This window comes from Triticum urartu, chromosome 7, assembly GCF_003073215.2.
Source record: "Triticum urartu cultivar G1812 chromosome 7, Tu2.1, whole genome shotgun sequence".
In the NCBI taxonomy this organism is placed as follows: Eukaryota; Viridiplantae; Streptophyta; class Magnoliopsida; order Poales; family Poaceae; genus Triticum; species Triticum urartu.
In genome coordinates, this window is record NC_053028.1 from 660,446,420 (window position 1) to 660,518,508 (window position 72,089).

The 72,089-nt window shown below is 47.4% G+C and overlaps 1 protein-coding gene across 1 annotated transcript; it reads right to left on the reverse strand.

Annotated features, from left to right (window-relative positions):
- Positions 1 to 8,829: 8,829 nt before the first annotated feature.
- On the reverse strand, positions 8,830 to 54,613 carry LOC125519325 (UDP-glucose flavonoid 3-O-glucosyltransferase 7-like). Its single transcript, XM_048684168.1, has 4 exons — positions 54,434 to 54,613; positions 54,291 to 54,332; positions 53,482 to 53,911; positions 8,830 to 9,527 (listed from the first exon to the last, which is right to left on the reverse strand). The coding sequence occupies exons 1-4, from the start codon at positions 54,611 to 54,613 to the stop codon at positions 8,830 to 8,832; spliced, it is 1,350 nt and encodes a 449-aa protein (XP_048540125.1).
- Between the last annotated feature and the right edge of the window lie 17,476 nt (positions 54,614 to 72,089).

A 72,089-nucleotide genomic window follows, 5' to 3' on the forward strand; every position in this document is an offset into this window, starting at 1 on the left:
GACGTGGTCAATCCTTGGGTGGCAGAGCACAAAACCTTTATTGAGAAGACGTACAATGACCGAGGCCAACAAAGGACGGACGGAGATATACTCAAAGAGCACAACTCATGTTTCACGCGTTGGTTCAAGCAGAAGCTTCTGTCGTACCCTTTACATGAGGATTCTCCCGCGGAAGAACAACTCATATTCGCCTTGTCACAGGGCGCCGAGCACAACCTGATGAGCTATGAGGCGTATGATATCAACGGCTACACATTCTACACCGAGAACAAGGACATGAAGAGCGATGGTTATCAGAACTCCGGGGTAACGATGGAATCCTACACCGGTAACGACAAGGACAGATACTACGGAAGGATCGAGGAGATCTGGGAGCTGAGCTACGCTGGAGAGAAGGTCCCGATGTTCCGTGTCAGATGGGCCAAGAGCGTCCTAAAAGAAGACCGGTATTTCACCACCATGGTTATACCCGAAGCCAAATCCAAGACCGCGGGCGCAAACGTCACCGCGAAAAATGAGCCATGGGTACTGGCTTCCCAAGTGGACCAATGCTTCTTCATTACCGACCCGTCAAAGCCAAGTCGTGTTGTCGTGAGGAGAGGCAAAAGGAAGATCATCGGAATGGATGGAGTAGCCAAAGAGCAAGACTTCGACAAGTACGGCGACCCCAAGATCGAACATGACGACGACGATGAAGTAGCAGCACACACCACAAGAAGAAGCAGGATCACCATACCTAAAGGACGTCTGTTCCACAGAAGAACTCCATTTGCGAAAAAGAAGGGCAAGAAGATTGTGAACAGATAGCTAGCTAAGATCGATTGTAATTAAATCGTAGTCTTCATTTCTCGATTGTATTTCATGGGCACTTTTTGATATCATGAATATTTTTAAATTTCATGGGCACTTTTTGAATTCATGAGGACACTTGATCTCAATCCCCCTCCATCTCGATCTCGATTCCCCCTCCATCTCGATCTTGATCCCCCTCCATCTCGATCCCACCCGCACCCTCCCCCGCTCCACCGTCACAAATGAATGCAACTAAAAATCCAAAAAAAACAAATTTGATTATATTTTCAAATAACAAATTTGATGATATTTTCAAATAACAAATTTGATGATATTTTTATAAAAATTATTACTGTTTTTATAAAAATTTATTACTGTTTCATATTCATATGCATTTTCTAAAAAATTATTAGATGCAACAAAAAATAAAAAAAAATTACTTATGGTGCACCACTGGCTGGTGCGCCATTGCATTGCAAAAAAAAGATTACTTATGGCGCACCGCTTGGGGGTGCGCCATTGCTATCAAAAAAACAATCTAATGGCGCACCGCCAGGGGGTGCGCCATTAGTAATGTCCCCCCTAGCCAGATCCACTTCCCCCCTCGCCAGATCCACTTCCCCCCTCGCCACACCCTCACGCGCTCCCCCTCCTTCCACCGCCCGCTCCACTGTCGCCGCCCTGCCTCCTCGGGCTCCACCATCGTCGCCCTGCCTCCTCGAGCCGGGCAGCCACACGCGCCCAGCCTCCGCGGCCCCGACTCCGGCACCGCAGCGCCTCCCTCCCTGTCCCCGGAGCAGCCGCCCCCGCCCAGGAACGCCGCCGCCGAAGCTACATCGGCGACCGGTCCATAGGCAGGTAGCCACCACCCCTCCTTCCTCCTCCCTCCCCTTCCTCCTTCCCTATTGCATCCTATGCCCGCTCAAAATCCAATCTGATTTCTGCACTGGATGAGCACCTGCCCTGCTGCTGCCCGCCCTCGCCCCGCCTGCACCGGCCCCCGCCTCTGCTCTCGCCCCGCGCATCGCGCTCGGCCTACCGTCGGCTGAGCCGCGACCCCGCGCGCGCGACCCTGCTGCCGCTGCTCTGTCGTGGTTGCACGGCTGCGCCGCCACGCTGCTCTGCTGCTCTACATGCTACTATCGCCTCCTCCTTTCCTCGTCCTTGCTGCTCCTCTCCCCTCGCCCCTAGTGCTGCTACTCCACTTCTCTAAATCCTTCTTGCTGCCGCTCTCTACTGCTTCTACTCCATCTTTATTCTATGAGAAATAACTGTCATTGAAATCTTGCTTTATGATTGAGTAATCTGCTAGTATAATTGGTGATGTTGCAAATAGAAGTAGAGTACTGCTTGTTGTACTTGTGATCTTGCAAATAGGAGTTGGAGTAATTTAACTTAACTGCAGTAATTTGTTGCATCTGTTGTAGGTGGTCTAGTGTTGCCCATCTACTGCCCATTTCCTCTGGTACCGGAGTTGGAGTTTAGTGTACTGGACACTTTCATAGATTGCTAGGGTACTTCCTCTCCTTTCTCTCCTTTAGTGTACTAGAAACTTCCATAAATTTCAGAAACTTCATATAAAAATATTATTCACTGCTGCTGATGTACTACTTGTGATGCTGCTGCTGCTGCTGCACTACTTGTGATGCTGCTGCTACTTGGCTAAATTTTATTCACTGCTGCTGATGTACTACTTGTGATGCTGCTGCTGCACTACTTGTGATGCTACTGCTACTTGTGATTTTGTCAACTTGTGATGCTGCTACTACTTGTGATCTTCTGAAATGACCCCTTTCTCCTGAAATGTTGATTAATTTCCGTTTCGGTTGAGAATGGGGCACTCCTAGGTCAAGAAAATTAGCAAAGGTCATGCCCAATTTTCTTGACCTAGAAGGTGCCCGATTCTCAACCGAAACAAAAATTAATCAACATTTATAGTTTGACCTAGAAGATGCCCAATTTGATAACTCTAGTTCAGGTGTTGAATGTTAATCTGAGTGTGTGTGATGGTGACTGAACAGATAAATCATGTCTCCCAACATTTTCAGCTAAGTGGACTCTCACACACACACTATCTAGCTTTACACTTAAGAAGTGGCGAGATCTGCTCCCTCCACACAATGTGCAACAAGCAAGCAGGTGGATCTAGGTAGCTTGGCTAGATTAGCTATGAGCCAATGTGGTCAAGTCAAAAGAGATGATGTAGATGGATGGATAGATGGATGGATGGGGATGCAGCACCACTCCACCACCTTCACTTGTCTAGCTTGTGGTTTACCCCTCACTCTCTCATGCACCAGAAGAATATGATACATACATCCACTTTGATAAGCTAAAACTAGTAAGAGAAGCAGGGCAAAAAATAATTTTTGTATTTATTTTAGATCACATACACAAAATAACCTACCAGCAATACAAATCTAGTTTCAGAAACATGTGATACATACATCCACTTTGATAAGCTAAAACTAGTAAGAGCAACAGGGCAAAAAATAAATCTATGTACGATATAGGGGTGCTATAGCTATATCCTCCATCCCATCCCACCGGAGCAAGCAAACCTACAAGCTGCTCCTCATGTTTTTCCCTCTACTAGTAGACTGGAACTTCCCAATGCTGGCTAGTTTGCACCCTCTACAAGTTGCTACTGCTTCCGAATAACCTAACAGCCATCAAAATCTAGTTTGAATCAGAAAAATGTGAGAAAACCCATCGATTGAGGCGGACAACTAGTTGTAGATGAGGAAGGGCATTTGAGGCCCCATCGAGTCTATGAAGATGTGATGGGTCCTGATATATTGACTTGCGGATTTATTTTTTCCTAGACTGCCTCGGTGTCGACAAACCCTAAATGATGAGACCATGATCTTGTTCCTTGACAATAACCAACTTTTTGACCAAACTTTTTTCCTATTTAGAGCGAAACATGGCCCACAACGATGAGGCCGGCGGTTCAGGCGGGAAGCAATTCTGGGAGCTGTCCCAGGAGATGGAGGAAGAACCTCACCGCTATGAGGACGCTGCGGAAGACACCGATCCTGACTACACAACCCCTAGTGGCGTCGGGGATGAAACCACTGATGGTGCCGCTGAGGATGCCACCACAGATGATGGCGGCGCACACACAGATGGCAGCCAACCGAAGAAGCAAAGGAAGGACCGGCGCCCGAATGCGCTCCGCACCCTCAAGGAGGAATTCCCTCAAGTGGACTCCGACGGAATCCAACGGAGCCCAAACATATAGTCAAGGGGTACTAGGTTCAGCTCGGGTGCATTCTCCGGAGCACCTTCTCGATCAACACCGAGAACCTTAGGCATAAGGACCGAGGTAATTTGCGCAACCTCCTCTTCACGAAGCTGCACAAACGGTACAAGTTCCCCCCCGAATATGAAAACACATGCCTCTCAGGGAATAATGTGAACAGTGCCGCCCTCACGAAGATGAGCACTGCCCTGTCTACATGGAAAAGCGTGGTGAAGAGAATGATTGATAAAGGTGATAGTTATGAGAAGATCAAGGCCAAATATCCTTTGATGAGTGAAGATGAGTACAAGGAGTTCAAGATCAAGTGCGAGAGCAGTGCAACCTCCGAATCAAGTCAATGGGGGAAAGAAATGTGGGAGTTGAACTTAGGGGAACACAAACTCGGTCCCGGCGGTTACAGAGCGGCGGAGCCTATATGGGACAAGGAGGACGCGGAGCGTGCCGAGCAATACCTACCGCCCCGCTTCGAGAAATACAGCGGTGACAAGCAGACCAGGAACTATGTCAGGGCCCGGTACAAGGAGGACCCGATAACAAAGGAGCTTACCACAGATCCGAAGACCAGGGTGCTTGAGCTTCTTCTGGTAAGGAATACACCCCCGTGTAATTAGCTCCATATGGTTACACTCTAATTAATCCCCAATATTTCTAAATGGTTCACGTTCCTTTCATAGGAAACTGAAAGCAGTAGCGCGGGGTCGTCTAAGAGCTCCCCTTTCGACACCCCTTTAAATAGGGCGTTGAACGTAATGAAAAACAAGGATAAGCTCACTAACCGACGTCAGCTGGTCGTGTGGCCGGCAAAGGCTTGTCCACAAAATGGGGGTCATACTATACCGCTGGTGTGCGGAAGGAGAAAAAGACCAGCTCGAAAGCCAGATGCACGAGGTTGAAGAACTCAAGGCACAAGTGGCGCGGATTCCGGAGCTTGTCCAAGAGCAAGTGCAACAACAACTTGGAACGACGCTCAACGCCATGGTGCCTACGTTGATTCATGGGCTGATGACGTGGATTGCGGGCGGCCAACAGGGGCCTCCCCCGGTTCCCAGCTTCACGGCCAGCAACTCGCACAACGCGCAGGCGGCTACATTGGTGTCTCCGGCGGCGGCGCCATTGGTGTCTCCGGCGGAGGCGGTATTCATGTCTCCGGCGCCGGCACGGGCATTGGAGCTTAATGCACCCATGTGTACGTCGGCCGGCACCTCGCCAGCAAGCGCCCCCTCCGTCAGTTGCACGCCCACCGTTGGCGGTGCCTCGACATTAGCCGAGCTCGACGGCATCACGGTAACTAAGCCTCTCGGCCGATGACTTCATCTCCTTGCTTTTGACTGGGCATCCCTGACACCATGTACATGTTTTCGCAGGGCACCACTGACGTTCCTTGCACTCTTCTGCACTTCGTGGGCGCCGAGTTGGTCGATGTCGCCAAGGGCAGAATCGTTCAACCGGGCAACCCCATGTTCCACGGTAATCCGATGCCACCCACAATGTATAGGGTTGAAGTGGTTCGGGTGCTGCCAGGCTACGACGAGCTGTTACCTCCGATTCGACCTGCTAGGGCCAACGAAGAAGATGAGATCACCCTCAGCACCTGCGTAAACTGGCCCCTGCTTTGGCCGAAGAGCCAGATTCGTTTGGGGGCGGGGGACACCACCCCACAGACAAGACCGCCAGTCGTGCCGGCGCCAAGCCATGGCAAGAACGCCGCAACGCTACCGGACCTGCCGGACATCCCTATGGCACAGGATCCGGACAGCCCTATGGCACAGGATCCGGACGGCGACGACAACGACGATGGTACATTTACCAAAGTTGATAAGTACTTTGCCGAACATGGGTACGCTGACAAGTTCTGCGGGCCTCTTTCTCAAGAACCCAACCAAGACGACCGCGATCTAGCTGGTACGGCGGAGAAATCCAATTGCAACAGGTGTCGTCTGGCGTTCAGTTCTCAGGACACGCCTCCAGCTCCCGCCTTCACCGAGCCTCAGATAGCTGAGGTGCGAAATATTATCAGCCCCAACACGCTCAAGAAGGCGGTCTGTGAGCAGAACTCGGTCCCATTACAGGAGATCAAGAAGAAGGGACGGAAACGAAAGACTAACAAGGGCGCCGGTGCGAGCCAGCCGGCACCGAGTTCGATCCGTGCTCAGGACGGGCCACCTTCACCTAAGGATATCTCGAGGAGAGTGCATGTGGCGGGTAGGGCGATGCTACCGCCAAATATGCTGAATGCTGCAACCAGTGCTATGCGTAGTCTGCACGACAGTGTTCTTTCTTTGGAGAAGCGGCATCTCAGAGAGAAGGATGTGGCATACCCGGTTTTCGTGGCCAAGGTGCCAGAGGGCAAGGGCTTTGTGGATGGCGACATCAAGGGTACGATCGTCCTGCGGTTTGATGACATCTTTGCTATGTTTAACCTTCATCCGCTACACTACACCTTCGTTCGGTTGTTTTCGCTGAGTATGGAGATGCGGATCATTAGAGACAAGACCCCGGACATCGTGATAGTCGACCCCTTCTACATGCGTGCCAAGCACTTGAGCAGCACTGGGGACCGCCAAGTTGTGAGTTCACACCTCGAAGGCGTCATTCTGGCAAACCCAGATAAGGATAACTTCCTTGTGGCTTACTTTCCCGAGTAAGTCGTCCCTTAACCGCCCCGTAACATATGTTTTCTTAGATTTTGATCGTTCTTTTTTTCTAACATTCCGTGTTCTGTGCAGTGACACACATTGCACACTCATCCTCTTAAGCCCGAAATATTCCATGGCCACGTATTTAGACCTGAACCGTAACTCCAAGATAGACTACACAAATGTCAAGAAAGTTCTTGATGATGTTCTCCCCGCCTATGCCAAATCTGGAGGCACCTTCACCAGGGCAGTTTGTAAGTACGGCAAGCACATGTTCTCACACAATGTGAAGTTCTGCTGCATCAAGCAGCCGCCTGGCGGTCAGAAGGATGCCTACTACGCCTTCCATCACATGCGGGAGATCGTAAGGGACCATCATCAACTTCTGCTACCAGATAATCTCAAAGATTGGACCGCGAGCTTGTCGGCAGTCCTGGACGCGGACCTCAGACAAGAATTCTTTCGCATCCAGTCGGAGTTTGGGGACATCATCCATCAAGATGTCCTTCATACCTCGGGGCAGTTCTTCCTCAGATATCAACCGTCCAACAGTGAGATAGATGAAATGCTACAAATGCAGGGTGACAACGACCGCAATTTCATGACCATCACGACAGACGGCGGCTTCATCCACGTTCCTGTCCGATGAGTCGAGTCGAAAGTAGTGATGTGTATTTCTGAAACATTGATTGGCTCATGTTTTAATTATACTTTAATGAATTCGTTTGTCTCTTTGGTTTGGACAGTCGTTCAACTTAGATGTAATCAATGCTATTTATTAGTAGGACCATGAATCGTGCTATTAATGTCTTGCTTTTCTCTTCCGATCCTTTTGTTGCATACTTACATATTGCTTATGTATTGTCTGTTGTTTGGCTTGTGCATAGAGATGCCGTCGTATGTCGTGTACAAGGGTAAGGTTTCCGGAGTCTACGACGACTGGGAGGAGTGTCGGAGAAAGGTTCACCATTTCAGCGGTAACAGTTACAAAGGGTACACCACTAGGGCAGAGGCCGAATGTAGATACGCCCACTATCTAGATGATGAAGACCATTTTGATCGCGATGATGCTCATCGTGATGACCACAGCTCTCTTCTATGTGATGGTAGTTTAGATGATCGATATCGACTTGTAATGTGAAGGCAAACTTGATACTCGCGGTCTTGAGACTTGTAATGTTTTATCTTTGTTCGGTCTTTTGAATTCGGAGACTAATATGATGAATTGTATTCGGAGACTAATCTTCTATTGTATTCGATGAATCTGATGTTGCTGTGTGTTGCTGTCTATATTCTGTCCAATAATATATTTTGTAACCTGTGCAAAAATCAGAAAAGCAAAAAAAAATAAAACCTAATATCCATACTAATGGCGCACCACACAAGACACTAATGGCGCACTGTGATCATCACACTAATGGCGCATTAACTGCTGGTGCGCCATTAGAATGCCAAAGCACATGGGTACATATGGCTCCCTGGGAGGCATTCTAATGGCGCACTGCAGGCTATACTAATGGCGCACTACGTGGTGCACCATTAGAACACCAGATACTAATGGCGCACCGGTGGTGCGCCATTAGAATTTAATTCTAATGGCGTGATGCCAGTGGCGCACCGGTAGTGCGCCATTAGAAGGCAAATTCGGTGCGCCACTAGCATGCCTTTTCCTAGTAGTGTAAGGTTAGGGTTTCTCATTATGTCGTAAAATTTGGTGCCAGGTGCTTCAGATCTATGCAAGGGTTCAAGGGCGATGACTGTGTGTCTAGGTTGCTGGTCTTTAGGGGTACATAAACGAAGACTTCCTGTCATCGACAAAGTAGAGCCGGCTTCGGTAGGGCAGTGGCGACAGTGGTGGTTGTTCGGTTGCGTCGGTATCTTGATCTAAATTTTTATTATGTTTGAGATTCTTTGTATTTCCGGTGAAGTTTTACTGTAGATCTGATGTCTTTTGAGAAAAAAGAGCATGAGAAACGTTCATGCGATGATAATTCCTTAGATGTTTTCACTTTTCACCCGTGCATTTTACGCTGCAGCACAATGGCCTACATTGTTTTCAGGACCGGTGGGACGCTGATAGACTGAATCTCACTTTTATTGGGAAAAAAATGAACAAGACACGCCGGTGCCTTCGGGTCAATCACGTTGTGCACTCCGGCGGACCATGAGCTCGTTCACCAGTCGTCCAATGTCACCGTATGACGATCCACCCTTCTCCGCCGCATTTCTTGCCTTCACACCGAGATCTTGAGCCTTCTTCCGTATTGCCTCACCCCGAACCTCCATCAATCTCCTGACAGACTCGGCAATTACGCCGCCTCCGATCACCTGGTGGGCCTCCGGCTCCGTAGATGACACATAGTCCTTGGCACCCACGCTGACGCCCAGCTCAAGCACCTCCACGACGAGCTTCTCGTTGTAGAACTGGTCAGTGTATCGTGGCCAAGTCACCATCGGCACGCCGGCGCTCACGGCCTCCAGTATCGAGTTCCACCCACAGTGCGTCACAAAGCAGCCCACGGCTGGGTGGTTTAGGATGAGCACCTGCGGCGCACAGCCACAGATGATGTGCCCACGCAAAGCTGTCGGGAAGCCTTCCGGCATCCATAGGTCTGATGATGCCGCGTCGGCGCCGGAGACGGCCCACACAAAGTTCTTGCCTGAGAGGTCGAGGCCGCGGGCGAGCTCCCGTAGCTGCTCCGGCGAGAAGCTAGTCTGGGTGCCAAATGCGACGTACGCCACCGAGCCGGCCGGCTTGGCGTCGACCCAGCGGAGGCAGCCGGCCTCCACCGGGGAGAGCACGTCTGCACCTCTTGACACCACGTCCTTGCTGCCACTGGCGAGCGCGACTATTAGACTTTGTAACATAGTCCAACTGTGTAAACTGTATATTGTGTAACCTTATAAATATATGTGATAGGACATCCCTAGAGGGTTAAGACAGTTCCCATAAATCCTACGTTTAACATGGTATCAGACTAAACCTAGGACCTACTCCACCTCCACCTCAGCCACCGCCGCTGCCATGACCGCTTCCGCCTCCGGTTCCGCCAGCTCCGGGGCCATCCCCGTGACGCTGGCCGCTCTTCTCAATCTTCCCACCCACGCTGGTGCATCGCCATGGCCCCAAGTCTTCGGCACCACCGCCATTGGTTCTTTATTCTCGGCTCCGATCCCGCCGTCTCCCGCGCCGTCGACGGTGGCGGCCTCCGCCGCCGCGATGATGGCACCACCTGCAGCCACTGTTGGCTCGTCCCCGACACTCGCCATCATGTCGGCGGCCTCGGGGGCCTCCACTGATCAGCCCCGGGTGTGGCACCCGAAGCCCCTGCAGTCTCTGTTGTTGCTACCATCGACGCCGCCATGATCTCCAAACCGTTCCACTTCGACAACCTAATCATGACTCGTCTCATGCCGAACAACTATTTGTTTTGGTGCGCCAAGGTTCTACCGCTGCTCCGCAGCCACTCCCTCCTTGGCTATGTCGATGGCTCCCTGCCGTGTACGCCGCAGGTTATCCACACCGTCCACGGCCTAGCCATTAACCCGGCGCACCGTGTCTGGTTGCAGTAAGACCAAGCAATCCTCTCTGCCATCTAGGGTTCCCTCGGAAACGGGTTTGCTAGCCTTTGCCTCTTCGCTGCCTCCTCCTTGGATGCGTGGACGACTCTGGAGCATGCGTTTGCATAGACCTCCACCGCCCACTCGATGGCTCTTCGCAGCAAGCTTGATGATATCAAGGAACTGGACTCATCTACCACAACGTACTTCAACAAAATCACGGTCTTGGCGGATACATTGACCTCCATTGGTCGACCGCTAAGTGATGAGGAGTTCGCCGGCTACGTTATTAAGGGTCTCGATGCCGACTACGACAACCTTGCCGAGGCCGTCCACAACGCCAAGCCGCCGCTTCCTCCGCACGAGCTCTTCTCCCGTCTGCTCTTCACCGAGCAACGCATTGAAGCACGCCGCTCCGTTGCCACCATCGCTGACCAGCCAGCGGCCTTTTGGGCATCGCGTGGCCAGCGCCCTGCTACCTCTTGAGCTTGCATTGGATTTCCCCGAAGAGGAAGGGATGATGCAGCAGAGTAGCGTAAGTATTTCCCTCAGTTTTTGAGAACCAAGGTATCAATCCAGTAGGAGGCCACGCTCAAGTCCCTCGTACCTGCACAAAACGATAGCTACTCGCAACCAATGCGATTAGGGGTTGTCAATCCCTTCACGGTCACTTACGAGAGTGAGATCTGATAGATATAATATTTTTGGTATTTTTGGTATAGAGATGCAAAGTAAAAAGTAAAGACAAAGTAAAAAAGCAAAGCAAGATTAAAGTGATGGAGATTGATATGATAAGAATAGACCCGGGGGCCATAGGTTTCACTAGTGGCTTCTCTCAAGTGCATAAGTATTCTACGGTGGGTGAACAAATTACTGTTGAGCAATTGACAGAATTGAGCATAGTTATGAGAATAACTAGGCATGATCATGTATATAGGCATCACGTCCGTGACAAGTAGACCGAAACGATTCTGCATCTACTACTATTACTCCACTCATCGACCGCTATCCAGCATGCATCTAGAGTATTAAGTTAAAAACAGAGTAACGCTTTAAGCAAGATGACATGATGTAGAGAGATAAATTCATGCAATATGAAATAAACCCCATCTTGTTATCCTCGATGGCAACGATACAATACGTGCCTTGCTGCCCCTTCTGACACTGGGAAAGGACACCACAAGATCGAACCCAAAGCTAAGCACTTCTCCCATGGCAAGAACTACCAATCTAGTTGGCCAAACCAAACGGATAATTCGAAGAGACTTGCAAAGATAACCAATCATACATAAAAGAATTCAGAGAAGATTCAAATATTATTCATAGATAGACTTGATCATAAACCCACAACTCATTAGTCTCAACAACCACACCGCAAAAAGAAGAAGATTACATCGAATAGATCTCCACAAGAGAGGGGGAGAACTTTGTATTGAGATCCAAAAAGAGAGAAGAAGCCATCTAGCTACTAACTATGGACCCGAAGGTCTGAGGTAAACTACTCACACTTCATCGGAGAGGCTATGATGATGTAGAAGCCCTCCGTGATGACGCCCTCTCCGGCGGAGCTCCGGAACAGGGCCCAAGATGGGATCTCGTGGATACAAAAAGTTGCGGCGGTGGAATTAGGTTTTTGGCCCTTCTTCTGATCGTTTGGGGGTACGTAGGTATATATAGGAGGAAGGAGTGCGTCGGTGGAGCACCGAGGGGCCCACGAGGCAGGGGGGCGCGCCCCCCACCCTCGTGACCGCCTCTTTGACTCCTTGGAGTAGGGTCCAAGTCTCCTGGATCACGTTCGGTGAGAAAATCACGTTCCCAAAGGTTTTATTCCGTTTGGACTCCGTTTGATATTCTGTTTCTCTGAAATACTGAAATAGGCAGAAAACAGCAATTTTGGGCTGGGCCTCCGGTTAATAGGTTAGTCCCAAAAATAATATAAAAGTGGAAAATAAAGCCCAATATAGTCCAAAACAGTAGATAATATAGCATGGAGCAATCAAAAAATTATAGATACGTTGGAGACGTATCACGCCCCCTTGCACCTTCGTCGCCTGCCCGGGTCGCCAACCCCCGGCGCCATCCTCGGGCAGAGGCCCCGTGCGATGCCAGCTCTGCGGGCGTGAGAGGCATCTCGCCTCTAAGTGCCACAAGCAGTTTCAACGGAGCTTCCTGGGTATTGATAATGATGGAAAAGGTAATGAGCGTCAATTTGCCATGGCGGATTTTGGCCCTCCTGCTGCTCATGTTGCCGCCAAGGGCAAGGATACACGTGTCGAACACGGCTTTACATCGTCATTCCCGATTGATCCTGCGTGGTATATGGACACCGGTGCCACGAATCATATGACGAACGAGATCAACAAGTTGTCCACCCACCAGCCATACTATGGTCACGAAAAGGTTCACACCGCCAACGGTGTAGGTATGCCCATCTCTCAAATTGGTCAAACATCTCTCTTAACTAGTCATCCATCTAGGCAGCTTCATCTTCGTAATATTTTACGGGTCCCCTCGGTGACTCTTAGTCTGTTATCTGTTCCAAAGCTCACTCTTGATAACAATGTCCTATGTGAATTTCACCCGTTTGATCTTTTTGTTAAGGACCGAGCCACCCGGGAAATTTTGCTTAGTGGTCGCCTCAGCCATGGCCTATACCGCTTGGAGGATCCATCCGCCCCGCGCGTCTTCAGTGGTGTTCGTGTGTCGCCATCCAAGTGGCACTCATCGTTTATCATGTCCTCATACACATCAGCAGAACGACACTGTTGAGCGCAAGCATCAACATGTAGTTGAGACCGGACTCACACTCCTAGCTCACGCTTCTGTACCCTTTCGCTTTTGGAGCGATGCCTTTGCTACAACATGTTTTCTTATTAACTGACTACCTACGCATGTCCTTAATATGAAAACTCCTATTGAGCTCCTTTTACATGAAACTCCTGACTATAGGTTCTTTAAGGTGTTTAGGTGTGCATGTTGGCCCCATCTTCGTCCATATAATCATAGAAAGCTTGAATTTCGGTCTAAGAAATGTGTGTTTCTGGGTTATAGTTCTCTTCATTAAGGCTACAAGTTCCTTCATGTGCCAACAAATCGTGTCTACATATCCCAGGATGTTCTCTTTGATGAGAACGTCTTCCCCTTTTCCGCCATGCCGCAGCAACCCGCCACACCTCCATCTATGCATTCATCTCCTATTATGCTTGGCCAGTTTGAAGATGTTGCATATTCGCCTGTGTTGTTACCTAACCATGGTGCAGGTATTGGACGTGGTGCTTGCCTGGAACTACTTCTGGATGCAACTGATGTGACGCACGTTGATCGGTCGGTGCACGTGCATGCACCGACTCCCGTCGTCGACCCCGTCTCTGGAGCCACGCCCGCCCATGCAACTGGACCGGCGCTGGCCTCCGTACCTGGGCCGGTGTCAGCCGAGGCCCGGCCCACACCAGACGAGGCATGGCCCACGTCTCTGACGGTCTCACCTGGGCGGCTCGAGCAGTCCTTGTCATCGTCTCCACGCCCGGCCTCGCCTCCGTCATCACCTCCGTCACCCGCACGTATGTCCCTGCCGCCCCTCTCGATCACCTGGGTCGGCCGGGCCTACCATGGCCTCGCCTGAACTCTCGCCTGTGTTGGGGAACGTAGCAGAATTTTAAAATTTTCTACGCATCACCAAGATCAATCTATGGAGTCATCTAGCAACGAGGGAGAGGGGAGTGCATCTACATACCCTTGTAGACAGCGCGCGGAAGCGTTCAAGAGAACGAGGTTGATGGAGTTGTACTCGTCGTGATCCAAATCACCGATGACCTAGCGCCGAACGGACGGCGCCTCCGCGTTCAACACACGTACGGTTGGGAAGACGTCTCCTCCAACTTGATCCAGCAAGGGGGAAGGAGAGGTTGATGAAGATCCAGCAGCACGACAGCGTGGTGGTGGAAGCAACGGTGATCTCGGCAGGGCTTCGCCAAGCACAGGGAGAGGGAGGAGTGTCACGGGAGGGAGAGGGAGAGGCCAGGGGCTAGGGTGCGGCTGCCCTCCCTCCCCCCCACTATATATAGGGTCCCTAGGGGGGTGCCGGCCCTAGGATATCCAATCACCAAGGGGGGGCGCCGGCCAAGGGGGTGGCTTGCCCCCAAGCCAAGTGGGGCGCCCCCCACCCCTAGGGTTTCCAACCCTAGGCGCAGGGAAAGCCCAAGGGGGGTGCACCAGCCCACTAGGGCTGGTTCCCCTCCCACTTCAGCCCATGGGGCCCTCCGGGATAGGTGGCCCCACCCGGTGGACCCCCGGGACCCTTTCGGTGGTCCCGGTACAATACTGAGTGCCCTGAAACTTTCCCGATGGCCGAAACTTGACTTCCTATATATAAATCTTCACCTCCGGACCTTTCCGGAACTCCTCGTGACGTCCGGGATCTCATCCAGGACTCCGAATAACTTTCGGGTTACCGTATACTAATATCTCAACAACCCTAGCGTCACCGAACCTTAAGTGTGTAGACCCTACGGGTTCGGGAAACACGCAGACATGACCGAGACGACTATCTGGTCATTAACCAACAGCGGGATCTGGATACCCATGTTGGCTCCCACATGCTCCTCGATGATCTCATCGGATGAACCACGATGTCGAGGATTCAATCAATCCGTATACAATTCCCTTTGTCAATCGGTACGTTACTTGCCCGAGACTCGATCGTCGGTATCCCAATACCTCGTTCAATCTCGTTACTGGCAAGTCACTTTAGACGTACCGTAATGCATGATCCCGTGATCAACCACTTGGTCACATTGAGCTCATTATGATGATGCATTACTGAGTGGGCCCAGAGATACCTCTCCGTCATATGGAGTGACAAATCCCAGTCTCGATTCGTGCCAACCCAACAAACACTTTCGGAGATACCTGTAGTGTACCTTTATAGTCACCCAGTTACGTTGTGACGTTTGGCACACCCAAAGCACTCCTATGGTATCCGGGAGTTGCACGATCTCATGGTCTAAGGAAATGATACTTGACATTCGGAAAAGCTATAGGAAACGAACTACACGATCTTTGAGCTATGCTTAGGATTGGGTCTTGTCCATCACATCATTCTCCTAATGATGTGATCCCGTTATCAATGACATCCAATGTCCATAGTCAGGAAACCATGACTATCTTTTGATCAACGAGCTAGTCAACTAGAGGCTCACTAGGGACGTGTTGTGGTCTATGTATTCACACATGTATTATGATTTTCGGATAACACAATTATAGCATGAACAATAGACAATTATCATGAACAAAGAAATATAATAATAACCATTTTATTATTGCCTCTAGGGAATATTTCCAACAGTCTCCCACTTGCACTAGAGTCAATAGTCTAGTTACATTGTGTTGAATCGAACACCCATGCAGTTCTGGTGTTGATCATGTTTTGCTCTAGGGAGAGGTTTAGTCAACGGATCTGCCACATTCAGGTCCGTATGTACTGTACTAATATCTATGTATCCATTTTGAACACTTTCACGAATGGAGTTGAAGCGACGCTTGATATGCCTGGTCTTCCTGTGAAACCTGGGCTCCTTGGCAAGGGCAATAGCTCCAATGTTGTCACAGAAGAGAGTCATCGGGCCCGACGCATTGGGTATGACTCCTAGGTCGGTAATGAACTCCTTCACCCTGATTGCCTCTTGTGCTGCCTCCGAGGCTGCCATGTACTCCGCTTCACATGTAGATCCCGCCACAACGCTTCACTTGCAACTGCACCAGCTTACTGCCCCACCATTCAAAATATACACGTATCCGGTTTGTGACTTAGAGTCATCCAGATCTGTGTCGAAGCTAGCATCGACGTAACCCTTTATGACGAGCTCTTCGTCACCTCCATAAACGAGAAACATATCCTTAGTCCTTTTCAGGTACTTCAGGATATTCTTGACCGATGTCCAGTGTTCCATGCCGGGATTACTTTGGTACCTTCCGACCAAAATTATGGCAAGGTTTACATCAGGTCTAGTACACAGCATGGCATACATGATAGACCCTATGGCCGAGGCATAGGGGACGACACTCATATTTTCTCTATCTTCTGCCGTGGTCGGGCATTGAGCCGTGCTCAATCTCGTACCTTGCAATACAGGCAAGAACCCCTTCTTTGACTGATCCATTTTGAACTTCTTCAATATCTTGTCAAGGTACGTACTCTGTGAAAGACCAATGAGGCGTCTCGATCTATCTCTATAGATCTTGATGCCTAATATATAAGCAGCTTCTCCAAGATCCTTCATTGAAAAACACATGTTCAAGTAGGCCTTTATGCTTTCCAAGAATTCTATATCATTTCCCATCAACAGTATGTCATCCACATACAATATGAGAAATGCTACAGAGCTCCCACTCACTTTCTTGTAAATGCAGGCTTCTCCATAAGTCTGCATAAACCCAAACGCTTTGATCATTTCATCAAAATGAATGTTCCAACTCCGAGATGCTTGCACCAGCCCATAAATCGAGCGTTGGAGCTTGCACACCTTGTCAGCATTCTTAGGATCGACAAAACCTTCTGGCTGCATCATATAGAATTCTTCCTTAAGGAAACCATTAAGGAATGCCGTTTTGACGTCCATTTGCCATATCTCATAATCATAGAATGCAGCAATTGCTAACAAGATTTGGACGGACTTCAGCTTTGCTACGGGTGAAAAATTCTCATCGTAGTCAGCCCCTTGAACTTGTCGATAACCCGTAGCGACAAGCCGAGCTTTATAGATGGTTACATTACCATCCGCGTCTGTCTTCTTCTGAAAGATCCATTTATTTTCCATGGCTCGCCGATCAACGGGCAAGTCAGTCAAAGTCCATACTTCGTTTTCATACATGGATCCTATCTCGGATTTCATGGCTTCCAGCCATTTGTCGGAATCCGGGCCTGCCATCGCTTCTTCATAGTTCGAAGGTTCACCGTTGTCTAACAACATGATTTTCAAGATAGGGTTGCCGTACCACTCTGGTGCGGAACGTGTCCTCGTGGACCTACGAAGTTCGGTAGCAACTTGATCTGAAGTTTCATGATCATCATCATTAACTTCCTCTCTAGTCGGTGCAGGCACCTCACGAACATTTTCTTGAGCTGCACCACTTACCGGTTCAAGAGGTAATACTTCATCAAGTTCTACTTTCCTCCCACTTATTTCTTACGAGAGAAACTCTTTCTCTAGAAAGGACCCATTCTTGGCAACAAAGATCTTGCCTTCGGATCTAAGGTAGAAGGTATACCCAATAGTTTCTTTAGGGTATCCTATGAAGACGCATTTTTCCGATTTGGGTTCGAGCTTTTCAGGTTGAAATTTCTTGACATAAGCATCGCATCCCCAAACTTTTAGAAATGACAGCTTAGGTTTCTTCCCAAACCATAATCCATACGGTGTCGTCTCAACGGATTTCGCGGAGCCCTATTTAAAGTGAATGCGGCAGTCTCTAAAGCATAGCCCCAAAATGACAGCGGTAGATCGGTAAGAGACATCATAGATCGCACCATATCCAATAGAGTGTGATTATGACGTTCGGACACACCATTTCGCTGAGGTGTTCCAGGCGGCATGAGTTGTGAAACTATTCCAAATTTTCTTAAGTGCGTGCCAAATTCGTGACTCAAGTATTCTCCCCCACGATCTGATCACAAGAACTTGATTTTCCTGTCACGTTGATTCTCAACCTCACTCTGAAATTCCTTGAACTTTTCAAAGGTCTCAGACTTGCGTTTCATTAAGTAGACATACCCATATCTAATCAAGTCATCAGTGAGGGTGAGAACATAACGATAGCCACCGCGAGCCTCAACACTCATTGGACCGCACACATCAGTATGTATGATTTCCAATAAGTTGGTTGCTCGCTCCATTGTTCCTGAGAACGAAGTCTTGGTCATTTTACCCATGAGGCATGGTTCGCACGTGTCAAATGATTCGTAATCAAGAGACTCCAAAATTCCATCGGCATGGAGCTTCTTCATGCGTTTGACACCTATGTGACCAAGGCGGCAGTGCCACAAGTATGTGGGACTATCATTATCAACCTTACATCTTTTGGTATTCACACTATGAATATGTGTAACATTACGCTCGAGATTCATTAAGAATAAACCATTCACCAGTGGAGCATGACCATAAAACATATCTCTCATATAAATAGAACAACCATTATTCTCGGATTTAAATGAGTAGCCATCTCGAATTAAACGAGATACTGATACAATGTTCATGCTCAAAGCTGGCACTAAATAACAATTATTGAGGCTTAAAACTAATCCCGTAGGTAAATGTAGAGGTAGCATGCCGACGGCGATCACATCGACCTTGGAACCATTCCCGACGCGCATCGTCACCTTGTCCTTCGCTAGTCTCCGCTTATTCCACAGCTCCTGCTTTGAGTTACAAATGTGAGCAACCGCACCGGTATCAAATACCCAGGAGCTACTACGAGTACTGGTAAGGTACACATCAATTACATGTATATCACATATACCTTTAGTGTTGCCGGCCTTCTTGTCCGCTAAGTATTTGGGGTAGTTCCGCTTCCAGTGACCACTTCCCTTGCAATAAAAACACTCAGTCTCGGGCTTGGGTCCATTCTTTGGCTTCTTCCCGGCAGCTTGCTTACCGGGTGCGGCAACTCCCTTGACGTCCTTCTTGAAGTTCTTCTTCCCCTTGCCTTTCTTGAACTTAGTGGTTTTATTCACCATTAACACTTGATGTTCCTTTTTGATTTCCACCTCCGCTGATTTCAGCATTGAATATACCTCAGGAATAGTCTTTTCCATCTCCTGCATATTGAAGTTCATCACAAAGCTCTTGTAGCTCGGTGGAAGCGATTGAAGGATTTTGTCAATGACTGCGTCATCCGGGAGATTAACTCCCAGCTGAGTCAAGCGGTTATGAAACCCAGACATTTTGAGTATGTGCTCATAGATAGAACTATTTTCCTCCATCTTACAGCTGAAGAACTTGTCGGAGACTTCATATCTCTCGACCCGGGCATGAGCTTGGAAAACCATTTTCAGCTCTTCGAACATCTCATATGCTCCGTGTCTCTCAAAACGCTTTTGGAGCCCCGGTTCTAAGCTGTAAAGCATGCCACACTGAACGAGGGAGTAATCATCAACACGTGACTGCCAAGCCTTCATAACGTCTTGGTTCTCTGGGATGGGTGCGTCACCTAGCAGTGCTTCTAGGACATAATCTTTCTTGGCAGCTATGAGGATGATGCTCAGGTTCCGGGCCCAGTCTGTATAGTTGCTGCCATCATCTTTCAGCTTGGTTTTCTCTAGGAACGCGTTGAAGTTGAGGGCAACATTAGCATGGGCCATTTGATCTACAAGACATAGTGTAAAGATTTTAGACTAAGTTCATGATAATTAAGTTCATCTAATCAAATTATTCAATGAACTCCCACTCAGATAGACATCCCTCTAGTCATCTAAGTGAAACATGATCCGAGTTAACTAGGCCGTGTCCGATCATCACGTGAGACGTACTAGTCAACATCGGTGAACATCTTCATGTTGATCGTATCTTCTATACGACTCATGCTCGACCTTTCGGTCTTCTGTGCTCCGATGCCATGTCTGTACATGCTAGGCTCGTCAAGTCAACCTAAGTGTATTGCGTGTGTAAATCTGGCTTACACCCGTTGTATTCGAATGTTAGAATCTATCACACTCGATCATCACTTGGTGCTTCGAAACAACGAACCTTCGCAACGGTGCACAGTTAGGGGGAACACTTTCTTGAAATTATTACGAGGGATCATCTTATTTAAGCTACCGTCGTTCTAAGCAAATAAGATGTAAAACATGATAAACATCACATGCAATCAAATAGTGACATGATATGGCCAATATCGTTTGCTCCTTTTGATCTCCATCTTCGGGGCTTCATGATCATCGTTGTCACCGGCATGACACCATGATCTCCATCATCATGATCTCCATCATCGTGTCTTCTTGAAGTTGTCTCGTCGTCTATTACTTCTACTACTACGGCTAACGCTTTAGCAATAAAGTAAAGTAATTACATGACGTTTATGTTGACACGCAGGTCATAAATAAATTAAGACAACTCCTATGGCTCCTGCCGGTTGTCATACTCATTGACATGCAAGTCGTGATTTCTATTACAAGAACATGATCAATCTCATACATCACATATATCATTCATCACATCCTTTTGGCCATATCACATGACACGGCACATGCTGCAAAGACAAGTTAGACGTCCTCTAATTGTTGTTGCAAGTTTTTACGTGGCTGCTATAGGTTTCTAGCAAGAACGTTTCTTACCTACTCCAAAACCACAACGTGATATGCCAATTTCTATTTACCCTTCATAAGGACCCTTTTCATCGAATCCGATCGGACTAAAGTGGGAGAGACAGACACCCGCCAGCCACCTTATGCAACTAGTGCATGTCAATCGGTGGAACCAGTCTCACGTAAGCGTACATGTAAGGTCGGTCCGGGCCGCTTCATCCCACGATGCCGTCGAATCAAGATAAGACTAGTAACGGCAGGCAAATTGACAATATCGACGCCCACAACTGCTTTGTGTTCTACTCGTGCATAGAAACTACGCATAGACCTAGCTCATGATGCCACTATTAGGGAATGTAGCAGAATTTTAAAATTTTCTACGCATCACCAAGATCAATCTATGGAGTCATCTAGCAACGAGGGAGAGGGGAGTGCATCTACATACCCTTGTAGATCGCGCGCGGAAGCGTTCAAGAGAACGGGGTTGATGGAGTCGTACTCGTCGTGATCCAAATCACCAATGACCTAGCGCCGAACGGACGGCACCTCCACGTTCAACACACGTACGGTTGGGAAGACGTCTCCTCCAACTTGATCCAGCAAGGGGGAAGGAGAGGTTGATGAAGATCCAGCAGCACGATGGCGTGGTGGTGGGAGCAACGGTGATCTCGGTAGGGCTTCACCAAGCACAGGGAGAGGGAGGAGTGTCACGGGAGGGAGAGGGAGAGGCCAGGGGCTAGGGTGCGGCTGCCCTCCCTCCCCCCACTATATATAGGGTCCCTAGGGGGGCGTCCGCCCTAGGAGATCCAATCTCCAAGGGGGGCGGCGGCCAAGGGGGTGGCTTGCCCCCCAAGCCAAGTGGGGCGCCCCCCACCCCTAGGGTTTCCAACCCTAGGCGCAGGGGAAGGCCCAAGGGGGGCGCACCAGCCCACTAGGGCTGGTTCCCCTCCCACTTCAGCCCATGGGGCCCTCCGGGATAGGTGCCCCCACCCGGTGGACCCCCGGGACCCTTCCGGTGGTCCCGGTACAATACCGAGTGCCCCTGAAACTTTCCCGATGGCCGAAACTTGACTTCCTATATATAAATCTTCACCTCCGGACCATTCTGGAACTCCTCGTGACGTCCGGGATCTCATCCGGGACTCCAAACAACTTTCGGGTTACCGTATACTAATATCTCAACAACCCTAGCGTCACCGAACCTAAGTGTGTAGACCCTACGGGTTTGGGAGACACGCAGACATGACCGAGACGACTATCCGGTCAATAACCAACAGCGGGATCTGGATACCCATGTTGGCTCCCACATGCTCCTCGATGATCTCATCGGATGATCCACGATGTCGAGTGTCGGTGTCAAAACCGGCGGATCTCGGGTAGGGGGTCCCGAACTATGCGTCTAGGCCGGATGGTAACAAGAGGCAGGGGACACGAAGTTTTACCCAGGTTCGGGCCCTCTTGATGGAGGTAAAACCCTACGTCCTGCTTGATTAATATTGATGATATGGGTAGTACAAGATTAGATCTACCATGAGATCGGAGAGGCTAAACCCTAGAAGCTAGCCTCTGGTATGATTGTTGTTCTGTATGTTGTCCTACGGACTAAAATCCTCCGGTTTGTATATACACCGGAGAGGGTTAGGGTTACACAAAGTCGGTTACAATGGTAGGAGATCTACATATACGTATTGCCAAGCTTGCCTTCCACGCCAAGGAAAGTCCCTTCCGGACAGGGGACGAAGTCTTCAATCTTGTATCTTCATAGTCCATGAGTCCGGCTGAAGGTATAGTCCGGCCATCCGGACACCCCCTAATCCAGGACTCCCTCAGTAGCCCCTGAACCAGGCTTCAATGACGACGAGTCCGGCGCGCAGATTGTCTTCAGCATTGCAAGGCGGGTTCCTCCTCCAAGTACTTTATAGAAGATTTTGAACACAAATATAGTGTCCGGCTCTGCAAAATAAGTTTCCACATATTGCCATAGAGAGAATAATATTTACACAAATCTAATCTGCTGACGTACTCCGGAGTGTGACACACCACGGCCAAGCCTTTATCCGAGTCATTTCATTATCCCACCTCAGCGCGTCATGCGAGGCGGTTTCCTTGGCACGTCTTGTTAAAGCAGAGATCGTGTCCCCTTATTCCGGGATTCTAATCAATACGGGCATGGGTAACCCAACCGCTTCTAGGACTCCTAGATTATAGGCAAGTCCAAACAGACACAGAGAGGACGCTTGATATTCACCCTCTTTATAAAGGGACAAGGCTTTTATTTTTCCCTCCCGTGCTCAATCGAATCCTTCCCCCACCTCAAGATCAAACGCCCAACGCTCTGGTCAGGTGCTCCGAACCTTCAGTCATGTCCGGATCTAGCCTTCAAGGCCGATGGGTGCCTTCCTCCATCACGGAAGAAGACATCAAAAAGTTGAGGGAGGCCAGATATCTGACCGCCGAGATCTTGCATCGGCTGCCTCCTCAAGGGCAGGCCGTCCCCACACCGAACCCAACGAAAACGTCGTGTTTGTTTCCCACTTCCTCCGAGGTCTAGGCCTTGCTCTGGATCCTTTCGTCAGGGGTTTGATGTTTTATTACGGGCTAGACTTCCATGATCTAGCTCCGGACTCCTTTCTTCATATCACGACATTTATTGTCGTGTGCGAGGCCTTCCTCCGGGTTACCCCTCACTTTGGCCTATGGCTCAAGACCTTTGAAGTAAAGCCGAAGATGATCGAGGGGCAACATGCAGCATGTGGAGGTGCCTCAATACGCAAGATGACGGGAGCTCTGTGGCCCAAAGGTTCCATCCCAGAGGTGTCTGAATTGTGGCAATAGGAGTGGTTCTACATCACGGCTCCTAGAAGTGCCAAGTGGGCGGCCGCCCCTGTTTTCCGCTCGGGCCCTCCACCATAACTGATGTCATGGATCAGTAGAGGTCTGAGCTGGGGTCCAGCCAAGGATGTGCCTATACTGCAAAGCCGCATTCGAGATCTCTTCAATGGAGATTTCAATTTGGTTGCGGTAATACAAGTTATGCTGGTTCGTCAAGTCCAGCCTTGCAAACGCCGGCCTCTTCGCCTGTGGGAGTTCAATCCCGAGGTACCGTGTGCCATTAAAAATTTTCTCGGCCTGACGCACGAGGAGATGTACAAGTCATTCTTCGGACCTCAGGTGCAGTGTCCGGAAATCACCGAGGACGTGGGCCCGAGTAGTAACCGCGCTGCCGAACAGGTAAGGCATCTTCCAGCCGAACATACTATCTCTCCTTTGTTACGAAGTTATTTCTGAGAGTTCGCTTTTTGACCAGGACTGGCTAACAAAGGCGAAGTTGAATCGGTGTTCGGCCCCCCTCCCTGAGGGTTTGGAAAATCCGGTATTGGAAAAGATGTTCCAGACCGCACCTTTCCCGGAGCCCTTGAAGGAAGATACTGTGGAGGATAATACGGGCGGACGCGGGCCCCCAACGCTGCCCATTCTAACCGAGGGAGCGAGCGTCTCCATGAAGGAAGACGACCAGAAGAGGAAAAGGACTGCGCCCGGTGATTCGGAAGCCAAAGCTTCCAAACGGGAGAAGAAGTCTCCCACAGAGGGTCCTACCTTGGGGGGCGCTGTTGCCGCACAAAGTCTGCGGGGAGATCTATTCTCCCGCGAGTCGTAAGTGACCTGAAATACTTTAGTAGTACAGATATGCCATCTTTTTCTTCTGAGAAAATAACCACCGCATATATCTTTGTAGTTCGGGCCTTAGCCCCTCTCAAATGAGCTCGTCTTCGGGGGATCTTCTTCCAGAGATGATGGAGAGCGAAATGCCTCCTCCGGACTCCTCTGCTCTGGAAGCGGGCAACCCTGAAGTGTCATCGCGGAGGGCCTCTCCGAGTCCGGTGAGGCCGAAAGATAATCCCATTGACCCCCAAAGCTCCCAGTGCCCGGCTCCCGAAGAGAGCAGACAAAAGAGTCCGGCACCGTCTAGTGTGCGATCGGATGTTCTGAGGGAGTTGATGGGGCGAGCGGCTATCTCAGATGAACACCGTGTGCTGATGAATACGGTGATGGAGAGAATATCGTCCGCCGAAAGCGGATTGCATGAAGCTTTTATGAGTCTACTGACAGGCTTTAAGGTACGTAAAAGAATGTATGATAGTCCTGCACATGCTAGGTGTGCCCTGTGTAGATAGTAGCCCCTGAGACTCTGGTTGTCGTCGGAAACAACGACGAACAGAGGATCATATTCCCAGGTAATAACCATACTGCCTCTATGTGCAGGTGATGGAAGCTCCGGTGGCTAGCCGGACTAGCGAGTTTGCCCATTTAGAACGGCAGTTGGATGCGGCAGACGCCAACATCGAGCTTGTTAACAAAAGGATTGACGAGGCACAAGGTAAGTGTCATTATCTAGTAAATGCCACATAGGAAGAGCAGCATGATGCCAGTATCTTTAATATGTTGTGACTGCAGATGGAGCTGCCACTGTTGAAGCCTTGCGGGCCGAACTTGCCCGAGCCAAGGAACAAGCGAGGTTGGGTAATGCGGCTGCTTTGAAGGCGGACGAAGAGTTGCAAGCCGAGAAGGCCGCGCATGGCGAGAGCCGAGACAAGATGGCCAAGATGGCCATAGAATTAAAGGCCACCGCCGACCGTTGCCGGGTTCTTGAAAAGGAAAACCAAGCGAAGGCATCGGACCTAGAGAAGGCTGTTGCGATGAGAAAGGAGCTCCGCTCTGCTATGAGGGCAAAGAAGGAGGAGCTGCGGGAAGCCGGGGATATTGTAGCTGGGAAATCCTTTATGTTGCGGAGGAAGTTCGGAGATCCACGGTATGCCCCTCTAGATCGGCTGTGGAGTTCAGAGGATGTATATATGGATTTGGCGGCGAGTGCTGCCGATGCGGCCAAGTATTTCCAGGGTCAGACGGACCGTGAAGTAGACCAGCTGTTTTGGATTCAATTCCATTCTCCCGGGCGTCCTCTTTCATTGACTGACCAATTAGCCGAATGGGCCGAACTAAATACATTGTCCGGACTCTCCATGAGGTCTGTTGTGGATCAGCTATGGCCGGAAAGGTCAAAACCGAACAGCTATTTTAGCTTGGTGCAGCAGTTCCTTGACGTGGTGCCGCGCATTAATGCGATGAAGAGGTCGGCGTGCATAGAGGGCGCACGGATGGCTTTTTCCCGTGTTAAAGCATACTGGGCGGAGATGGATGCTACCACTATTGCAGCGCGGGATTCGGCCATAGGTCGAAGGGCTGCTGAGCACTACTTTGAAGAAGTTCTTGAGGGTGCTCGTTTGATAGAGACCCAGTGCTCAAAAAATATTATGTTTGAGTGATATGTGATCTCATTGTAAGCAAAATGCTTTTATAAATTTTATAAGGCTATTTTTATACTTTTGCCTGAAAGTAATATGATGCCTCCTCGGCAGCCGTTTATGTATACATGTGTATAACCTGAAAGATTGCAGCCGTCGGCTTCAACCCTCACGCATATAATGCGGAGGTGCTCGCAAAAACATGCGTTCACACTTAACCCAACGTCTTGGTCCTATTAAGGAGGTGATAGCGGAGCGAGCGAGGCAACCGGACTATAATGCTTTAGCACTTTCACTTAGCCATAGGAGTTTGACAGTGGGGCTACTAAATAGCCCCTGGTGGCTCCGCACTTTCCCGATCCCGGGGTGCGTACATGCCTGGCCGGAAAACGGCCCTTCGTTAAGGCGGAGGAATTCTAACATTCCAACAGGTCATCGAGTGGTTGACCAGTCTCACGCTATATCATGACAGTCAGTTTTCGGCTTTCTCTACTGAGGTGCTCGTCCGGATGAACCAGGGCACAATCGCAGTAGTTCTCCTGGTGCTACCTTAGCCGGTAAAGCGGAACGTAAGGCTCCAAAACACAGGAGCCGGGCAAACCCAACATTTGACCAAAGACAATGATTTGGAGCTGATGCATATAAGGCCAAACTCGTGACACCGAACACTCCCTAAGGTATTCAGTCGTAGTGGTATAAACCGGGCCAAAATAATGGCCTTTGTAAGAAGCCCCTTGTGTCCAGGTACGTGCATTGTTCTGGCATGGCCACATGCCAAGATGTCAGCATCCTTCTCAACGGTGGATATGTATCAACAAGAGACAGTAAAAAAGGTTTACGCAGGGTCTTAATCTAAAAGGAATCCTTGGAGCGGGTCCCTGCTGCACATCTGCGCCTGTGTCTCCATTGTGCCGTATCCTAGACGGGTGTAGCACGATGATCGTCTGTAAAAGAGAGGAATTTAGGTGAAAAAGTTGTCGTGCAAAAAGATAGTTTTTTAAGGAAACCATGTATAATTCAAGATGAGGAGAAATTGCCGCTTGTCTGCGCGCGTTGAGCCCCTTGTATTGACAAATAGGGGTGTGACCATTTATTCGGTATAAGTAGCAGCGCCGGACTCGACTAGTTGTGTCTGAGCTCTTGACGACCTATTGGATGCTTTCGTTGGTCCGGGCGCCTTTAGTGTGCGGCTGCCAAGGCAGCCTCAATCTCTTCGGTGCACAGAGATCGCTTGATATTTCCGTGCACTGAAATGATGCCACGTGGACCGGGCATCTTGAGTGTGAGGGAGGTGTAGTGTGGTATTGCATTAAAGCGAGCGAAAGCTTCGCGTCCGAGCAGTGCTTGATAGCCACTTTGAAACGAAGCGATGTGGAAGGTTAAATGCTCGCAACGGAAGTTATCGGGGGAGCCGAATATAACCTGTAGTAGGAGGGAGCCCGTACAATGAGCCCCTGGGCCTGCCGTTACTCCTTTAAAGGTAGTATTGCTATGGAGAATTTGTGTTGGGTCTAACCCCATCCTGCGGATTGTATCCTGATATATTAGGTTTAGGCTGCTGCCGCCGTCCATCAAGACTCGTGTGAAGTGATATCCGCCAATTACTGGGTCTAATACCAGGGCAGCCCATCCTGCGTGTCGGATACTTGCTGAGTAATCGCGATGGTCGAAAGTGATCGGTTGAAACGACCAGTGGCAGGACTTCGCGGTGACAGGCACTTGGGTATATTTTCCTGGGAGTGCCGTGTTGTTTTTTCCCTTGATCATGTGTAACACGTTTACTATTTTGACTTCTGGTGGAAATTTATTTTGTTCCCCCGTGTCTTGCTTGGGAGGCTCGTCCTCGTCTTCACTTGGTGTATCCTCCCCCTTGTGTACGGCGTTGAGCTTGCCGGACTGCTTGAAGACCCAACATTCTCTGTGGGTATGATTAGCAGGTTTACCAGGGGTACTATGGATCAGACATACTTGGTCCAGAATTTTGTTGAGGCTGGACAGTTCATCCCTGGTGCCTTTAGGGGGCGGCTTTTGACCTGGTCGAGAGCTTTTGAATCCGGCATTTACTGCCGTGCCCTTCGTGTTGTCTTCTTTATTCCGGCGTTTGTTATTCCTGTTGCGCCATGATTTCCCGTTTCCATCTCTAACTTCAAATGTACTGGGGTCGCTGGTGCTGCATCTGGCTAGCCAGTTGTCCTCACCCGCGCAAAAGCGGGTCATGAGGTTTGTTAATGCGGCCATCTTTCTCGGCTTATTTTGGCCGAGGTGTCTGGCGAGCCATTCGTCACGGGCGCTATGCTTGAAAGCTGCCAAGGCTTCAGCGTCCGGATAGTCGACAATCTGGTTCTTTTTAGTAAGAAACATGTTCCAAAGCTTTCGGGCTGACTCTCCGGGCTGTTGAGTTATATGGCTCAAATCGTCTGCGTCCGTAGGTCGGACATAAGTCCCTTGAAAATTTGCCCGAAAGGCGTCTTCGAGCTCTTCCCAACTTCCAATGGAGCTTTCGGGGAGGCCTTTGAGCCAGTGACGAGCTGGCCCTTTGAGCTTGGGGGTAAGTACTTGATGGCGTGGAGATCATCTCCTCGAGCCATATGGATATGAAGGATATAGTCCTCAATCCAGACCCCAGGGTCTGTTGTTCCGTCGTATGCCTCTATGTTTACGGGCTTGAATCCCTCTGGAAATTCATGGTCCAGGACCTCATCGGTGAAACATAGAGGGTGTGCGGCACCCCTATAGCTGGGTGTACCGTGTTGTTCGGATGTTTGTTGTGTTGCATTGTATGCTGGGGCGCGCTTGCGTGGTCCATAGATGGATCTTGTTGCGCCGTCCTTTGGGTGCGAGCCCTCGCATGGGTCGCGTGTTGTATTGTGAGTGGCGTTATATGCCGCTCTGTGTAGATAGAGGGGTCGTCTATCCAACCAGGTGGCTGGTTTGATATTTGGTTGTGGGGGGTCTGAGGCCTCCTCATCGAATTCAGGTAGCAGCTTCCGCTTTGGGTAGCTCTTGGAGGGGCGATTGTCGCCGTACATCGCTGCTGTGTTGAGTATTTTACTCCATGGGATGTGGAGTGTGTCTTGCGCAGCCTTGAGCATTTGCTTCTGCTTTTTCAGACTCCTCGCGGTGGCAACAGGCCTTTTATGGGCAGTCTGCTGCTCCGGGTATCTGTCCGGTGTTATGTTGTCCGGACCATTATCCTTGATAGGATTTGTTTGTTCGGTTTGATTATACGGATTGCCGTTGTCTGGCAGCGGTTCGCCCTACTCTAGCGTTGGGTCTGTGTCATCGCTATTTCTGTCAAGGCGGGATTTGGGGCGGCGCTTGCGTCGCCGCTTTGACTGCTTTTTGAGGGAACAAGCCTTCGGTGCGTCCTTCCGCTCCTCGTCGTCATCTTTTGGTGCGTCCACCATGTATACGTCATATGACGAGGTGGCGTTCCAGGGCCCAATAGGCGCTGGTTCTTCATCATCTCCTTCATCGGCGTCCATACCGTCGATGTCTTCGGAGTCGAAGTCGAGCATGTCGGTTAAATCGTCGAAAGTGGCTAACAAGTGGGTGGTGGGTGGGCTTTGAATTTCTTCATCGTCCGTATCCCAATCTCGCTGACCGTAGTCTGGCCAGGGCTCTCCTGATAAAGAGAGAGACTTTAGTGATTTTATAATATCGCCAAAGGGCGAGTGCTGAAAGATGTCCGCGGCAGTAAAGTTCATGATCGGCGCCCAATCGGATTCGATCGGCAGGGGTGCGGAGGGTTCGGAGTCCGGAGAGGAGTCTGGCTCCTTGGAGTCACGAGTCTCGCGGAGTGCGGGGCTGGTGTTCGGCTCAATCGCCGTTGGGATCGCAGCCCCCGAGGCGGCGTCCAACCACCCATCCTCGATCGCTCAATTGGCTCCGAATTAAGGGTCGAAGCCGATGCAGGTGCGGCCTCCAGGGCACTGTTCGGTGGCAGAGCTAGATCATGCTCGTCGAGACAGTGCGACGTGCTCGGCAGTGGCTCGAATCCGTCGAAGATCAAGTCCCCGCGGATGTCAGCCGTGTAGTTTAAACTTCCAAATCTGACCTGACGGCCAGGGGCGTAGCTTTCGATCTGCTCCAGATGGCCAAGTGAATTGGCCTGCAGTGCAAAGCCGCCGAAGACGAAGATCTGTCCGGGGAGGAAGATCTCACCCTGGACTGCATCGTTATTGGTGATCATAGGAGCCATCGAGCCTGACGGCGACGACACAGGGGAACTCTCAATGAAAGCACCAATGTCGGTGTCAAAACCGGCGGATCTCGTGTAGGGGGTCCCGTACTGTGCGTCTAGGCCAGATGGTAACAAGAGGCAGGGGACACGAAGTTTTACCCAGGTTCGGACCCTCTTGATGGAGGTAAAACCCTACATCCTGCTTGATTAATATTGATGATATGGGTAGTACAAGAGTAGATCTACCACGAGATCGGAGAGGCTAAACCCTAGAAGCTAGCCTATGGTATGATTGTTGTTCTGTATGTTGTCCTACAGACTAAAATCCTCCGGTTTATATAGACACCGGAGAGGGTTAGGGTTACACAAAGTCGGTTACAATGGTAGGAGATCTACATATCCGTATCGCCAAGCTTGCCTTCCACGCCAAGGAAAGTCCCTTCCGGACACAGGACGAAGTTTTCAATCTTGTATCTTCATAGTCTAGGAGTCCGGCTGAAGGTATAGTCCGGCCATCCGGACACCCCCTAATCCAGGACTCCCTCATCAAGGATTCAATCAATCCATATACAATTCCCTTTGTCAATCGGTACGTTACTTGCCCGAGACTCGATCGTGGGTATTCCAATACCTCGTTCAATCTCGTTACCGGCAAGTCACTTTACTCGTACCGTAATGCATGATCCCGTGATCAACCACTTGGTCACATTGAGCTCATTATGATGATGCATTACCGAGTGGGCCTAGAGATACCTCTCCGTCAGACGGAGTGACAAATCCCAGTCTCGATTCGTGCCAACCCAACAGACACTTTCGGAGATACCTGTAGTGTACCTTTATAGTCACCCAGTTACGTTGTGACGTTTGGCACACCCAAAGCACTCCTACGGTATTCGGGAGTTGCACAATCTCATGGTCTAAGGAAATGATACTTGACATTCGGAAAAGCTATAGCAAACGAATTACACGATCTTTGAGTTATCACTAGTAGAAAAAGGGTCAATCGTGAAGCACATTAGTGTTGGTTTGTATTTGAGCCGGCACTAATGTATACATTAGTGCCGGTTCCAACGGCTAGCCAGGCCGCTTTCATTAGTACCGGTTCGTGGCGAACCTTTAGCACCGGTTCGTGCCACGAACCGGTACTAATGAGAGTGGTGGCAGGATGTTGCCAGAGTGGGGCCCCTCCAGCACCTTTAGTACTGGTTCGTGCCACGAACCGGTACTAAAGGTCGTCCTATATAAACCCTTCGTCCACCAGCACTCTGTTCTTCCCCCTTTCCCCTCTCCGGCCCTCTCCTCTGTTCTTCCCTTCTTCCTCTCGAGTTCATCACAAAATTTTCCCAAAATTTGTCAAGATTTGAAGGCCCTCATCCATTCAAATGATCACAAAGGTTAGCAACTTTGTCCTTTCATCTCTCATTGCTAGATTAGCTCTTGCATTGGTTTATATAGTGATTAATTTGTGAGTTTAGTAATTTGGTAGGATATATATATATGTGTGCTAGTATTTGATTTATATGCAATTTGAGGTCAAAAATAACACTTAGTTTGCATATGTAGGTGTGGTTTACTTAGTGCCTTCTAAATCTCCATCGTAGCCACCGTCGATCGCCCGCACCGTCCCGTCGCCGGCACCACCTTGTGGTGAGCCTCTTGTTCATGAAATTTTATATAAAAATTGATGTTTGTGATTTGGATATATAGTTACTTGTATAATTATCTTACCCATACGTTGTTTGTTATACATATAGTGCCATGGTTTTGATATCCGCCCCCGTCGGCCCTAGTCCTTGTTATGATTCGGATGTGGTATGTATATTCTCTTTTAAAACTAGTTGCATTTCATGTTTATGGCAAATTATGCCCATCAAGTTGACATAGAAAATTTTTCTAGGAGGTATCTGAACCTGAAATTCCAACCGACCCTATTGCCGAGAGGTTAAATTTAGTTGAAAGAGAAAACGAGTACTTGAAAGAAAAATTGAAAAGAATTGAGGGGGAGAAGATGGAATTGGAGTTGCATGTTGCCGATGTCGTCGATGATCACAAGATCAAGATGGAGAAAATGCGCTTGAAGATTAGAAAGATTAGAAAATATGCCATCGATAGTGAGGCTTGGTATCATTATGCTGTTGGATCCATTGTTACCTTAGTTGCGATCTTGATCGTATTTGTTGTTGCATTTAAATGCTTTAGCTAGAGAGTTATTTGTTTGTTGCATTTAAGTGTTGTATGAACTTTATGTATGAACTTGTATTAATTTGGTCTATTCGGTATTGTGTAATGAAGATGAGCCGGCAATGGATGTACGGTGACCGATGCTCTCCCCAGTTCGTTGAGGGCGTGCGTACTTTTCTGCTTGCGGCTGAGGCAAACAAGCGGGCGGATGGTTTTATGCCTTGTCCATGTGCTCGCTGTAAGAATGGTCACAATTACTCTACGTCAAGAACCATTCACGTCCACCTATTTAAGACCGATTTCATGCCCCATTATAATGTTTGGACCAAGCACGGAGAAAGAGGGGTTATGATGGAAGACAATGAAGAGGAAGAGGACGACGACAGCTATCCTGGCCATGGGTTCCCTGAATATGATGATACAACAATGGGGGAAGAAGCTGAGCCGGTAATGCGGGAAGAAGCTGAGCCGGCAATGCGGGAAGAAGCTGAAGAAGAGGCATCAGATGAGCCCGTTGATGATCTAGGTTGGGCCATTGCCGATGCAAAGAGAAACTGCGCAAGTGATTTGGAGAAGAAGAAGTTGCAACACATGTTAGAGGATCACAAAAAATTGTTGTACCCGAATTGCGTAGGTGACAAGAAAAAGCTGGGCACCACACTGGAATTGCTTCAATGGAAGGCAGAGAATGGTGTATCTGACAAGGGATTTGGAAAGTTGCTGGTAATGATAAAGGATATGCTTCCAGAGGACAACGAATTGCCCGAGAGTACGTACGAAGCAAAGAAGGTTGTCTGCCCTCTAGGGTTAGAGGTGCAGAAGATACATGCATGCCCTAATGATTGCATCCTCTACCGCGGTGAGTACGAGGATTTGAACGCTTGCCCGGTATGTGGTGCATTGCGCTATAAGATCTGCCGCGATGACCCTGGTGATGTCGAGGGCCGGCGCCCCAGGAAGAAAATTCCTGCCAAGGTGATGTGGTATGCTCCTATAATACCACGGTTGAAACGTTTGTTCCAAAACAAAGAGCATGCCAAGGCGATGCGATGGCACAGAGAAGACCGTAAGAAAGACGGAAAGTTGAGAGTACCCGCTGACGGGTCGTAGTGGAGAAAAATCGAAAGAAAGTACGGGAAGGAGTTTGCAGATGACGCAAGGAGCGTATGGTTTGGTCTAAGCGCAGATGGCATTAATCCTTTTGGGGAGCAGAGCAGCAACCATAGCACCTGGCCTGTGACTCTATGTTTGTATAACCTTCCTCCTTGGTTGTGCATGAAGCGGAAGTTCATTATGATGCCCGTGCTCATCCAAGGCCCTAAGCAACCCGGCAACGACATTGATGTGTACCTAAGGCCATTAGTTGAAGAACTCTTACAACTGTGGAATGGAACAGGTGTACGTGCGTGGGATGAGCACATGGGGGAAGAATTTGACCTAAAGGCGTTGTTGTTCGTGACCATCAATGATTGTCCTGCTCTCAGTAACCTTTCAGGACAGACAAACAAGGGATACCGCGCATGCACGCACTGTTTGGACGATACCGACAGTATATATTTGGCTAATTGTAAGAAGAATGTGTACCTGGGACATCGTTGATTTCTTCCGAGCAGGCATCCCGTAAGAAAGAAAGGCAAGCATTTCAAAGGTGAGGCAGATCACCGGACGAAGCCTCGCCACCGTACTGGTGCTGATGTACATGATATGGCCAAGGATTTGAAGGTGGTCTTTGGAAAGGGTCCTGGTGGACAACCTGTTCCGAATGATGCTGACGGACGCGCACCCATGTGGAAGAAGAAATCTATATTTTGGGACCTGCCCTATTGGAAAGACCTCGAGGTCCGCTCCGCAATCGACGTGATGCACGTGACGAAGAATCTTTGTGTGACCCTGCTTGGCTTCTTGGGCGTGTATGGGAAGACAAAAGATACACCTGAGGCACGGGAGGACCAGCAACGTATGCACGGAAAAGACGGCATACATCAGGGTCATGCAAGCTACGCTCTTACCAAAGAAGAGAACGAAATCTTCTTTGAATGCCTGCTCAGTATTAAGGTACCGTCTGGCTTCTCGTCGAATATAAAGGGAATAATAAACATGGCAGAGAAAAAGTTCCAGAACCTAAAGTCTCATGACTGCCACGTGATTATGACGCAACTGCTTCCGGTTGCATTGAGGGGGCTTCTACCGGAAAACGTTCGATTAGCCATTGTGAAGCTATGTGCATTTCTCAATGCAATATCTCAGAAGGTAATCGATCCAGAAATCATACCAAGGTTACATAATGATTTGGTGCAATGTCTTGTCAGTTTCGAGTTGGTGTTCCCACCATCCTTCTTCAACATCATGACGCACGTCCTAGTTCACCTATGCAAAGAGATTAACGTTTTGGGTCCTGTATTTCTACACAATATGTTCCCCTTTGAGAGGTTCATGGGAGTCTTAAAGAAATATGTTCATAACCGTGCTAGGCCAGAAGGAAGCATCTCCAAGGGCCGTCAAAATGAGGAGGTCATTGAGTTTTGTATTGACTTTATTCCTAACCTTAAGACGATTGGTGTTCCTGAATCGCGGCATAAGGGCAGACTGGATGGAAAAGGCACGCTAGGAGGGGAACAAATAATATGTATGGACGGACATTCTCTCACTGAAGCACACTACACAGTTCTACAGAATTCCGCCTTGGTGGCTCCGTATATGGATGAACACAAGAATTTGCTACGCTCCAAACACCCGGAGCGGTCTGATGACTGGATTACACGTGAACAAACCAGGAGTTTCGCCAGCTGGTTGCAAGCACGTACCATGCATGACACCTCTATTGAAGATGACCTGTACTTGCTGTCCCAGTTACCATCTTCGAATATAATGACTTTCAAAGGGTACGAGATAAATGGTAATACATTTTACACGATCGCCCAAGATAAGAAGAGCACCAACCAAAACAGTGGTGTCCGCTTTGATGCAGAAACCAAGACGGGAAAGGAAACCTATTATGGTTATATACAGGACATATGGGAACTTGACTATCGACGTGGTTTGAAGGTCACTTTGTTTCGGTGCAAATGGGTCAATATGACACGAGGCGGGGTAATGGAAGACCCGCAGTACCGAATGACAACAATGGATCTCAACAATCTTGCGTATGCAGACGAACCATTCGTCCTAGCCAATGATGTGCCACAGGTTTTCTATGTGAAGGACATGTCTACCAAGCCAAGAAAAAGAAAAGATAAGGAAGCGAATGCATCGTACGATGAGTCAAAGCGGCACATAGTTCTTTCTGGGAAGAGAAACATCGTGGGAGTGGATGACAAGACAGACAAGTCAGAAGATTATGAAAATTTTGATGAAATTGCTCCATTCACAGTGAATATTGACCCGAGCATCCCGTCAAATGATGAAGATTTTCCATGGCTACGACGCAAAGGGACACACGCGAAGAAAAAGTTTCACACCCAAAGATCTGGGATGTGATCGGCTTAGCTATCATCACTTTCTTCTGTGTTTCACACCCAGGAGGGAATCTCTGTAATAGTTAGGGTAGCTAGTTATGTGTTTTGGCATTTGAAACGCGAAGAAATTTTATGTGCAAGCAAATTCTTTCATGCATTTATTGATTTTTTCAGCTAAATGACCCTGAAATTGAAAAGCATTTCAAATGAACTCAGAAAAGGATGAAAGTTGGCATGGTATCATAATTTCACCCACATAGCATGTGCAAAAAAGTATAGAGGGTTACCGCAAAAACTGGATACACTTCGTGTACAAACTGGAAAATCTGTTTCGAAGTATCAGGGTTTCGGACGAAAACTCATCCGTTACAAAGGCATTTCATTTTTAAATAACTTAAGCATTACCAAATTGAATATAATGATAAAACACACTAATATTAAACATAATAAAAAAGAATCACTGGAAAATGTATTTTTAAAGTTAAGTTATTCACAAACTAGTGATTCACACAAATTTCAAATAATTCAAAATTTAAACTATTCAAATTTAAAAACTACCGGCACTAACTGAAAGTTTCTAAAAACTATAAAAAATATTCACAAAGAAACTCTAAATACAGCAAAAAACAACTAAAAATAAATAAAGCAGAAAAGAAAAAACTAAATGAAAAAAGCCCACCTACCGTGTCACAGCGGCCTGCATACGACTAGAAACCCAACCTGTTGTTGGGCCAGGATGCAGGCCCGCAAGCCCAATAAGCCCCACAGGGCAGAGTAGCAAAGGTAGGCCCAGAAGGCCTGCTTTAGAGAGGAGCTCGAGACAGCAGCGGCGGTGGGGCTTATAAGCAGGTGTGAGCGCCCTTCAGCTAGCGAGGTGGGACTAAACTTCTGCGCCCCTCGCCTGGCAGCGCACACCCCTTTAGTACCGGGTCGTGGCACCAACCGGTACTAAAGGGGGGGCCTTTAGTACCGGTTGGAGCCAGGAACCGGTACTAAAGGGGGGTGCTCCCCCACCGCTTGGCCTGGCCAAAACAGGCCTTTAGTACCGGTTGGTGGCTCCAACCGGTACTAAAGGTGTCCCCTATATAAGAAACACTTCGAAAGTTTTCAGTTTCTCATCTCCCACTTCTCTCTGCCGCCTCCCCGTCCCGCGCCGTCGCCGCCCCCGTCGCGCTGTCCCCGTCGACTCCGCGACGCCCCCGTCCTCGTCGCGTCGTCCCCGTCGACTCCGCGGCACCCCCGTCGCCGTCCCGGTCGCCGATCCCCTCGCTTCGCCGTCGCCGTCGCCTTTGGATCGACCTCGCCCTCGCCGTCGCCGTCGCCTCGACCTTGCCCGCGCGCGCTGTGAGCCCCTCCCCCGGCCCCTCTCCTCCCTCCAATCGATCGTAGCGCACACCGGCGCCGGCGCCGGCGCCGACCGTGCGCACACACACGCGTGCGCGCACACACACACTACATGCACACACACACACACACACACACACACTAGACGCGCACACACACAATTTTTCTGTTTTTAGCTTTTAGTTTTTTCTGTTTTTCTGTTTTTCATACAAAGTTTTAGATGAATTAATTAATTAGATTAGATTAATGTCAAATAGTATGTAGAAATGTTAGTTATAATATATATAATGTCAAATGTTATAGAAATGTTAGTTATATAGAAATGTTAGAAATTTTGGAAATGTTAGTTTTAGCTAGCTAGATGAATTAGATTAATTTCAAATTGTTAGACGATGATCGATCTTTTTTTAGTTTCTTATATTTTTAATTATAAAATTTAGAATTTGCATATATGAAATCATCACAATCCATCATTTAAAAAATGTTACTTTACTTTTGCGGCATATAGTATTTTGTTGTCGACGATGCCCGGCCCGCATCCTCGCCGTCGACACGTCCGCGACGACGTCCTGCTTCAGAGGACCCATGTCCAGGACTGGGCTCCGCCGGGCTGGCACTGGGAGGTGCTACCTTCAGGGGCGCGACGCTTGGTGAGGAACCCGGCCCCGGGTCCCGTCGTCGATCCTCATCTCCTTTGGTGGCATTCACGTGGGCCACTTTCGGTGCCGAGGGAGCCGGCCCCGCCGGAGGTGGTACGTCACCGTGTCAGGGAGGACGACGAGCACGTCCATCGCTACATGGCTGCTATGGACGTCAGGTTCTCTAATACCTGGCAGGTTCTTTGCGGAGATCACCCGAGCTATGATCCAGTGATGGTTCCTTCTCTTTGGGTGTCCATCGCCCGCACCTCAGGAACCGCGAGTGGCCTAGATTACTCTGTACTATTCGATCTTTATTAGCTTGCTAGCTAGCTAGCTAGTGATGTATTCAATATTATATCTATTATTCGAGATGATGTATTCGAGATTATATCTATTATTCGAGACGATGTATTCGAGATTATATCTATTATTCGAGATTATACTAAATTGTTTTATATTTCTTTTGGCATAGTTAAATAAAAGCTATGGCGGACAATACCGACAGAGATAGAGAACAGACCATGCTCGATATCACACGTGGGCCAGATGATGATCAGAATGAAGAAGATTTTGACGGCTCCGAATCTCTAAACAACACCGGAGAGGGTGATATGATATTCGATCGCGACGACCGAGAAGATGAAGTCATGAACTACGACGAAGAACATGTTGATCCTGAAACAACAAACACCGGTGAGGTATATATATTTATATAAGCAGGAATCTGGTGATCATCGCATGTTTTAAATGAGTTGAAGATATATTAACGAATCGATCTTTCTTCTTTCAGCCATCCGGATCGAGCAAATCTTCAGGAAAAAGGACGAAACGAGGCCCGAACAAAAAGTTGAAGGAGGGCGTAAAGTACAATATCGAGGCAATCAGACCTAATAGCGAACCATTAGCGCCTAAGAAGATTGCGGACAAGTTCGTTCGTCAGTGCGGAGTTATTGTGAAGGACAAACTCCCGATCTCCCTTCAAGAATGGAGAAAGCCAGCAAATCCACGTCCAGATGTTACTTTTGTCGACGAGAAGCAAAAAAATCTGCTTTGGGATACTCTCATGGAACATTTCACCTTACCAGATAATTTCACAGAAGAAGACGTGCGGAAAGTCAAGGACGCTGCTTTTAGGAAGATGGCGGTTGCATTCAAGAACCACAACAGAATGACGTGGGAGAAGTACGTCAAGGGAGGAAGGAAGACTCCAGTATTCGAGGGGATACTAGAGAATCAAAGTGCTCATTGGGACGATTTCGTGAAATTCAAGGATTCAGAATTAGCTAAGGAATGGTCGAGAATAAACAAGAAGAATGCCGAAAAAAAGGATAAGTTCCATAAGCTGGGGCCAGGTGGCTACGCGGTGGCAATGCCTAAGTGGGATAAGTCTGAGAAAGAGATGGAGGATGCAGGTGTCACTCCGGTTAGTAAGAGCTGGCCCCCCAGGTGTAGGACTTGGTTCTATGCACATGGGGGGGAGTTGGACTCGAAGACAGGCAATGTTTCGACGAAGGCATGTCTGAACGGAGCCGACGATGCGCTACTTGTTGCAATAGAAGAGGCTCGATCGGGGGTGTTCCAGCCCAACAGAGAGAACGACGAGCTTACGCGTGCCCTGGGAAATCCTGAACACCCGGGAAGAACACGAGGCAAGGGCGCTATTCCGTGGTATGAGGGGTTTTCGGACTGGAACGCCAACTACAGAACCCGTGCGAGAAAGAAGATTGCGGAGGAGAAGAAGAGGAAGATGGAGGAGGAGCAAAGGAAGCTCGACTATGAACGCCTTCAAGGCCTAGAAGCAAGTCAAGTGGAATTGGCAGCTAAATTCCAGCGGCAACAGGAGCAGATCGACTCACTTAGCCAGCAAAGGGGGTCTCAGCAGCTGCAGCAGCTAGCGGATGATCCAGCATTGGATACCACCGCCCCATCCATGCCGAGAAGCAGCGTGGGTTCCGCCCCGGGCGACGCAGTAGTGCTGGATGGATACCCTGTGGATGACATCACGAAGAACACTAACTACGAGCTACACTCCAAAATGAAGAACATATCCATGAAGGTGGCGGACGCCATTGCTTTTTCAAATTCCCCCGAGGCAACCTTCCATTGCAACCCGATTCCAGCGGGCTATGCTCGTGTCTTGGTTGATGAGGTGGTGGACCAATATTCGGGGCTAGAGCTTGACATTCCTGGAGGTGATGAGGAGCACACACTCGGAGATGCCAAACATCGTATCATCCTATGGAGAAAGGATTGCATCATTTTTCGAAGGCCACCGACACCGCGTCACCCGACTCCTCGTCGAAGTCCGCCACCGAGTCAGCAGACTCCCGCTCCTCCAAGTCCACCAACGCGTGAGGCCACTCCTCCTCCTCCAAGTCCGGCAAAGTGTCAAGCCACTCCTCCTCCAAGTCTAGCACAGCTTCAGGCCACTCCTCCTCGTCCAACTCAGCCCCGTCAGCCGTCTCCGCCGCCTCAGCACTCGCAGAAGAGACACCCCGCAGCTATGGTGCGTAGCGGTACCAGTCGAGGTCATAGTACAGGAAGTACAGGCGGAGGCAAGCGATATAAATATGGTCCAAACCTCACTACTCCTCTTCCTGTGAGGGCTTACGACAAGACCGAGGAGCAAACCAATGCCATAGTGCGGGCAGAAGTCGACGCCCATTTTGGACCGAAACCGCCACCGCCGCCAAGGGAGAAAGTGCCTGTGGAAGTAGTTGACCACTTCATTCGTATGGCTCAACCACCAGCTCCTAAGCCTGTTGACACAGACTATGAGCGCCACATCAGGAAGTTACATCGACAACGTCTACAGAAGGAGGCGAGCTCGAGCTCGAGCAAACAACAAGCAGCTGTCGAAAAATGCAGGAAAACCGTTGCCCAGCTGGGAGAATAGGCGGCGCAATCGACCCCCCCACTTGTTGTGCCTACAACACATGACAGTACGCGCGCCCAATATTATTGTGGCCAAACAATTTACGTTCCCGAGGTGGGCGATGTGGTAATAACCCAGGAGCATATAATGCAGGCTGAAGAACTCAAGATCACTGTTCGACAACTCCTCGAGATCGAGGACATGCCTGTGATTACAGAGGAGGAAATAAAATGGAAATATGTCCGGGGCCAACCTTTGGTCAAGCCAGAAGATGTCAAGAAGCTCCCAACGAGAATGTATGAATTGCATCAATGGTACATGGACATTACCAAGAGATCCGATCGAGAGTCCCTCATGGTGTATGTCAAGAAGGATCATTACTACCATGAGAAAGCTGTGGCCGTTGAGTATTCTGAACTGTTTCAGTTATACAATCAAGACGCACTCGACAAATCTATCGTCAGTTGCTATTGTCTGTAAGTGATTTCTTTCTGTAATTAATTTAAGTCTCAAGCTAGCTGTAGTGATCCTTTTGATCAATCATGACCTGTAATTATCCTCACTATATTCTTTTATGTGGTATTATGCAGGATGAAGATGTATGAAATGAGCAAAGGTGGACGCTATGGCATTGGGTTCATTGACCCAAACACCGTTAATCAATACACATGGAAAATGAGCAAGTATTATGAAAAGCATGTAGAGGACAGCATGCTAGAGTTCTTGAAGGGCCTCAAATACAATGAAGATATACTACTTCCTTACAACTTCGAGTGAGTCACACTTTCTTGTACTACAAATTCTCTGTTTTGCCTACTAGCTAGCTACATGTTTTTGCTTACATAAGCCCGCTTAATTAAGACATGCAAACGTGTGTGCATGCAGATTTCACTGGATCTTGTGTATCATTAAAGTTGACGCCGGAACAGTTGAAATACTGGACTCGCTATTCAAAGCAAATAGTGACTACAACATCTTGTATGGGATAGTCAACAGGTAATTTCAATCATTATTAACTATATATCTCGGCCTATTTAGTTCGTCATTTCATAATATGAACTATTTAATAACCACTTTATTCATTTTCTTTGTCGGCGGGCAGGGCTTGGGCAAGGTTCATCAGCGTCACGGAAGGCGAATGGAAACCACAGTTGAAATGGTTTCGATCCAAGGTAAGTAATTAAGTAGTACTAGCTAGCTAGCTAGCTGCCATCTCTTTAATTATCATGCTTGATTAATTATTATCTGATCAAATTAAATTCCATTCTCGTAATAAAGGCCCTGAAGCAGGCGCAGGGGACTAATCTGTGTGCATACTGCATTTGCGAGAACATTCGCATGATGGCGTCCGAAAGGAGCAGATCTCAAAGACAGGAATGGGTACGCTTGTCAGAACACTATTCACAATTTTTACACCATTATCGATATCTAGTCACACAACTAATACACATGCATATTGATCTCCTTCTTAACAGTTCAAAGAGGTGCGGGACAAGCTCCTAGAAACAGAGCGCGTAGAAGCACTTCAAGAGGAAATAGCGGGATTTTTGCTCGACCAGGTCATAAATACGAACGGAGAATACTATTACCCGCTACCGCCCCCATTGAACATGTCATGAACCACTTCCAATTGTCATCGTGCTCCGAAGGCACCAATTAGGCTAATGCCACTGGCTCCAAAGGCAACATGCATATGTAGGAGAAATTGTATATAGCTATACATGTGTGTACGTGTAAATTAATATGGTGGTTTGTGAGACATTGATGATATATATATATATGATTGGTTCTACAAGAAATTTTATTTATATATATATATGCATAACGTGTACAATGTGTAGTACCGTAAAATACCAGCAAACGAAAAATAATTAAAATGGAAAACACAAAATTAAATGAAAAAGAAATCATAAAACCAAAAATCCCCCAAACATTTTAGTATCGGTTGGTGTTACCAACCGGTACTAAAGTGCTCCCGGCCCCCGGAGCTGGCTCGTGCCACGTGGTTGCCATTTAGCACCGGTTCGTGCTGAACCGGTACTAAAGGGGGGGGCCTTTAGTGCCGAAATGTTAGTGCCGGTTTCGGGCCTTACGAACCGGTGCTAATGGCCCGTTTTCTACTAGTGTATGCTTAGGATTGGGTCTTGTCCATCACATCATTCTCCTAATGATGTGATCCCGTTATCAATGACATCCAATGTCCATAATCAGGAAACTGACTATCTTTTGATCAATGAGCTAGTCAACTAGAGGCTCACTAGGGACGTGTTGTGGTCTATGTATTCACACATGTATTACGATTTCCGGATAACACAATTATAGCATGAACAATAGACAATTATCATGAACAAAGAAATATAATAATAACCATTTTATTATTGCCTCTAGGGCATATTTCCAACAGCCTGAGCTCTCGCCTGGGTCCTCGTCTAGGCCCCCGTCGCCCGACCTGCCGTCGTCTCCAGTATTGGCGTCGTCGGCTCCTGTTTCCGTTGCACCGCAATGACCGCATACTCGCAGCCGCAGTGGTCTTGTTCAACCCAAGCAGCGTCATGATGGTACTATCACATATTTGGCTGCTTGTCCTGTGAAGGAATATGCCCTAGAGGCAATAATAAAGTTATTATTTATTTCCTTATATCATGATAAATGTTTATTATTCATGCTAGAATTGTATTAACCGGAAACATAATACTTATGTGAATACATAAACAAACAAAGTGTCACTAGTATGCCTCTACTTGACTAGCTCGTTAATCGAAGATGGTTATGTTTCCTAACCATAGACATGAGTTGTCATTTGATTAACGAGATCACATCATTAGGAGAATGATGTGATTGACATGACCCATTCCATTAGCTTAGCACCCGATCATTTAGTATGTTGCTATTGCTTTCTTCATGACTTATACGTGTTCCTATGACTATGAGATTATGCAACTCCCCTTTATCGGAGGAACACTTTGTGTGCTACCAAACGTCACAACGTAACTGGGTGATTATAAAGGTGCTCTATAGGTGTCTCCAAAGGTACATGTTGGGTTGCCGTATTTCGAGATTAGGATTTGTCACTCCGATTGTCGGAGAGGTATCTTTGGGCCCTCTCGGTAATGCACATCACTTAAGCCTTGCAAGCAATGCAACTAATTAAGTTAGTTGCAAGATGATGTATTATAGAACGAGTAAAGAGACTTGCCGGTAACGAGATTGAACTAGGTATTGAGATACCGACGATCGAATCTCGGGCAAGTAACATACCGATGACAAAGGGAACAAACGTATGTTGTTATGCGGTCTGACCGATAAAGATCTTCGTAGAATATGTAGGAGCCAATATGAGCATCCAGGTTCCCCTGTTGGTTATTGACCGGAGAGGTGTCTCGGTCATGTCGACATTGTTCTCGAACCCGTAGGGTCCGCACGCTTAACGTTATGATGATAGTTTCATTATGAGTTTATATATTTTGATGTACCGAAGGTTGTTCGGAGTCCCGGATGTGATCACGGACTTAACGAGGAGTCTCGAAATGGTCGAGATATAAAGATCAATATATTGGACGACTATATTTGGACACCGGAAAGGTTCCGGGTGAGATTGGGACAATACCGGATCACCGGGAGGTTATCGGAATCCCCCGGGAGGTATATGGGCCTTATTGGGCCTTAGTGGAAAGGAGGGGAAAGGAGCAAGAGAGGGCCCCCCTTTCCTTCCTCCCTCCTTCCTCTTCCTTCCGTCTCCTACTTCTAATAGGAAAAAGGGAGTCCTACTCCCTGTGGGAGTTGGACTCCTCCTTAGGGCGCGCCACCCTCCTTGGCCGTCCCCCTCCTCCACTCCTTTATATGCGGTGGCAGGGGGGCACCCCATAGACACAACAATTGATCATTGATCTCTTAGCCGTGTGTGGTGCCCCCCTCCACCATAATCCTCGATAATATTGTAGCCGTGCTTAGGAAGCCCTGCGACGGTAGAACATCAAGATCGTCACCACGCCGTTGTGCTGACGGAACTCATCCCCGACACTTTGCTGGATCGGAGTCCGGGGATCGTCATCGAGCTGAACGTGTGCTAGAACTCGGAGGTGCCGTAGTTTTGGTGCTTGATCAGTCGGGCCGTGAAGACGTACGACTACATCAACTGTGTTGTGCTAATGCTTCCGCTTCCGGTCTACGAGGGTACGTAGAAAACACTCTTCCCTCTCATTGCTATGCATCACCATGATCTTGCGTGTGCGTAGGAATTTTTTTGAAATTACTACGTTCCCCAATAGTGGCATCCGAGCCTAGGTTTTATGCGTTGATGTTATGCACGAGTAGAACACAAGTGAGTTGTGGGCGATATAAGTCATACTGCTTACCAGCATGTCATACTTTGGTTTGGCGGTATTGTTGGATTAAGCGGCCCGGACCGACATTATGTGTACGCTTACGCGAGACTGGTTCTACCGACGTGCTTTGCACACAGGTGGCTGGCGGGTGTCTGTTTCTCCAACTTTAGTTGAACCGAGTGTGGCTACGCCCGGTCCTTGCGAAGGTTAAAATAGCACCAACTTGACAAACTATCATTGTGGTTTTGATGCGTAGGTAAGAACGGTTCTTGCTAAGCCCGTAGAAGCCACGTAAAACTTGCAACAGCAAAGTAGAGGACGTCTAAGTTGTTTTTGCAGGGCATGTTGTGATGTGATATGGTCAAGACATGATGCTAAATTTTATTGTATGAGATGATCATGACCGAGTTATCGGCAACTGGCAGGAGCCATATGGTTTTTGCTTTATTGTATGCAATGCAATCGCGTTGTAATGCTTTACTTTATCACTAAACGGTAGCGATAGTCGTGGAAGCATAAGATTGGCGAGACGACAACGATGCTATGATGGAGACCAAGGTGTCGCGCCGGTGACGATGGTGATCATGACGATGCTTCGGAGATGGAGATCACAAGCACAAGATGATGATGGCCATATCATATCACTTATATTGATTGCATGTGATGTTTATCTTTTATGCATCTTATCTTGCTTTGATTGATGGTAGCATTATAAGATGATCTCTCACTAAATTTCAAGATAAAAGTGTTCTCCCTGAGTATGCACTGTTGCCAAAGTTCGTCGTGCCCAGACACCACGTGATGATCGGGTGTGATAAGCTCTACGTCCATCTACAACAGGTGCAAGCCAGTTTTGCACACGCAGAATACTCAGGTTAAACTTGACGAGCCTAGCATATGCAGATATGGCCTCGGAACACTGAGACCGAAAGGTCGAGCGTGAATCATATAGTAGATATGATCAACATAGTGATGTTCACCATTGAAAACTACTCCATTTCACGTGATGATCGGTTATGGTTTAGTTGATTTGGATCACGTGATCACTTAGAAGATTAGAGGGATGTCTTTCTAAGTGGGAGTTCTTAAGTAATATGATTAATTGAACTTAAATTTATCATGAACTTAGTACCTGATAGTATCTTGCTTGTTTGTGTTTGATTGTAGATAGATGGCCCGTGTTGTTGTTCCGTTAAATTTTAATGCGTTCCTTGAGAAAGCAAAGTTGAAAGATGATGGTAGCAATTATACGGACTGGGTCCGTAACTTGAGGATTATCCTCATTGCTGCACAGAAGAATTACGTCCTAGAAGCACCGCTGGGTGCCAGGCCTGCTGCTGGAGCAACACCAGATATTATGAACGTCTGGCGGAGCAAAGCTGATGACTACTCAATAGTTCAGTGTGCCATGCTTTACGGCTTAGAATCGGGACTTCAACGACGTTTTGAACGTCATGGAGCATATGAGATGTTCCAGGAGTTGAAGTTAATATTTCAAGCAAATGCCCGGATTGAGAGATATGAAGTCTCCAATAAGTTCTATAGGTGCAAGATGGAGGAGAACAGTTCTGCCGGTGAGCATATACTCAAAATGTCTGGGTATAATAATCACTTAATTCAACTGGGAGTTAATCTTCCGGATGATTGCGTCATTGACAGAATTCTCCAATCACTTCCACCTAGCTACAAGAGCTTCGTGATGAACTATAATATGCAAGGGATGAATAAGACAATTCCTGAGCTCTTCGCAATGCTAAAAGTTGCAGAGGTAGAAATCAACAAGGAGCATCAAGTGTTGATGGTCAACAAGACCACTAGTTTCAAGAAAAAGGGCAAGGGGAAGAAGAAGGGGAACTTCAAGAAGAACAGCAAGCAAGTTGCTGCTCAGGAGAAGAAACCCAAGTCTGGACCTAAGCCTGAAACTGAGTGCTTTTACTGCAAGCAGACTGGTCACTGGAAGCAGAACTGCCCCAAGTATTTGGAGGATAAGAAGGATGGCAAGGTGAACAAAGGTATATGTGATATACATGTTATTGATGTGCACCTTACTAGAGCTCGCAGTAGCACCTGGGTATTTGATACTGGTTCTGTTGCTAATATTTGCAACTCGAAACAGGGACTACGGATTAAGCGAACACTAGCGAAGGACGAGGTGACGATGCGCGTGGGAAATGGTTCCAAAGTCGATGTGATCGCGGTCGGCACGCTACCTCTACATCTACCATCGGGATTAGTATTAGACCTAAATAATTGTTATTTGGTGCCAGCGTTGAGCATGAACATTATATCTGGATCTTGTTTGATGCGAGACGGTTATTCATTTAAATCAGAGAATAATGGTTGTTCTATTTATATGAGTAATATCTTTTATGGTCATGCACCCTTGAAGAGTGGTCTATTTTTGATGAATCTCGATAGTAGTAATGCACATATTCATAATGTTGAAGCCAAAAGATGCGGAGTTGATAATGATAGTGCAACTTATTTGTGGCACTGCCGTTTAGGTCATATCGGTGTAAAGCGCATGAAGAAACTCCATACTGATGGACTTTTGGAACCACTAGATTATGAATCAAGTGGTACTTGCGAACCGTGCCTCATGGGCAAGATGACTAAAATGCCATTCTCCGGTACTATGGAGAGAGCAACAGATTTGTTGGAAATCATACATACAGATGTATGTGGTCCAATGAATGTTGAAGCTCGTGGCGGATATCGTTATTTTCTCACCTTCACAGATAATTTAAGCAGATATGGGTATATCTACTTAATGAAACATAAGTCTGAAACATTTGAAAAGTTCAAAGAATTTCAGAGTGAAGTTGAAAATCATCGTAACAAGAAAATAAAGTTTCTACGATCTGATCTAGGAGGAGAATATTTGAGTTACGAGTTTGGTTTACATTTGAAACAATGCGGAATAGTTTCGCAACTCACGCCACCCGGAACACCACAGCGTAATGGTGTGTCCGAACGTCGTAATCGTACTTTACTTGATATGGTGCGATCTATGATGTCTCTTACAGATTTACCGCTATCGTTTTGGGGTTATGCTTTAGAGACGGCCGCATTCACGTTAAATAGGGCACCATCAAAATCCGTTGAGATGACACCTTATGAACTATGGTTTGGCAAGAAACCAAAGTTGTCGTTTTTGAAAGTATGGGGCTGTGATGCTTATGTGAAAAAGCTTCAACCTGATAAGCTCGAACCAAAATTGGAGAAATGTGTCTTCATAGGATACCCAAAGGAGACTGTTGGGTACACCTTCTATCACAGATCCAAAGGCAAGACATTTGTTGCTAAGAATGGATCCTTTCTGGAGAAGGAGTTTCTCTCGAAAGAAGTGAGTGGGAGGAAAGTAGAACTTGATGAGGTAACTGTACCTACTCCCTTATTGGAAAGTAGTACATCATAGAAACCGGTTTCTGTGGCACCTACACCAATTAGTGAGGAAGCTAATGATGATGATCATGAAACTTCAGAACAAGTTACTACTGAACCTCGTAGATAAACTAGAGTAAGATCCGCACCAGAGTGGTACGGTAATCCTGTTCTAGAAGCCATGCTACTAGATCACGATGAACCTACGAACTATGAAGAAGCAATGGTGAGCCCAGATTCCGCAAAATGGCTTGAAGCCATGAAATCTGAGATGGGATCCATGTATGAGAACAAAGTGTGGACTTTGGTTGACTTGCCCAATGATCAGCAAGCAATTGAGAATAAATGGATCTTCAACAAGAAGACTGACGCTGACGGTAATGTTACTGTCTACAAAGCTCGACTTGTTGCAAAAGGTTTTCGACAAGTTCAAGGGATTGACTACGATGAGACCTTCTCACCTGTAGCGATGCTTAAGTCTGTCTGAATCATGTTAGCAATTGCCGCATTTTATGATTATGAAATTTGGCAGATGGATGTCAAAACTGCATTCCTGAATGGATTTCTGGAAGAAGAGTTGTATATGATGCTACCGGAAGGTTTTGTCGATCCAAAGGGAGCTAACAAAGTGTGCAAGCTCCAACGATCCATTTATGGACTGGTGCAAGCATCTCGCAGTTGGAATAAACGCTTCGATAGTGTGATCAAAGCATTCGGTTTTATACAGACTTTTGGAGAAGCCTGTATTTACAAGAAAGTGAGTGGGAGCTCTGTAGCATTTCTGATATTATATGTGGATGACATATTACTAATCGGAAATGATATAGAATTTCTGGATAGCATAAAGGGATACTTGAATAAGAGTTTTTCAATGAAAGACCTTGGTGAAGCTGCTTACATATTGGGCATTAAGATCTATAGAGATAGATCAAGACGCTTAATTGGACTTTCACAAAGCACATACCTTGACAAAGTTTTGAAGAAGTTCAAAATGGATCAAGCAAATAAAGGATTCTTGCCTGTGTTACAAGGTGTAAAGTTGAGTAAGACTCAATGCCCGACCACTGCAGAAGATAGAGAGAAAATGAAAGATGTTCCCTATGCTTCAGCCATAGGCTCTATCATGTATGCAATGTTGTGTACCAGACCTGATGTGTGCCTTGCTATAAATCTAGCAGGGAGGTACCAAAGTAATCCAGGAGTGGATCACTGGACAGCGGTCATGAACATTCTGAAATACCTAAAAAGGACTAAGGATATGTTTCTCGTATATGGAGGTGACAAAGAGCTCATCGTAAATGGTTACGTTGATACAAGCTTTGACACTGATACAGACGATTCTAAATCAAAAACCGGATACATATTTACATTAAACGGTGGAGCTGTCAGTTGGTGCAGTTCTAAACAAAGCGTTGTGGCGGGATCTACATGTGAAGCGGAGTACATAGCTGCTTCGGAAGCAGCAAACGAAGGAGTCCGGATGAAGGAGTTCATATCCGATCTAGGTGTCATACATAGTGCATCAGGTCCAATGAAAATCTTTTGTGACAATACTGGTGCAATTGCCTTGGCAAAGGAATCCAGATTTCACAAGAGAACCAAGCACATCAAGAGACACTTCAATTCCATCCGGGATCTAGTCCAGGTGGGAGACATAGAGATTTGCAAGATACATACGGATCTGAATGTAGCAGACCCATTGACTAAGCCTCTTCCACGAGCAAAACATGATCAGCACCAAGGCTCCATGGGTGTTAGAATCATTACTGTGTAATCTAGATTATTGACTCTAGTGCAAGTGGGAGACTGAAGGAAATATGCCCTAGAGGCAATAATAAAGTTATTATTTATTTCCTTATATCATGATAAATGTTTATTATTCATGCTAGAATTGTATTAACCGGAAACATAATACTTGTGTGAATACATAAACAAACAAAGTGTCACTAGTATGCCTCTACTTGACTAGCTCGTTAATCGAAGATGGTTATGTTTCCTAACCATAGACATGAGTTGTCATTTGATTAATGAGATCACATCATTAGGAGAATGATGCAATTGACATGACCCATTCCATTAGCTTAGCACCCGATCGTTTAGTATGTTGCTATTGCTTTCTTCATGACTTATACATGTTCCTATGACTATGAGATTATGCAACTCCTGTTTATCGGAGGAACACTTTGTGTGCTACCAAACGTGACAACGTAACTGGGTGATTATAAAGGTGCTCTACAGGTGTCTCCAATGGTACATGTTGGGTTGCCGTATTTCGAGATTAGGATTTGTCACTCCGATTGTCGGAGAGGTATCTCTGGGCCCTCTCGGTAATGCACATCACTTAAGCCTTGCAAGTAATGCAACTAATAAGTTAGTTGCAAGATGATGTATTATAGAACGAGTAAAGAGACTTGCCGGTAACGAGATTGAACTAGGTATCGAGATACCGACGATCGAATCTCGGGCAAGTAACATACCGATGACAAAGGAAACAAACGTATGTTGTTATGCGGTCTGACCGATAAAGATCTTCGTAGAATATGTAGGAGCCAATATGAGCATCCAGGTTCCGCTATTGGTTATTGACCGCAGACGTGTCTCGGTCATGTCTACATTGTTCTCGAACCCGTAGGGTCCGCACGCTTAACGTTACGATGACAGTTTCATTATGAGTTTATATATTTTGATGTACCGAAGGTTGTTCGGAGTCCCGGATGTGATCACGGACTTGACGAGGAGTCTCGAAATGGTCGAGACATAAAGATCGATATATTGGACGACTATATTTGGACACCGGAAAGGTTCCGGGTGAGATTGGGACAATACCGGATCACCGGGAGGTTATCGGAACCCCCCAGGAGGTATATGGGCCTTATTGGGCCCTAGTGGAAAGGAGGGGAAAGGATCAAGAGAGGGGGTGTCCCCCCCCCCCAAGCCCAATCCGAATTGGGAGGGGGGCCGGCCCCCCCTTTCCTTCCTCCCTCCTTCCTCTTCCTTCCCTCTCCTACTTCTAATAGGAAAAAAGGGAGTCCTACTCCCTGTGGGAGTTGGACTCCCCCTTAGGGCGCGCCACCCTCCTTCGCTGGCCCCCTCCTCCACTCCTTTATATACGGGGGCAGGGGGGCACCCCATAGACACAACAATTGATCATTGATCTCTTAGCCGTGTGCGGTGCCCCCCTCCACCATAATCCTCGATAATATTGTAGCGGTGCTTAGGCGAAGCCCTGCGACGGTAGAACATCAAGATCGTCACCACGCCGTCGTGCTGACGAAACTCATCCCCGACACTTTGCTGGATGGGAGTCTGGGGATCGTCATCGAGCTGAACGTGTGCTAGAACTCGGAGGTGCCGTAGTTTCGGTGCTTGATCAGTCGGGCCATGAAGACGTACGACTACATAAACCGCGTTGTGCTAACGCTTTCGCTTCCGGTCTACGAGGGTACGTAGACAACACTCTTCCCTCTCGTTGCTATGCATCACCATGATCTTGCGTGTGCGTAGGAAATTTTTTGGAATTACTACGTTCCCCAACATCTTGCTCATTCTGTTGCAGATCCCAATGATGAACCATGCAACTATGAGGCCGCTATGAGTATTCCTCACTGGCGGGCTGCTATGGAGCAAGAGCACCACGCTCTTATGCATAATGAGACATGGACACTAGTTCCCCCTCCACCTCGCGTCAACATCATTGATTCGAAGTGGGTTTTCAAAGTCAAGAGACATGCGGACGGATCTATTGAGGGCTACAAGGCGCGTCTCATGGCTAGAGGGTTTAAACAGTGTCAGGGTCTAGACTACGAGGATACATTCAGCCCGGTTGTTAAGCCTACTACTATTCAGCTTCTCCTGTCTCTTGCAGTCTCTCGTGGTTGGTCTCTTCGACAGCTTGATGTGCAGAATGCTTTTCTCCATGGGCTGCTTGAAGAGGAGGTTTACATGCGACAGCCACCAGGGTTTGTTGATCACGCTCAGCCTCATCATCTATGTCGTCTGACGAAGGCTCTATATGGACTGAAACAGGCGCCTCGTGCCTGGCATGCTCGCCTTGCTTCGGCTCTTCGTACTCATGGCTTCGTTCCGTCGACAGCTGATAGCTCGTTGTTCTTATTTCAGCGCCCTAGTGTGACTGTGTATTTGCTTGTGTACGTGGATGACATTATTCTGGTCAGCTCCTCTGCAACGGCTGCTGATGCTCTTGTGACTGCACTTGGCAGAGATTTTGTGGTAAAAGATTTGGGACAGCTACACTTCTTCCTGGGCATTGAAGTTGCACATCAGTCTCGTGGCAGCTTAGCTCTCACCCAGAAGAAGTACTCCCTTGACCTCTTGCGCTGTGCTGGTATGCTCAAGTGTAAGCCATCCCCCACGCCCATGTCCTCTACTGATAAGCTCTTGGCTACTGCTGGTACTATTATGTCTCCTACGGATGCTACGGAGTATCGGAGTATTGTTGGTGGCTTGCAGTATCTGACTATCACACGTCCAGATCTTTCCTTTGCGGTTAACAGGGTGTGTCAGTATCTTCATGCCCCTACTGATGTGCACTGGTCTGCTGTGAAGCGCATTCTTCGTTATGTGCGCCTCACTGTCTCCTATGGTCTTCATCTGCGACCTAGTTCCTCTGCTGTTCTATCTGCATTCTCAGATGCCGATTGGGCTAGGTGTCCGGATGACAGGCGATCCACAAGGGGATATGCTATATTTTTGGGTCCTAATTTGATCGCCTGGAGTGCACGCAAGCAAGCCATTGTCTCTTGCAGCAGCACAGAAGCCGAGTACAGCCGTTGCCAATGCGACTGTTGAGCTTATGTAGATTGAGTCTTTGCTTCGAGAGCTAGGAATCTCCCAGTCACATCCTCCGGTTCTTTGGTGTGACAACATCGGTGCTACGTTTCTTTTGACAAACCCGGTGTTCCATGCATGAACCAAACACATTGAGATTGACTATCATTTTGTGAGGGAACATGTTGCACAAAAGCTACTACAGATCAAGTTTATCTCCTCGAAGGATCAACTTGCCGACATCTTCACCAAGCCTCTACCTTCTCCCATGTTCGAGGTCTGTAGGCGCAATCTCAACCTCCTAGATGCATCATGAGTGAGTTGAAATTGAGGGAGGGTGTTAGATTTTGTAACGTAGCCCAACTGTGTAAATTGTATATTGTGTAACCTTATAAATATATGTGATAGGCCACCCCTAGAGGGTTGAGCCAGTTCCCACAAATCCTATGTTTAATAGCGACCGGCCTGACGAGCCACGCGCGGCGGCGGAGCGTCATGCGGTAGTGCTCGACGTTGTCCTGCTCTAGCTCCTCGAAGCTGTTGAACAGCTCGCCGTAGCTCCTCCGTCCTGTGACGTAGATGCTCCTGAAGAAGGCCAGGAAGTGCGGCTCCTTCATCATCTGGCTTCGCCTCATCTCCACGCGGTGCAGTAGACCCGACAGCGACACCACATCATCGGGATCGTCGTCGTCGTGTGGGTTGCGACTATGCTCCTGCGACAACGCGGACTGGGAGCAGGACAGGGCGAACATACTCATACCAAGGAACATGGGACGTGGGACGCCGTACGCAGCCGCGACGTCCACGGACCAGTAGTAGAAGCCGTAGGAGACCACGGCATTGACGTCGGCGTGGCAGTCGGCCAGGAACCGCTCGAACGGCTCCCATTGCAGGCAGGTGGGGTGCTGCTACACTGCTCATGCTCATGGTAGCAGCTCCCATGGCAGGCAGGCTGGGGAAACCGGCGCTATTTTTCACATGCAATTGGCTCACAGTCAGCCACCTTTTCCCTCTCTCTCCTCTCTTTCCACCTACCCCACGCATCCACTCGAAGCACGCCAGCCTCTGCACTGCCTCCCTACTCTCCAGCAATCCTGGACGCCCTACACCGACTAGCCGCCCTCCACCAAGCCGCCCTGGCACCCGCCCTCGCCGCGCCTTCTGCCGTCGGCGCTGCCGTTGCCGCTCTCCTCTCACCTCCTCGGCCTCCCCTTTCTCTCACTCCCCTCCCCCGCCGGCCGCCCCATCCGTCGCGGGGACCTCACGAAGCAGCTCCTCAAGGTCCGCCTCGGCCTCCCCTTCCTCTCACTTCCCTCCACCACCGGCCACCCCTTCCGCTAAGGGGACCTCACGAAGCAACTCCCCAAGGCCCGCCTCGGCCTCCCCTTCCTCTCACTCCCCACCCCCGCCGGCCGCCCTCTCCGCCGCGGGGACCTCGCGAAGCAGCTCCTCAAGGTCTGCCTTGGCCTCCCCTTCCTCTCATTCCCCTCCACCGCCGGCCGCCCCCTCCGCCGCGGGGACCTCGCGAAGCGGCTCCTCAAGGCCCGCCTCAGCCTCCCCTTCCTCTCACTCCCCTCCCCCATCGGCCACCCCCTCCGCCGCGGGGACCTCGCGAAGCAGCTCCTCAAGGCCCGCCTCGCGCGTGAGCACCAGCTCTACGAGATGCGCAAGCACGCTGAGCTCCGCGATGCCGTCGCCCACCTCAAGCGGCCCTGGCCCCCGTCTATGCCGCCGCGCTTGCGACCAACCTCCTCTTCGTCGTCGCCGAAGACCAGCTCCTGGAGGGCGCAACGAGTGGAAAAATTTTCCCATCCCCCCCCGGCCAAAATTTTCACGGGCAGCTCCCCAATTGGCTAAAAAAATGCCTCCTCTAGGGGCAAATGAGTGGAGATGCTCTGATGTCCCCCGTGCAACCCAACGCCATGCTAGGTGGCGTAACCAAAAAGAGTCAGTTCGTGCCAACTTAAGAAAAAATCATGCTAAATTGTGATAAAAAGGTCAAAACAGTTGTCGTGCTAAATATCAGCCGCCAGTCGCCACTCATCAGGTACTAGAAGAACGCTCGTGCATTGCAACGGGGCCACATTAACTTTAAGAGTTCAATATTACAACATTGGCGACCTTTTTTACCATCAAATCCTCACACACACACTCTCTCTCTCTCTCCCTCCCTCCCTCTTCCTCACTCTCTCTCCCCCTCTCCCTCTCTCTCTAACACACACATATCCATTTTATTGGGTACAGGACCATAATCCATCTATTTCACACACACACATGCTAGTGCATAACAATATGGATTATGTGTATTATATTTGCCACCACAACTGAGGGAATTAATTTCATGTAAATCGGCCAGCCACATCTCCAAGAATACGTGGACGAGGTGGCCCGGGTCAACGTCGGCGCCTTCCGGCGCGGGCCACGGGCCCGCTTCCAAGTGCACGTGCAATGCACATCTTCACAAATATTATAACCAAATGTGAGAAATCACATGCATAGAAAAGACATTCTGATAGCAATCCAAATACCATAAATCAACTTTTTTTATTAGAAGATGTATTAGAAGGTTTGCATGCTGATGTATTAGAAGAAGAAATAGACATTACATAGAGTCGGGTGGCCATGCCGCGGTTACAAAGACGACGCGACTACACCTGGCGGGCAACCATAATGTCACGGAAAGGAAAACAACCCACATACAGTTGAAATGAAATTATCTCCAGATATCAGCCAACCCTTTGGGCTTTGGCCCCGGAGAGCATCTGCAATCCGACTTCGTCCTCAATACGCCGGCAAAGCTCCTGGGCCAATCAACTTATGATTCAAATGTCCAAGAAATGCTATAATTTATCATTCTATGCATAGTGTAAAGAGTGAAGACACAAGCAATTATCCCAGTAATTCGTAAATTAGATTATGCAATTCTCATGGATGTTGTCTCCAATTTCGTTCTCGGTGTATACGTGAGAAGTGCACCAAAAAACATGTTATGAGAATCAACATTCGTGCCATGTAATCGGCATTGTACATAGTAAACAAAGTTGCTGGAAGTTGTCAATAAGTACCATTCCCAACATCTTGCACAAAATTATACATGGCCAAGACTAAATAAATACATAAATCTGCAATTAAACAAATTAAACACAATTAAGGTAAATCTGCTTGAATTGTGCATCATTCGGGTAAAGAAAGTAGAATACAAAATGTGATACATGGAAGCAGTGCCGTGGGCAGGATTTCGCCATGCCCAGGGACAGGCACTCGTTGGAACAGTATCTACTGTATCTATTGTGCGATAAATTTATGTGTTATTTTTCTTCGTGGAACGGAAAGTAGAAGGGTCCTCAAAACTCAGGCAGGCCGAGCATTGTAATGTGGTAGTCAACCATTAGAATTTACATAAAATTCATCATTGTCATACTCATAATCTAGTGCAAGCAGAGTAACAATGATATGATTAGGGGCAAAACAATTCCCCGAAAACAATAAACCAATAATGAATAAATAGATACATGTTGTTCTTAAAACCAACCATTCTTGTTGCCTGGCTCTAGGATTAGAGAGAGAGACCCTGAGGAGATGGTCAGAGGAGGAAGGTGCACATCTACAAGGACTTGTTAGGGAACACGATTAAATTATCTGATTTCATTGAGTTAAACAAGGATAGCCAGATCTGCAAAAATGTAGAGAACATGTAGGCTTGTTATGCACTTATTATGGCTAGTATCAACTTCAAATATTTTTTCTGGATGACCATCGCTTTAGTTAACAGACCATTAAAACGTCCTCTGGATTTCCTAGGCACTGTAGCGGATAATCCCTTAAGAAGATGAAGATTTGCTTCCAAGTGAAGAAGCAAGGCTTGAATCTATTATAATTCACATTTGGTTACATATTGTATGCGCACACAGCTTCATGCAATAATTCTATCATAATTATCAAACGGATAAAAAGGAAAACAATACAACCTTATTTATTTATACTACCATACTACTTTCGTTCCTTTGCAGCAGGTATGATACTATGCAACAGCGTAATTTCTGGAGAAACAAGTGACCAACTTTGTCCGAAACGATATCCCTCGAGTTCTCTTAAGATCCATAAGAGAAGTAGTCGCAGAACTGAAATGAACAACCCACAAAGCTTTGACATCCAAATGCAAAAGGGGTGACAGGGAACTCATAAAGAAACAGAAGTTAAATATAAAAGATATCAATCTCACATCAGGATATGACTCGAGAGCATTATCGCCAGTTAAAAGTGAACCATGCTTGAAACCTTTATTTTCAAAAACATTGCACCTACATGCAGCAAAAATCCATAAGTCAATGATCAATAAAATAGTGTCCATGAGCGGGACAAACTAACAAATTTATGTGTATTGATTAACCAGACATCCAAATCATGTAATAACCCGCATTGGTCCTTCTTCGGACATTTCTTCTTTCCTGAGCATAGACAGAAACAATAGAGATATAATAGAGAGAAGGATGTCAGCTACTCAAACAAAAATGACAGACAATACACAAAATGGTGGACAATAACCAACCAACACCACTTCCCTTTCCCAGCACTAACTCCTACCATCGTTGCAAACTTCGTCCTACGCCATCCCTGCAGTCACTACCAGAGCATAGCCCATCTGCCGCCACATCGTTCAGCGTATCGCCCCCAATCACATATTCCACCTAAACTTACAGCTTTACCAATCAAAATTTCTCAATGAAGATCGTTAAATTTTATCAGTGTTCAGGGGCACCTTTGTGTATCGCCGGCAATCACATATTCCACCTAGAAGCAACCATATGCTGGGAGGTCCAGAAAATTTTGCTCCAAAGAAATTTGTGCCAAATATAAAAAGTCCGGTACACGTAGCTCCCGCTTGCGCAGTGTCCGGAGAAGGGTCCGACCACTTAAATTTATGCCAAGTATGAAAAAAAATCAAAATTGAAACGGTATGATATTTTTAGAGTATTTTCCGCTAAAAATAGTTAGGTACCATACTGCACATAATGGGAAGAATATAATCTCTAGTCATCTTTCTAAATAAAAGAAAATTAAGGTGGAGTGTATCAAACATAGAGAACAAAGCAGTTATCATATAAATATCATAGATGTTGATTTTAATTGGAACGAAAAAAAGGCGGATCCAAATTTAATAGCATGGCAATGAAAATGGGAAGATGGACAATCTAATCTAATGCAAGAACTGATACGGAAGAAAATTTAAATGCAAGAAAATTTTACTTGTTCACTTTTTACTCAATTGAATACCTAACCTGGACAATACTCTTATTTCTATGCGCCAGAAAAAACGGAATAGCAAAGCTAAGTATGCCTACGTACGCTCAGATTATATATAAGAATCTTGGGTGAACAATTGCAACAAAGCACTAAGCAGCGATAAATTTTAAAAGAAAAAATCCATTAACTATGCAGGCAGTAGGCTTGTTACAACATAGACAGATAGGAAAATGTCACCTCCAGTAATGTAGCGCAAAGGAGTGGAACGAAGCATGAATGAGCGGTTGTCTGTTCTTCTCCATGTACATGGATCAGCAGTAGAGGCCAAGTATATAAGTACTTGACTGAACTCCACTCTTCGTGTACGGAGAGCCATGTCACCTTCTCGCCGCTGCAGCATGGGAGGACTGCTGGTTCACGTGACCCTCCAGCTGGGGGATCCATGGTGGCTGACCGTCGAGCTCGAGACAGAGAAGTTGAGGGCAGCAGTGGCGAGATCCATGTCGGCCAACCGGGCGAAGAGGAGGTTGTCGGGGAGGGACGCGTCGGCAAGATCCGGTCACCATGCGACCTGAAGAGCAACAGTGATCTCCACAAGCTGTAGGCCGACGGCGTGCTCCATCCCCTGCGATGGGGTGACCATGGCGGTGGCCACATCTCCTCATGCTCGCCTCGATCTCGGCGACACACCCTGAGTGCAGGAGGCAGCAACGACCTCGACGAAATCATGGCCTCCATCCCGGAACGAATGGAGGACCTCGGCCCCGTTGCTACTCCTCCCGCCGTAGGCCCACGCGGCCGCGGACCGTGGGTAGGAGGGCAGGCGGCGTCGCCTCGGCTGACGGCAGGGAGCAGCGTTGATTTCGGGTAGGTGGCATCGCGAGGACGACCGCGGCCGCGGGGAAGCACCCCGATCATGCTGCCAGGCCAATCCTTCTCCTCCGATCCCCTACCCCCGAAGATTGCGCCGCCGCCCCGGTCGTGTTGTTTCCATATATTATGCCATTTTTTCCTGTACCTAAACAAACGCGGGCGAGCGGATGGCAGAGTTTTGGTCTGCCCTCTAAAATTGCTAAGCGCAGTTTTGGTGGGGATTTTATTGTTAATAAATGGATTCAATCAAGTGGCTCTAAATAAATGGATTCAATCATGTGGCTCTAATTACTTCGGATTGTTATGTGCACACTAAGCGGGGTGTAGTTAGGAAAGAAAATGTTTTCTAATTAATTTGATTGAGTGATTTAAGGTAAGTTTAATTAATTTAGATTTGATCTTTAAAGATTGTTCGTGATTGATTCTACATTACTAAATAACTTGCGCCGGTATGGAAAGTTCTGATCTGTTTAGATTTCTTTCGTTGTGTGAGAGGGTGACGCAAAAATAAACCGATAAAGTGGGGGGGAGGGGACGAAAAAAATCTATGAAAAAAAAACCAACGAAGGTGGGATGAAAAAAAAACCATGATAGATGGGACGAAAATTAACCGACGAAAACTACCAACTGTTCCATTACGAATAAAGATGTACGCGCGACGTTCCATGTGCTTCTGCATGCCATATTGGTTAAAAGACTTTTGCACAGGCTAGCAGTTTCAGTAACTGCCGAGAAAAGGCAGGGCAGCGTCAACTTGGTCTTTGGATCAATGTCAGATTCAATGGACAAAATACGGTGATGCCAAGTCACACGATGTCCCTCTGAACTGGTGGTGTCTGTTGTAGTGTGTGTCGTAGCCTTGTCTTGAGTGCTTGGTTGTTTCGGCTTATTTTTGGGTTGCTGGGTTGTAAATCATTTTTCAATCAAAGGATTCAAAAGCGGATGCAGATTAACTGAGCTCGAGTTCATATAAGTTTGGGTAAACACTGAACACTTAAATTTGAACAAAAATGAATTCTTTTTGTTACAAACTTTGATAAATGTTTTGAATGCTTGCAAAGTTTCATCAAAGAATGACATTCATAAAAGACGTGGGAGAAAAACAAAATCGATGCTTCAAAAGAATTTTGGAGTATCCATTTTCTTTCCATGACTTTCATGAATGTCATTTCATGATAAAAATTGCAAGAATCGCAAATTTTGTCAAAGTTTGTCACCAAAATATTTCAGAATGTTTTGATTTGTTTTCTTTCTGAATTTTACTGTTCACACGAGCTCATATGAGCTCGAGCCGAGAAGGACACTTTCATTCAAACGCAGGCTTTGTGTTTTCTCGAGAAAATAGAAAACACAAATCAATCTACTCTACATCATATCGTTGCTTTGTGTGTGATTAATGTTGGTAGCTTTCTCAGTTATTGATGTCGTGGTTTTAGGTTGGGTGTGAGCCTCCTTTCATCATCAGCTCTGAAATCAATCTTAAGATCGGTGCTAACCGCCACATGAATGCTTGAGATATCGACAGGGTGCTGTGATTTTGCGTTCAGAGACACCTGATGATTACTGCATGTCTGAATGACTGTAATATGTACTATAACTGTACAACATGATTTATTTATTTTATTTTTTTTCTGTGGTGGATGCAGTGAGTCGAAGTACAATTTTCCCGGAATCATTTCCGCCGTCCGAGTGACATCGTTGCCACAACTGATGCATCTTCACCGGCATGGTTCTAATAACAGGGAACAAAGTAGACAGCTTGCCAAAAATCAAGGTCCGAACTCTAACTCTATCGCACATGCGCTCTTTGATTTCGGGCATTCATCTTTTATATCGGGTTTGTCTAGTTATTGCATATCTAAGTGAGTGAATCAAGCATAAAAAGAAAAAGAAAAATGAAAAAAAAAGTCCACGCGAGTCTTTGTGTAAGATCAATGTCATAGAATTTAGATGTGCAATACTTATGACACATCTAGATGTGCTTTAGCCAAACTGATATCTAAATTTCTAGTCTCCACTAACATATTTCTTGCAACATGTAAGCATGCCATCTCAACATGCGACATGCATGAAAAAGTGCCCACCACAACATTGAATGACGTAAACATGCATGAGAATTTTCATTATGTTATGCTATTTATATTTAATAAATAATTTACAACTATACAATAATCAAATCAAACACAGTAAATCATATGTACTTTCAATTTTATTTCTCACATTATTACTCCAAATATTCATGTTTCATGCAATCGAATCCCATTTAAATATATTGCCAAATATTTCTGCAATAACATGTGTGATATCATTTAGAAACTAAAAAATTGCAGCGCTAGCCATTGCAATTCGGACATATATATAGTTAATATTTGATATTTTCCTAAACATTATATGGAACGACGCATATTTGAAGTTACATAACAAGGTAAAATTATGCTTTAATTGTATTAGTTCTTTAGCTATACTAAAAGTAAATTTTATGGCCACATTTTGTGTTTCATCTCAGGGTCCCAAGTTTATAGAGACGGCCTTGCCAGTAAGACCTTGTCCTGGTGTAACAATGCGGTAGAGCAGCGATGACCCTGCCAGCCACGACACCCTCAGTCGGTTTCTATAGGCTACAGCTCTCCAGGTTCGTTGTCCCGCTCACGTACTCCTTGTTGAGCCGCTCGAAGTTGTAGCCAGAAAGCATCACCTCGATGGTGCGGTTGATGGAGCTCGCTCCTACATCATATTCGTTCAAACACTACGGGCGTGTTTGGTTGCTCACATAGAGTCCTGATACGTCTTCAACATATCTATAATTTTTGAATTTTTCCATATTATTATATTATCTGTTTTGGATGTTAATGGGCTTTATTTTACACTTTCATATTATTTTTGGGACTAACTTACTAACCCAAGGCCCAGTGCAAATTGCTGTTTTTTTGCCTATTTCAGTGTTTCGCAGAAAAGAAATATCAAACGGAATCCAAACGGAATGAAACCTTCGGAAGAGTTATTTCTGAAACAAACATGATCTAGAGGACTTGGAGTGGACGTCAAGAAACAAACAAGGAGTCCACGAGGCAGGGGGCGCGCCTACCCCCCTGGGCGCGCCCTCCCCCTCGTGGGCCCCTCGTGTCTCAACTGACATACTTCTTCCTCCTATATATACTCATATACCCTGAAAATAACCAGGAGCACCACAAAACCCCATTTCCACCGCCACAACCTTCTGTACCCAAGAGATCCCATCTTGGGGCCTTTTCCGGAGCTCTGCCGGAGGGGGCATCGATCACGAAGGGCCTCTACATCAACTCCATGACCTCTCCGGTGATGTGTGAGTAGTTTACTTCAGACCTTCGGGTCCATAGTTATTAGCTAGATGGCTTCTTCTCTCTCTTTAGATCTCAATACAAAGTTCTCCTCGATCTTCTTGGAGATCTATTCCATGTAACTCTTTTTGCGATGTGTTTGTCGAGATCCGATGAATTGTGGGTTTATGATCAAGTTTATTTATGAACAATATTTGATTCATCTCTGAAATCTTTTATGTATGATTGGTTTATCTTTGCAAGTCTCTTCGAATTATCAGTTTGGTTTGGCCTACTAGATTGATCTTTCTTGCAATGGAAGAAGTGCTTAGCTTTGGGTTCAATCTTGCGGTGTCCTTTTCCAGTGACAGTAGGGGCAGCAAGGCACGTATTGTATTGTTGCCATCGAGGATAAAAAGATGGGGTTTATATCATATTGCTTGAGTTTATCTCTCTACATCATGTCATCTTACCTAATGTGTTACTCTGTTCTTATGAACTTAATACTCTAGATGCATGCTGGATAGCGGTCGATGTGTGGAGTAATAGTAGTAGATGCAGGCAGGAGTCGGTCTACTTGTCACGGACGTGATGCCTATATACATGATCATGCCTAGATATCTCATAATTATTCGCTTTTCTATCAATTGCTCGACAGTAATTTGTTCACCCACCGTAATACTTATACTATCTTGAGAGAAGCCACTAGTGAAACCTATGGCCCCCGGGTCTATCTTTTATCATATAAGTTTCCAATCTATTTTATTTTGCAATCTTTACTTTCAATCTTTATCATAAAAATACCAAAAATATTATCTTATCATCTCTATCAGATCTCACTCTCGTAAGTGACCGTGAAGGGATTGACAACCCCTTTATCGCGTTGGTTGCGAGGTTCTTATTTGTTTGTGTAGGTACGAGGGACTTGCGTATGGCCTCCTACTGGATTGATACCTTGGTTCTCAAAAACTAGGGAAAATACTTACGCTACTTTGTTACATCACCCTTTCCTCTTCAAGGGAAAACCAATGCAGTGCTCAAGAGGTAGCAAGCCCAATCAGGCCCGCGCGATTTTTTTGGCCTATTTGGTTACCTGCATTCACTATTTAGCCCACATAGCACGAAACTTAAGCAACTTGGGGCCAGGCCCGCCGGGAACCACCGAATTGGCAGTTTTTTTCATACTCGGGCCCAGGGGATGAACGTGGGTGGCGGCGGCTGCATGCGAGGAGCCACGCTTAAGATGTTGCGTTGCTTCCCGAAGCGCCGGCAATAATTACCCTCACCGCTCTCTCTCTCTCCACTCTCACATCGATGGCGGCGATCAGCGGATCGGAGAACAACAAGGTGACCACCGACCTCCATCACCGGCATCACCAACATACCCTGTAGAACTTCGGCAATGGTGGTAAGACCTATTTTTACCTCCTCGCTTACGATTTTTGTATTCGATCCGCATTCTACGGAAATGGGGAATCAGGGTAAATAGCCATAGGATTGATCAACACGTCTTCATGAGTACTCCCTCCGTCCCATAATATAAGAGCATTTTTTACACTAGTGTAGTGTTAAAATGCTCTTATATTTTGGGACGAAGGGAGCACTAAGTAGCTATGGATTTTAGGGTTCCAATCAAGATTAAATACAAGGGGAATGGGGATTCGTGGTTAATCTTAAACAGTAGAAGTAAATCCTAGCCCTGGCGACCCTAGAGGCGTTTGCAGCTGTGGGGCCCCTTGGCCTTGTAGTTGTCCTCCACCGCGGCCATAGCATTCACCATCTCGTCATCCTCCTCATCGTCTAGATCGATTGGCATACTGCGATGGCCTAACTCCGGTGCCCTGATACGTCTCCAACATATCTATATTTTTTGATTGTTCCATGCTATTATATTATCAACCTTGGATGTTTTATCTGCATTTATATGCTATTTTATATGATTTTTGGGACTAACCTATTAACCTAGAGCCCAGTGCCAGTTTCTGTTTTTCCTTGTTTTTTGAGTTTTACAGAAAAGGAATACCAAACGGAGTCCAATTGACGTTCCAATTTTTGACGATTTTTTATGGACCAAAAGAAGACCCCGGAGTGAAAGAGTTGGGCCAGAAGAGTCCCGGGCCATCCACGAGGGTGGGGGCGCGCCCACCCCCCCCCCAGGCGCGTGGGCCTGCCTCGTGGACGACTCGGGCACCTTCTTGACGTGAGACCGACGCCAAAAATTCCTATAAATATAGAAACCTCCAGAAAATAACCTAGATCGGGAGTTCCGCCGCCACAAGCCTCAGTAGCCACCGAAAACCAATCTAGACCCGTTCCGGCACCCTAACGGAGGGGGGAATCCCTCTCCGGTGGCCATCTTCATCATCCCGGCGCTCTCCATGACGAGAAGGGAGTAGTTCACCCTCGGGGCTGAGGGTATGTACCAGTAGCTATGTGTTTGATCTCTCTCTCTCTCGTGTTCTTGAGTCGGCACGATCTTGATGTATCGCGAGCTTTGCTATTATATTTGGATCTTATGATGTTTCTCCTCCTCTACTCTCTTGTGATGAATTGAGTTTTCCCTTTGAAGTTATCTTATCGGATTGAGTCTTTAAGGATTTGAGAACACTTGATGTATGTCTTGCATGTGCTTATATGTGGTGACAATGGGATATCACGTGATCCACTTGATGTATGTTTTGGTGCTCAACTTGCGAGTTCTGTGACCTCGTGAACTTATGCATAGGAGTTGGCACACATTTTCGTCTTGACTCCCCGGTAGAAACTTTGGTGCACTCTTTGAAGTTCCTTGTGTTGGTTGAATAGATGAATCTGAGATTGTGTGATGCATATCGTATAATCATATCCACGGATACTTGAGGTGACATTGGAGTATCTAGGTGACATTAGGGATTTGGTTGATTTGTGTCCTAAGGTGTTATTCTAGTATGAACTCTATGGTAGATTGAATGGAAATAATAGCTTTGTGTTATTTTACTACAGACTCTTGAATAGATCGATCAGAAAGAATAACTTTGAGGTGGTTTCGTACCCTACAATAATCTCTTCGTTTGTTCTCAGCTATTAGTGACTTTGGAGTGGCTCTTTGTTGCACGTTGAGGGATTGTTATATGATCCAATTATGTTATTATTGTTGAGAGAACTTGCACTAGTGAAAGTATGAACCCTAGGCCTTGTTTCCTAGCATTGCAATACCGTTTACTCACTTTTACCATTAGTTACCTTGCTGTTTTTTATTTTCATATTACAAAAACCTTTATCTACCATCCATATTGCACTTGTATCACCCTCTCTTCACCGAACTAGTGCACCTATACAATTTACCATTGTATTGGGTGTGTTAGGAACACAAGAGACTTTTTTGTTATTTGGTTGCAGGGTTGCTTGAGAGAGACCATCTTCATCCTACGCCTCCCACTGATTGATAAACCTTAGGTTATCCACTTGAGGGAAATTTGCTACTGTCCTACAAACCTCTGCACTTGGAGGCCCAACAACGTCTACAAGAAGAAGGTTGTGTAGTAGACATCAAGCTCTTTTCTGGCGCCGTTGCCGGGGAGGTTAGCGCTTGAAGGTATATCTTTAGATCTTGCAATCGAATCTTTTTGTTTCTTGTTTTATCACTAGTTTAGTCTATAAAAGAAAATTACAAAAAATGGAATTGAGGGTACCTCATATGCTTCATCTTTTTAATATCTTTCATGAAAGTAAGGATTCCGATAATTGTGCCCAATTGCTAGAGGAAGAATGCATTAGAATGTTTGGCACTAAATCTTTGAATGATGAGCATGATTGCAATGTTGTTAGTATGTCACACCCTAGCTAGTTCATGCATTAGAGTGTTGCATCATGTCTTCTTTTCCAGAAAACTGAAATGGGGATGACAGAACCCCCAGCACCCCCCCTGGAAACCAACTAGGGTTTACTAAAATCTTTTTCAATGAACCTGAAATGCCCTTCTAAAATGTTCATCATCTTTGCCTTGGTCTAGAACCTTTGACAAAAATGGTGCACACTTTTCTAGGACATCATAAGGTCATTGGATTAAACCATATGCTATTTTCATTTGGACATTTAAATGCTACTAAGTATTTTAAATGTCCAAATAATCCCAAACTGAAATGTTCCATGTGGGATATGTTCTAAACAGTGGGCATGTGCAGTTTGGTGATTTTTGGAAATGCCTAAGTATTTTTAGAAAAGCCACAAACTTGCATAAATAAAGAAAACAGAAAAATAAAAGGGAAACTAACTTACCTGGCAAAGCCACCAGCCAGCCCACCTGGCGGCCCAGCACTATGCTGGTCCGTGCTAGCCAGCTGCTTCGTCCCCGCCAGGCAGGCAGGGAGGTGACGCCGGCGTGCGTGAGCTCGTCAGCGCGTCAGCTGCTTGCCGCCCTCGCCCCTAGACACCTGGGCGAGCTCCACGTCGCCGGCCCGACCCCGCAGACACCTCGCTCACTCCTCTGCCTCTCTCCCTCGCCCTCTCCGACCATGGCCAATGCTGCCGCGCCCGCGCCACCGTGATAATCGCGTCCGTCGTCGTCCCCGTGTCGCGTCATTGTGTCCATTCACTCCGCCGTCGTCGACTACGTCGAGCAGGCCGAGCCCCGAGCGCTCGCCCGCTCTGGAGTCGCCCCTGACCCCGTCTCCCCCAACACTGGCCGCCGAGATCGCCATCGTCGCCCTGCTCAGCTCCGGCCTTCCCCGAGCCCGCTTTGACGCTTGTTGCAACCGCCGTGAGCTCAACTCCGTCCTCCCCCTCTCCATTAACTCTCTCCTGCATCGTATGCACCGCACCACATTCACCCGCACCCGCCGCCGCCGAGCTCGTCGCCGACGTGACTCCAGCCACCCACCGGCCACACCACCGTGACCAACGCATTCACCGCACTCATAGAAGCCCATAGCACCTCTCCACGCGCCTCGTCGTGCCCCGTAGCCTTGGGTTCGACCTCACCCGAGCTCCGGCAGCCGCGCAGCTCGTCACGGCGACGTTTTCGGCCACCCCAGCCCCACCCACTGCCACCACTCGACGCGGCTCACTCCCCGCATCACGTAGATGTGCTCGGCCGTCGTTTTGGTTGCCGGAGCACAAAACCCGTACCGCTCCGCCGCGTCTGGCCTCGCCGACGGCTAAACGCTGGCGAGTTTGACCCTGGTTGACCCCGTGTGGGCCCAGGTTGACTCCCCTTGAGTCCATGACAAGTGGGACCGCTCTGCTAATTAACTTAGATTAGCACTAACTAAATTTAGTTAGTTAATTAACTACTGACACGCGGGTCCAACTGGTCAGGTTTGACCTGGACCGGCCCCGTTGACCACTGACGTCACCCTAACGCAATGCTGATGCAATAATTCAATTACTAGAATTATCCTTATATAGGAAATTCCAGAAAATATTACAAACTTCAAAAATTCATAACTTTTAATCTGTAACTGCAAATGCAAAGATTTATATATGAAATTTATGAGAAAAATTCAATCTTTCCATCTGTAATGGTTTCATGCATGACAAAACACTTTAACCCTACTTTATAGGTGAAACAAGCTAATGCACTTATATGGCTTAAGAACATAAGCTTCCATTTGAATCCTTGATTCAAATGGACTCAAACCAACTTGTTTCACAATGCATTAGCCAGGACACCTCATATTGCCATGTCATATCATGCATCATATTGTTGCATATTGCCATGTGATGATTGTGTTCTGTGGTGTCTTTCGTGGTAGGATCTGCCTCCGAGGATATTTCCGAGTATCCAATTGAAGGGCAGTACCCTACTACTACTCCATCAGGCAAGCAACCCCATTGATCATATCGATACAATCCCATGTTCTCGCTCCTCCTCTCATTTACTGCATTAAAACAACAACGTTTCAAACCGCTGTGTGCTGCAGTAGTTGAACCCTTATCCTCTGCATGACCTGTCATTGCCACAGTAACTAGATGAAACCCACTAGCATGTGTAGGAGTTGATTGAGACATGTATGTGTTTCCTACCTTGCTATTCCTGCTATGCTTAGAGTTGTGTCACGTATGGTTCATCTGGGTGATGGGCTAGAGTGAAATGATTATGTCGGTAATGTGAGGGATGTGTTGAACATGATTTGGTAAAGGTATCGATGAGAGGACATGTAGGAGTAGATGGTGGGTTGTCCCTAAGAACTGAGATCTGTATGCGTGATTTAAGATTCAGCTACTACCACACATTGGGCCCTGAAATATGACCCCGCTCGACTTACTGGCCCCTCCCGTCCTCTGTCCAGGAGTTGCAACTAGTTTCTAGTGTTTATAGGTTATGTGTTGGCAGCCGTGCGTAGCGCTGACCCCAGGGGTGGTCTATGATGCGGTAGATACACCGTGGCACGGTGTACCGAGTCGCCCGTTTGGTGTACCGTGGCACCATTGATCATATCGTTTGGGGCCGTTGAGGACACCCCGGCCGGATTTCCTTGCGGATGGAACCCAAATAGGCGATAAACCTAGACTAGAGACTTGTGTGGTTAGTCAGGTCGTGGTCTACACCCACGTCGACTTTCGCTTGAAGTCTGCCAAGGACATGTCATGTGCAGACGCTAAGTGGTGGAAACATGTGTGACGAAGTACACCCCTGCAGGGTATAAACCTATTCGAATAGCCGCGTCTGCGGTAAAGGACTACTTGGTTGCCTATACAGTTCATAGACAAGTTAATGGTTACTACTAAAAGACTCAAGATAAGTGTGAGTACCGAGGATGGCCCTCTCGTAGGATGACGAGGGAGGATCCACGGTGGAGTATTGTGTTGGTGATTAGTGGACTCGTGTGCGAAAACTATTTTACTAGTGGTGTCTCGTAGGATAGCTTAGCCAAGAGTCAAAGCTGGCTTGCTGCAATAAATCCACCACCTTCTTGAGAATGAGCATGTATAGTAGGATCTGGTGTAAGACTTGCTGAGTACCTTTGTACTTATGTTGCTTTAATTACTGTTTTTAGACGATAACACCGCCCCCTCCGACGGGTTTTACGTATACCTCGACGTTGATGAGTGACGTGCCACCCAGGTGATGATTCTGGCCATGGAGGGCCCTTTGTAGACAGACAGGCTTCGTCAAGCCTTCTTTCTTTCTAGTATCTGTACTCAGACTTATTTGCTTCCGCATGTGCTTGTATGCTTATATGACTTGAGTGTCGGGTCATGTGACCCCTACCTGTATTAACATGTTATGTATGGCTCTCCGGAGCCTTTAAATAACGTACTTGAGTTGTAGAGTTTTGTTGTGATGCCATGTTGTATTTACACATATCGAGCATATTATGTGTATGATTGAAATGCTTGGTATGTGTGGGATCCAACAATCTAGTTGTTTATCCCTGGCAGCCTCTCTTATGGGGAAATGTATAGTGCCTCCTTGAGCCATAGTAGTCCGCTACAGCCCGGTTCACCGGAGTCCTGCTAGCCCAGCACTACTGCTCAGGACACTTGACTGGCCGGCATGTGTTTCACTTCGTTCATGTGTCTGTCCCTTCGGGGAAATGTCACGGGTGACATCCGGAGTCCTGCCTAGCCTGCTACAGCCCGAATTCCCCGGAGTCCTGTTATCCTAGTGCTACAGCCTGGATTCACACGCTGTTGACCGACATGCTCGATGTGATTCATGTATGCCTGTCCCCATAGGTTTGTGCCGCTTTGGGTTCACGACTAGCCATGTCAGCCCGGGTTCTCTGTCAGATGGATGCTAGCGACACTATCATATACGTGAGCCAAAAGGCGCAAACGGTCCCGGGCCATGGTAAGGCGACACTCGTGGGAATACCGTGCGTGAGGCCGCAAAGTGATATGAGGTGTTATCGGCTATATCGATGTGACATGGAATTGGGGTCCTGACAGCGTTGGCATCAGAGCCGGACTGCTGGTAGGTTCGTTGAGCCAAACCGGTCGATGTCGAGTCTAGAAATGCTTTAGTTATATGTAGGGGAATTGATTATGGGAGGGAACGTAAGGCTCTTTTACTCCTTTGCCTTATGCCCTCTGATCTGAGTCATTCTCTTCTCTTTCTACATGGGTTAAGGACTAGGCTCTCTTCTCTCTAGCAGGTTCATGTGTTACTAATCCGTAGTAGCTTATAGGATTGTTGTTACAAGCCTCAGTTCAGTTTCTACTACTTTTAGTATGTTGTGAGTTGAACCAGAACCTTGATATGATGTTGTTGAGTGGTTTTGCAAACTGTTGTGAATGTCTCAAATCTTTTTCTGAGCATTTACAGCCGTTATGTTGTCCGATTTCTCCTTGAAAATTCTAATGCCTTGGCATTATTTTGTGCTTTCAGATGGCCACCCGTTCCCAGAACCAAGTGGTTCATCTGACTCGGTGCCTCGATGTACCCGGTCACACGGCCATGCTGGTCCGGGTGATGGTCGAGACAGGCTATCGATGGTATCCTGAGTATACTGTCGAGGAGTAGTTCCGAGACTTCAATCAGAGCCAGTACTTTTGTACCGTCAGGATATATCCCTCTTATCCTGGAGCCACTGAACCCCTCTACTGCTCTTATGGACTTGGGGTTACTATTGAGATGTCCGTGCAGGACACAGCTTACTCAATGATGACTATCACTCGAGCCAGAACTGCCTTGCTCCAGAACACCGATTTCCGCTACATGCCAGCCTCACTCCCTGGAGCACAGGGGTACTATCAGGCTTTGTACTATGACTCTACACATGAGGAGTCACTACTCTGCACCACTGCCGAGATGCTCGAGGACAAGGACCGCGAAAATCGAGCCTTGCGGATGGAGCTCTTCAAGTCTTGTTCTGATCACTGGGCCACTTTGACTCGGTTTGCACCTGCTGTGCAGGCGGGATACATGGACATGAGGGACGTGTACCCTGTGCGGTTTGGGTTGCCAGATTGTATGGACTGGCGTGATGTAGGAGGCATCACCCCTCCTCGTGGTCCTCGTCTGCCACCGTTTGTGGGAGCAAGGCCACATCCGAGTCCCTATGGACCGCAAGCTCCACAGGACCGTCTGTTCCCAGATGATCATGTTCCGCTTCCAGGTTTTGGTGGTGACTTTTATGAGGATTACTATGGAGCTGTCTGAGCTAGTAGTAGTTTCACTAGTACTGTAATAGTTGTATTCTCCACAGTCCTCCGCTGTATGGACTGGCGTGATGTAGGAGGCATCACCCCTCCTCGTGGTCCTCGTCTGCCACCGTTTGTGGGAGCAAGGCCACATCCGAGTCCCTATGGACCGCAAGCTCCACAGGACCGTCTGTTCCCAGATGATCATGTTCCGCTTCCAGGTTTTGGTGGTGACTTTTATGAGGATTACTACGGAGCTGTCTGAGCTAGTAGTAGTTTCACTAGTACTGTAATAGTTGTATTCTCCACAGTCCTGCGTGACCCATGGGATACGACTTGGTGTGTATCACGCTCCGGACGTGTAGAAAATAATGTATAGGATCTTGGAATGCCTCCGATGAGATGTAATGTCTCTCACCATAGTTGTACTCTAGCCTGGGCTTGTACTAAACTATGTACGGTGCGTATGACCAATGGTATATATATGGCAGTTTCTATATTACCATGTCGTGCAATGAACATCTCAGCATTCCATGTTATCCATTACATTCTGCATTTCCTTGCCAAGATTGTGCCATCC

Coding starts and splice junctions, on each gene's coding strand:
- LOC125519325 (XM_048684168.1), bottom strand. CDS start 54,613: ATGGGGGAGGGGAGTGAGAGGAAGGGGAGGCTGAGGCGGGCCTTGAGG. Junction 53,912..54,290: donor TTGAGGAGCTGCTTCGTGAG/GTCCCCGCGACG, acceptor CTGCAATGGGAG/CCGTTCGAGCGGTTCCTGGC. Junction 9,528..53,481: donor CGTCAGGCCGGTCGCTATTA/AACATAGGATTT, acceptor CGCTCGCCAGTG/GCAGCAAGGACGTGGTGTCA.